Below are 60,948 nucleotides of genomic sequence, written 5' to 3' on the forward strand. Positions count from 1 at the left end.
GGATCCGCAAAGCAATGTCCCCTTGGAACCCATGCCTTCTTACTTTCTCAATAAGTCTTGCATGGGGTACCTTGTTAAAGATCATCTGAAAATTCAAGCAAACAACATCTACTGCCTCTGCTTTATCTATCCCGCCTATTATTTCCTCAAAGTATTCCAAAAGATTGTCAGACACGATTTCCTCCAAAGGAATCCTGCTGACGTCGGCCTTGTTCATCATGCGTCCCCAATTACAGTACCCCAATAAATCACCCTCAATACATTCTAACCTCTTCCTGACCACCGAGGTCAGGCTAACTGTCCTATAATTTCCTTTCTTCTGGCTCTCTCTGTTCTTAAAGAGTGAGGTGAAATTTGCAACTTTCTAGTCCGCCAGAACCGCTCCAAAATCTGATGATTCGTGATAGATCATTACTCATTACGTTAAGAGAAAACTATGGGGGAACGTCTTCATTCAGAGGCGGGGAAATTGTGCAATGAGCTGCCAGAGCAAGTGGCAGGGACGATTTCAACCTTTACGAAAGGTTTGCTTCGGTCACACAATCAATGCCTCTCATCATCCTATACACCTCTATCAAGTCACCTCTCATTCTCCATTGCTCCAAGGAGAGAAGGCCGGCTCACTTAACAAATTTCCATAAGGCATGCTCCGCAATCCAGGCAACATCCTTGTAGATCTCCTCTGCACTCTTTCCATGGTTTCCACGTCCTTCCTGCAGTGCTGTGATCAGAACTGAGCACAGTACTCCAAGCGGGTTCTGACCAGGGTCCTATATAGCTGCAACGTTACTTCTCGGCTCCGAAACTCAATTCCACGGCTGTTGAAGGCCAATGCACCCTATGCCTGCTTAACCACAGAGAAAAGCTTTGAGCAGCTGTGTAGCAGCTTTAAGTGTCCTATGGACTCGGACATCGCGATCCCTCTGATCCTCCACACTGCCAAGAGTCTTATCATTAATACTGTATTCTGCCATTATATTTGCCCTACGAAAATGAACCTCCTCACATTTATCTGGGTTGAACTCCATCTGTCACCTCTCAGCACGGATTTACATCCTATCGATGTCCAGCGGTAACGTCTGACATCCCTCCACACTATCCACAACAGCCCCAACATTTGAGTCATCAGCAGATTTACTAACTCAAGCTTCCACTTCCTCACCCAGGTCATTTATAATAATCACGAAGAGAAAGGGCCCCAGAACAGATCACTGAGACATACCACCGGTCACCGACCTTCATGCAGAATATGACCGGTCTACAACCACTCTCTGCCTTCTTTTTAAGCAAGCGAATTTTTGGATCTACAAAGCAGTATGCCCTTGGATCCCATGCCTTCATAGATTCTCAATAACCCTTGAATGGGGTACCTTATAAATGCCTTGCTGAAATCCGTACACACTACATCTACTGCTCTACTTTCATCAGTGTGTTTAGCACATCGTCAAACAATTTAATTGGGCTCATAAGGCACGACCTGCCTTTGACAAAGCCATGTTGACTATTCCGAATCGTATTATGCCTCTCCAAATCTTCCTAAATCCTGCCTCTCAGGATGTTTTCCATCAACTTACCAACCACTGAAGAAAGGCTCACTGGTCTATATTTTTCCTGGGCTATCTCTACGACCGTTCTTGAATAAGAACCACGTCCGCAACCCTCCCATCCTCCGGAACCTCTCCCGCCCCACTGATGATGCAATGAACATGGCCAGAGGGTCCGCAATCTCCTTCCTCGCCTCCCACAGGATCCTTGGTACATCTCCCCGGTTTCGGTGTCTTATCCAAATGAAGCTTTCCAAAAGCTCCAGCCCACATCCTCTTTCCTAATAGCTATCTGCACAAGCTTTTCAGTCAGCTGTAAATCATCCTGACAATCGCCAAGATCCTTTCCTGTCGTGAATACTGAAGGAAAGCATTCATCAAGTATCTCTGCTATCTCCTACGGTTCCAGATACATTTTTTCTGCACTTTCACACTTGATTGTTCCTATTCTCTCACGTTTTATGCTTTTGCTCTTCACATACTTGTAGAATGCCTTAATCCTGCCCACCAAGACCTTCTCATGGCTCCTTCTGGATGTCCCAATCTCATTCTTCAGCTCTTTACTGCTATCCTTATAATCTTCTGGTTCCCTATCATTACCAAGTTTTTGAACCTTTCCTAAGCTTTTATTTTCTTCTTGACGAGATTTTCAGCAAATTTTCTACACCACGGTTCCTGTACCTTACCATTGTTTACTGTCTCGTTGGAACGTAACTATGCAGAACCCCATGCAGATACCCCCTCAGCAATTGCCACATTTCCTCCGTACATTTCCATGAGAACATCTGCTCCAAATTTATGCTTCCAAGTTTCAGCCTGATACAGTCATATTTCCCCCTACTGCATTTAAATGCTTTTCTAACTTATCTTTTTCCTATCCCTATCCAATACTATGGTAAAGGAGATAGAATTGTGATCACTTTCTCTAAAATACTCTGCCACTGAGCAATCTGAACCCTGACCAGGTTTATTTCTCAATAACAGATCAGGTACACTCTCTCCTCTTGTAGGCTTATCTACATATAGTTTCAAGAAACCTACCTGAACACACCTAGCAAACTCCACCCCATTTAAACTTCTTACTCTATGGAGTTGCCAATCAATACTTGGCAAATTAAAATCTACCACGACGACGACCCTGTTATTATTACACTTTTCCAGAATCTGTCTCCCTAACTGCTCCTCGATGTCCCTGTTACTGTTAAGTGGTCTATAAAACACACCCAGTAGAGTAATCGACCGCTTCCTGTTCCTAACTTCCACCCACAGAGACTCTGTAGACAATTGCTTCAAGGATATACAGTGTATCGTTAGAGGGGTTTTGTGGCCCTGTGTATAAGAGATAATATTAAATCATGTGAAAGGTATGACACAGAATTGGAAGGTGTAGAGTCTTTATTGCTTGAGTTAAATAATGGCAAGCATAAAACGACCGTAATGGCAATTTTATAAAGACTCGAAGCAGCAGCCGGGATGTGGATTACAAACAGCAGCAGGAGATAGAAAAGGTGTGTCAGAGAGCAATGTTATGATAATCGTTGAGGATATTAACCTGAAAACTAGCAGAACATACAAGGTAACGTCAGAGTAGCAGAAACCCAATGTAAAATTATAAAATAGAAAATGCTGGGAACTCAGTAAATCAGGCTACATCTGTGAAAGGAGAAATGGTGGAAGACCCAGTTTCATACTGGGGCTGTCCAAGATGCGGTAGATGTGCCGAATGTTTCTACCATTCTCTTTTATCTGCTTATAATTTCCTGCAACATTTTAATGCACAGATATTATCTGATTGGAGGGTTGCAGATGTTGTTCCCTTATTCAAGAAAGGGAGTCAAGATAGCCAAGGAAATTATACACCAATGCGACTTACATCAATGGTTGGTAAATTTATGGAGAAGATCCTGAAAGGCAGGATTTATGAACATTTGGAGAGGCATAATATGATTACCAATAGTCCGTATGGGTTTGTGAAAGGCAGGTCGTGCCTTACGAGCTTGATTGAATTTTTTAAGGATATGACTAAACACATTGATGAAAGTAGAGAAGTAGATGCAGTGTATATGGATTTCAGCAAGGCATTTGATAAGGTACCCCATGCAAAGCTTATTGAGAAAGCAAGGAGGCATGGGTTCCAAGAAGAACTTTCTTTGTGGATTCAGAATCGGCTTGTCCACAGAAGGCATAGGTAGTTGTAGACAGTTCGTATTCTCCAAGGAGGTCTCTGACCAGTGCTGTCCCTTATGAATCTGCTCTGGCATCCCTTCCATTCGCAATGTTTATAAAAGACCTGGATGAGGAAGTGGAGGGATGGATTAGTAAATTTGCTTATGACACCTAGGTTGGGGGTATTGTGGATAGTGTGGAAAACTGTCAGAGGTTACACCTGGACATCGATTGCATGTAAAACTGGGCTCTAATACGATGGTAGAATATAGTATTAATGATCAGACTCTAGGAAGTGTGGAAGATCAGAGTGATATTGGGGTCCGAGTCCACAGGAGACTTAAAGCTGCTGCATGGATTGACTGTGTGGTGCATTGACCTTCATTAACCGTGGGACTGAGTTCAAGAGCCGAGAGGTAATGTTACCTCTATATAGAACCCTGGTCAGACCCCACTTGGAGTACTGTGCTCAGTTGTGGTTACCTCACCACCCGAAGGATGTTGAAACTAAAGAAAGTGTGCAGAAGATATTTAGAAAAAAGTTTTCTGGATTGGGGAGCATGCCTTCTGAGATTAGGTTGAGCGAACTTGGCCTTTTCTCCTTGGAGCGATGGAGAATGAGAGGTGACCTGACGGAGGTGTATAAGACGATGATAAACTTTGATTGCGTGGATAGTCAGAAGCTTTTTCTCTGGGCTGAAATGGCTAATATGAGAGGGCAGAATTTTTATGCCCTTTGAAGTAGGTACAGAGGCAATGTCAAGAGCAATTTATTTTTTTTTTGCTTTTACGCAGACAGAGGTGTGTACGTGGAATGAGCTGCCGGCGACTGTGCTAGAGGAGGAGAGCGTAGGGTCTTTTATGAGGCTAATGGATACGTACATGGAGCTTAGAAATATAGAGGTCTATGGGTAACACTAGGAAATTCCTAAAGTAAGTACATGTTTCAGACAGCGCTGTTGGCCGAAGGACCTGTGTATGATGCTGGAGGTTTTGTATATTTGTATGTTTCTACAGTCAATTTGACGGCATACACTGTCATTCAGTTGCATTTGCTACTGTAGAGGCTACTGTCTCTACCCTGACAGGAAATGAACACCGAATGATAAAATTATGCAACACTTTCTGCAGTTCTCGTGGTTTGTTACCATGGAAACGGAGGCAATGTCTCAACAAAGGTAACTGAAAAAGGAAATAACAAACTCAACGTCATACCCTATGAGTTACATTGTGACAAATGTTAACACTGCAGCTACTTTGAAATGATGAATCTAAAATTGTAAAGGCTGCTTTTAGCCATACATTGAATTAATCGTCCAGTAGTTCTGGTGAACAAAAAATGATTCTTACTCTAGCGATCGATAATATATTAAACTCTGCCATAAATATACCAAATGACAGCCTCAACCACCATCTGTTGCAACACTCCACAGGTCGAACACTCTTTAACTGACGAAGTTTTCTCATCTCAGGTTTGAAGGGAAACTTCTTCATTCTGAAGCTATTCTCTCAGATAACAGACATTCTGATGGAAACATCCTCTCCATGTCCACTGTGCCCAGACTGGTCAGCATTCTGTGGGTTTAAATAACATTCCAACCGCCTCTTTAGTTCTGAACCACACAAAGTACAGGCCCAGAGTCATCAAATGATTGTCATACATAAACTCTCTCATTCCTGGGATTACGCTTGTGAACTATCTGAGCAACAGTTGTACTGAACACATCCATGAATAACAGGGAATATGGCAACAGCATAATTCACAGGGGAAAACTGTGTTTTCTTTACTGTACCACTAAATATCACAAAACAAGCGCCAGTGCTCAGGTTTATTTCCAGTGGAACAAATTTAGCGATTTGGGTTCGCAACCGTTCGACAGAATGATTTCAACTATTTCCCGTTTTCAGTGCATATTTCCAGCATCTTTAGATTCTGCCTGATTTCCACCGACAGAGAGACAGGTGACATTAAGGGGATTTTACAAACAGAGTTTGAACACCAAACTCACTGTTCTATTTCTGTTGCAAACACTGAACAGCCCATTTACTCACAGCTTCTCACTGTGAGGGATGGGATGATAACTCATCGTCTCCTTAGTATCGCAATCATTGCTTCCAAAGGAACTGCACAAACAAACATCTGATCCCAGAGCAGAAATACTGGCTCAACACCTCATAAACTTGGGCAGCGTGAACCCCGGGTCCATTGTACTTGGATCTAAAACTCTGATTCTCCAGGATCAAACCTCAAATGGTCACACTGCTGAATATGCCACTCACCGACCCCCGAATCCTCACATATCGTTCCCACATCTCACCGCGAGTGGTGCGATCAGAAATTTCCGCACAACCAGTGCCCAGCACCCCAAGCCTTTGGATTCATTGTGAACGGAGGAACATCCAGCCCCCATCAGTGGAAATACTGACCTGGGCCAAATTCCAGATACTGACAGCTCGATATGCCCAGGATTACAGCTCAAGCAACCTCTCGCCCAGGACTCCTTGTTGCCGGTAATATGCTGCACTGTCTCGGACATCCAGAGTTCAAAAACTAACGCTCCGACATCAACCTGTGACGGCCTGAACAAAGTTGCGCAAATGTAAGTCCCACATTCACTAGTTTTCTGTTCAATCTAATACAGGGATAATGCAGTCAATGCAAACAACATCCTCCCCATCCCGCTATCAATCTGTTATCTCTGCTTCCAAGCCCCCTTCCGATATAACTTAACACAGCGGACATTTGGTAACATTGAAGCCAAAATTGTAGTGGTTCCTGCTGTATACAACAAACCTTCCGGTAGTTCCAGGTAACGAACACCGATTTCAGAAGTAACTCAATGAGACAAAATACGTCACAATGAAGACAACAGTAGAAGAGAGATTGTTGATATATAAACATTGACGGGATACAGGTAATACAGAGGTTTTACAAAATGGTTGATATATATCATTGAGCTGGTGGGATACAGACTGGACAGTGATTATCCCAGATGGGCAGGGAATTGAATTGACTTTAATACTTACATCCTTCATATACATGGGGAGTAAAACATCTTATTTTACGTTTCCGTCTAAATATTCAACGTGCAATTTATAGTAATTTATAATAAATAGTATGTACAAAATATAACATTGAAATGCTATTTTGTCACCATGAATTAATCAGTCTGATGGCCTGGTGGAAGAGGCTGTCCCGGAGCCTGCTGGTCCTGGCTTTTATGCTGCGATACCGTTGGAACAATTTACGGTTGGGGTGACTCGGGTCCCCAACGGTCTGAGGTGGAAGAGGCTCTGCAGTGCTCTTTTCACCACACACCTGGTACTTACATACCACGTGTGATCCTCGGTGATGTGCATGATGGGAACTTAAAGCTGGTCACCCTCTCAACCCCAGATCCATTGTCTTCATTTCTCCTTTAGTCCACAACCAGTTCCTTTGTTTTTGTCACATTAACGGAGAGGTTGTTTTCTTGACACCGCTGTGTCAGGGTGATGACTTCTTCTCTATGGGCTGCTACGTTATTCCATGAGATTAAGCCAGACAGTGTGGTGTCCTCAGCAAATTTAATTAGCTGTTTGGAGTTGTGGGTGATCATTTGGCAAGCAGAAGCAGTAATAGATCGGAGTTTCAGGGAGGCAGTCACCCCTAAAAGTCTGGAGACAGGTAGCTGGGTGACTGTCAGGAATGGGAAGGGAAATAGACGGAAAGAGCAGAGCACCCATGTGGCTGTTCCCATCAACAATAAGTTTACCATTTTGGATACTGTTGGTGGGGCAGACCTACCATGGACAAGTTGTATTGGTCGCGTCTCTGGTAGCGAGACTGGACCCTCAGCTCAGAAAGGAAGGAAGGAAAAGAGAAGAGCAGTAGTGATTGGGGATTCCATAGTTAGGGGGACAGATAAGAGGTTCTGTGGGAAAGATCAAGAATCCAGGATGGTCTGTTGCCTCCCTGGAGCCAGGGTCTGTGATATATCGGATCGAGTTCTCAGTGTTCCCAAGAGGGAGGATGAGAAGCCAGATGTCGTGGTCCAAGTAGGGACCAATGACATAGAGAAGAGTAGGGATGACGTCGTGAAGAAGGAATATACGGAGTTAAGAAAAAAATTAAAAAGCAGGAACTCAAGGGTGGTAATCTCGGGATTGCTGCCTATGTCACGAGACAGAGAGGGTAGGAACAGAAAGTTATGACAGCTAAATGTATGGCTGAAGGGTTGGTGCAGGGTGCAGGGGTTCAGATTTACTGGATCATTGGGTACCCTTCTGGGGAAGGTCTGACCTGTACAGAAAGGACGGGCTGCACCTGAACTGGAACGGGGCCAATATTCTGGCGGGCAGCTTTGCTAGAGCTGTTGGGGAGGGTTTAAACTAATTTGGCAGCGGGGTGGGAATCATAACGTGAGTGCAGAGATTAGGGTAGAAGGACCAGGGCATGATGTTATGTGTTCTCAGTTGGTTCGGAGTGCCAAGCAGGGGGCAATATAAATATAAGCAGACAGAATTTAGAATGCTGCGGGAAATACAGGGTTGAAGCTATGGGTGATTTCAACTTCCCTCAAATTGACTGGCACCTCCTGACTGCAAGGGGAACAGATGAGGCTGAATTTGTCAGGTGTGTTCAAGAAGGATTCCTGACAAATCATGAGGACCGGCCGACGAGAGGAGAGGCCATACTGGATCTAGTTCTGGGTAATGAACCTGGTCAGATGACAGACCTCTTGCTGGTGGAGCATTTTTGTGAGAGTGACCACAACTCCATTAGCTTCAGCATAGCTATGGAAAAAGATTTTTAAAAAACAGACAAAATGGGAACGTACTTAACTGGGGAAGGGTTAACTGAAGGGATGAGGCAGGAACTAGCGAGAGTAAATTGGAAACAGATGCTCAAGGGTGAAAGCACAGAAGTAATGTGGAGGAAGTTTAGGGAACACTTGTGCTGGGTTCAGGATAGGTTTGTCCCACTGAGACAAGGGAAAAAATGGTAGGAAAAGAGTGCCAGGGTTGACGAAACACCTGAGGCAACTCGTCAAGAGGAAAGAGGAAGCATATGTAAGATATAAGAAGCAGGAAGTAGGAGGGCCTCATGAGAAATATTGGGTAGCCAGGAAGGAGCTAAAGAACCGACAGGAGAGCTCGAAGGGGGCATGAGAAGGCGTTGGCATGTAGAATTAATTAGAACCCCAAGGCGTTCTATGCGTATGTGACGAACAGTAGGATGATAAGAATGAAGGTGGGGCCGCTAAAGGATAAAGAAGGCAACATGTGCCTGGAGGCGGAAAAGGTTGCGGAGGTCCTAAATGAATATTTTGCTTCAGTATTCACAAGTCAAAAGGACTTTCATTAGGGTGAGGTCGAAATAGAACAGGCCTGTGTGCTGGTCAATGTGAAGATTAAGGAAGAAGAAGTGTTGAACCTTCTTAAAAACATCAAGATTGATTAATCCACAGGGCCGGACGTGATATACCCCAGGTTGCTGTGGGAAGTGAGAGAAAAGAATACTGGAGCAGTAGCTATGATCTTTGAATCCTCTTTGGCTGCAGGGGATGTGCCGGAGTATTGGAGAATGCCTTGTTTAAAAAGGGTAATGGGGAGAATCCAGGGAACTATAGACCGGTGAGTCTTACGTCGGTGGTCTGCAAACTATTGGAAAGGATTCTTAAGAATAGTATGTACGAGCATTTGGAGAGGTACAGTCTACTCAAGTATAGTCAACATGGCTCTGTAAAGGGAAGGTCGTGCCTCACGAGCGTAATTGAGTTTTTGAAGAGGTAACAAAAGAAATTGATCAGGGTAGGGCGGTAGATGTGATCTACATAGATTTTAGCAAGGCATTTGACAGGGTCCTCCACGAGAGACTCATTCAGGAAGTCATGAGGTACGGGATCAGTGGAACCTTGTCTGTTTGGACAAAAAACTGGCTTAAAGGAAGAAAGCAGTGGGTAGAAGTGGAAGGAAAGTATTCTGCTTGGCGGTCGGTGACTAGTGGAGTGCCGCAAAGATCTGGCCTGGGACACCTGTTCTTTGTGATTTTTATAAGTGACCTGGATGTAGAGGTGGAAGCATGGGTGAGTAAGTTTGTGGATGAAACGAAGATTGGAGGAGTTGTTCATGGAGCTGTAGGTTGTCGAAGGTTACAAGAGGATATAGACAGGATGCGGAGTTGGGCAGAAAAGTGGCAGATGGAGCTCAATCTGGATGAGTGTGAGGTGATGTATTTTGGAAGGACAAACGAGAGGGCTGAGTACAGAGTTAAATTTCCTTACTTAAGAGTGCGGCTGAACAGAGGGACCTTAAGATTCAAATCCATTCATCCTTCAAGGTTGCTGCACAGGTTGATAGGATAGTTAAGAAGGCCTATGGGATGCTAGACCATTAGTAGGGGGATTGAGTTCAAGAGTAGAGAGGTCATCTTGCAACTCTACAAATCTCTGGTGGGACCACACTTAGAGTATTGTGTTCAGTTCTGGTCACCTCATTATGGGAAGGATGTGAAAGCTATGGAGAGGGTTCAGAGGAGATTTACCAGGATGTTGTCTTGATTGGAATACAAGTCTTATGAAGCAAGGTTAGCAGAGATGGGACTTTTCTCTTTAGAGTGTCGAAGGATGAGAGGGGACTTGATAGAGGTCTACAACATTATCAGAGGCATAGATAGGGTGGATAGCCAGTACCTGTTTCCCAGGGCAACAATGGCAAACACCAGAGGGCGTATGTACAATATTAACGGAGGGAAGTTTAGGGGAGACATCAGGGGTAAGTTTTTTACAGAGAGGGTTGTGGGTGCCTGGAATGACTTGCCAGGGATAGTGGTGGAGGCTAAAACATTAGGGGTATTTAAGAGCCTCTTGGACAGGCACATGGTTGAAAGAAAAATAGTGGGTTACAGGGTAGCGTGGGTTTAGTACTTTTTTTTAATGAATATATGCGTCGGCACAACTTCGAGAGCCGAAGGGCCTGTACTGTGCTGTAGTGTTCTAGTGTCTAGGGTGGCGACACTATCATGGGTGCACAGACAGTAAAGGAGGGGCTAAGGAGACAACCCTGAGGGGCACGTATGCTGAGGGTCAGAGCGACAGAGGTGAGGCAGCCCACTCTTACCACCTGCCGGCAATCTGACAGAAAGTCCAGGATTCAGCTACGCAAGGCAGGGTGAAGGCCGAGGTCTCTGAGCTTCTTGTCGATACTTCACGCCTTCGTATGGCTACTGCTCTGCCCATGACTGCAAGGAACTGCAGAGAACTTTGGAGAACAGAGAACATCAGAGAAACAAGCCTCCCCTTCATGGACTCTTCCTACACTTCTCCAGCCTCGGAAAAGCAGGCCATGTACTCAACGATCCTCACAACCTGGACATTCTTGCTGCAAACTCGCTCCCCCATCGGGGAAGAGATACAAAAGCTTTAAAGCGCCTACCACCAGGCTCAAGGACAGCTTCCTGTCTGTGGTTATAAGCCAACTGAACGGTAAAATGGACTCGACCTCACAATGTAACTCGACGTGACCCTGCACCATATGTCTATCTGCACTGCACTTTCTCTGCAACCATAATGCTTTGTTACAGTTATTGTTTTGTCGTATATCAGCTCAATGTATTGTCGTAATGTTTTGATCTCTGTGGATGGTACGTCACGCAAGATTTTCACTGTATCTCAGTACGTGATAAGAATAAACAAATTCCCATTTTAACTCTGTGTAAATATTAGACAGACTGAGCTTCTGTTTCGGAACCTCATAAGGAAACTTAACTGAACTGTTGTCATTTCTAAGGAACACAAATAAATAGAAAAGGCTTCAATCTCGCACTACGATTTGCGGTAATTGGGATCAGGTGACCAGTACTCGGTCTCCCATATCTATATCAGAATCAGGTTTAATAGCTTGGGGGGGGGGGGGTCTGCGTGACGTCATTTGTGGGACAGCGCTCGTATTTATCACGGGTTTCATCACTGAATCCAGTGTTGTGAGATGTAAAGTCCCCTGTTATGTGTCCCGCTGTGCAGTGTTGTTCGTGGAGTGGGCAGCGTGGTGTTTGTCTCGATTCGGGTCACAACACCAGAATTGCCAGCGGGGTCCACACACAGTGTACTAGTCAACAGAAAACCTCTCGTCCCTGACAATGTGGACCATAGACACCCCTACCTCTCAAAGACAGGGAATCACTCGAACAGCTGATCGCTGAGAGGAATTATATTTATTGGACACTAAAGTTCACCCAGATTCGTTTGGACGGATTTGATGTGGAGTTCGGGGTGTCACAGTGAAAGGGCCGGACAGCCGAACTCTCTCAGTTGTCCAAACATCCTTCCAGGTGAGGCGACACTTCACCTGTGAATCATCCGGGGTCGCCTATTGTGTCCGCTGCTCCCGATGCGGCCGCCTCTACACTGGTGACAACAGCTCCTCCGCAGTTGTGCGGGGTAGGGTTGTTTTTTGGGGGGCGGATCGATGTTATCGTTCCCTTTTGTGCGGGAGGGGTGGGTTTTGGGGGTTGATGATCAGGATGTCTTTCTTTTTCTATGCAGGGGGTGGGAGTTTGATTTTTCTCTCTGAACGACTTTAATGCTCTTTCTATGTTTTGTGGTTCTCTGGAGAAGAAAAAAAACGCAAGAGTTGTTTATGGATACCTGCTTTGATAATAAACTGACCTTTGAACTATCCGCTCCCAGCGGGACTTCCCGGTGTCCAAACATTTTCATTCCGATTCCCATTCCCGTTCCGACGTGTCAACCCATCGCCTCCTCTTGTGCCAAGATGAGGCCACCCTCAGGGTCCAGGATCAGAGCCTTATATTCCGTCTGGGTAGCCCCCCCCCCCCAACCTGATGGCATGAATATCGATTTCTCCTTCCGATGAACGTATTTTCCCTTCGCCCCTCCCTCCCACTCCCTCTCTTCCTTTCTGACTTTTCACGTCCTCTCACGTGCTTATCACGTCTCTCTGGGCCCACTGCTCCTATTCTCCACTCTCCTCCCCTATTAGATTCTATTTTCATCTGCTCTTGAGCTTTCCCACCTACCTGACTTCACCCATCACCTCATTTCCTCATTTCCTCGCCCGCCCCGATTATATTCAGATGTTTTCCCCATTCCATCTCAGTCCTGAAAGAGGGTACAACTGAAAACGTCGACTGTCCACTCTTTTCGATAGATGCTGCCTGACCTGCTGAGTTCCGCCAGCATTTTGTTTGTGTTGCTCTGGGTTTCCAGCATCTGCAGATTTTGTCGTGTTTGTGATTTACCTCTCTGTTGGAGGGATTGGGGGAAAGGTGGATATGGCCGGTGCACAGAGATCAAACGTACAGCGCCTTGACGTTGATTTTTTTTCTCTTCATTCCTGAATCGGAACTTCCCATCTTTGATCTGGAGAGGTGTTCATGAGATTCCCAGCTGCACCACAGTCGGTGGGTCTGACACCTCCACGACCAGGAAGCTGACTGCAGAGAGAAACAATCCGTCAGGATTCCCCTCCCTGCTGACGGGTATTCTCTTTTACGGGACGCTTGGAACTTGCCGCCCAGAAGTGTCCTGGATCACCACAATAGAGTCGGGAACCTGTCTACCAGCGCCGCTCTCGTTCCTCTGGAGACAGGCGCAAGCGCCCTAACTGCATCTGCACCTCCGTGGACATGATGCTGTGTGACGAGAGAGGAGCCAGTCGTTTACCCGGTCGTCAACTGGAATAGCCAGATTAATCATTTCATCCAGACTATCCTGCTCGTCCCGGACAGCGATCTCACGTGGAACCCCTACATTCCGTCCACACTGGAAGGCAGTGATGAGAGATATCTGATACCAACCCCTCTCTATTGCAAACGTGCGGAATTCAGCTGCTCCCGTAAAACGTCGAACAAGCTGAGTGGAAGTCCATCTAGAAGATAGACCATGTACGCCAGATTTCGCCCATCGTTACCAAAACGACCAGGCTTGGCATGGAATGTCAGCTCGCATTTGGTAATAAACATCCTGCGACAATCGGGATCAGTATAATATCCTCCTGGTTGTGAAATACTCGGTTCCTGAAAGGACGTGGGTGTCTATGGAGGTCCGAAGGCCAGAGTCAGTTCAGGTCCGGGCGTGTGAGCGGAAGTATTATTAGCAGAGATTGTCGGAGCAGCCGAAAAGAAGGGCTTATTAGATGCTAGGAGTGGGACTGAGGCGGCCAGAAGTTTCTGAATCGCATTGGTGATAACGTTAATGGCTGTCAGCTGATGCTGGCTGTCCACAGTAAATTCGTCGATGGCGGCTGTGAGAGCCTGATCGTTGACATCTGAGTCCGACTGACAGCCGTGAGCTGCTCAACCATTGCGGCTGGGGTCGATACCTGTTCTTCCAGATGAGACTGGGCTTGTCGGCAGGAGATTATCTGCCCCATCGCCTCAGTAACTTCACTCAGAACAGATTCCATTGCCTGTAGTTTGTATCTTACCTGACCAATGAATCTCAGGCTATGCTCAGCTTCTCTCTCTCTCTCTCTCTCTCTCTCTCTCTCTCTCTCTCTCTCTCTCTCTCTCTCTCTCTCTCTCTCTCTCTCTCTCTCTCTCTCTCTCTCTCTCTCTCTCTCTCTCTCTCTCTCTCTCTCTCTCATGGGTCCATCTTTGTGTGGTCGAGACTTGTCACAAGATTCGGATGTGGCCCGAGTGCAGAGCGAGAGACACTGAAGCGGGTCGATAGTTCACAGACATTAATGCGAACAGAGTTAGAGAGAAAAGAAAAGAATAAGCGCTAGGCTAAACAGTGCCATTAAATAAAACTCTCAAATGGAAATTGAAGCCTACACTGCGGCTGAAAGGAGTAACTAAATTTAAAATGTATTCCGAGAGTCAGTTTTCTCGAACAGCCCGATTTCTCAGGCAAGGCCGAAACCAAGCAAGCAGCGAGGCATTGTTGTACTGGGTTCAAGTCTACAACAGAAAGAACAGAGTTAAATATTATAACAAGGAAATAATAACAACGTACATCTTCATGAGCGTGATTGCCGTCTCTGCTGCACTGCCGAATCCATGGTTGTGATTACACTGCCCCCTTTCTAGATGCAGCGCCGGTGCAACAGAATTGTATCCAGTGGAAGACCCAGATGAGCGAGTTGTCCAAGATATCCTTAGCCACAATACACTGCATTATTTTGCAGGGACATGGGAACCAGAATGCCAGAACAGTTAATGTTGAGTTGTGGAAGGAGATGCTGGAAAGACTACAGACGTAGCAAGGAATCTTAGGTTGAGCATGGTGCGACTATTTCAATATGCATATTGACTATTTCAAGCTGCATATATTTCAATAGAAGAAATATGGTAGGAAAGTTGGATAAACGAGCTGAAGATGAGGGAGCTGGTTGGCAGACAGAGGCAAAATGTAGTGAGGAGGGGCTGTCAATGGGGCAAAATTAAAGTCAACAAGATGCAATATAAATGGTGGACAATATCGAAGAGGGTGCATACAGAACTGAAGATGTTATATTTGATTAGGGCAATATACAGACTAAGACAGATGAACCTGCAGTACAATTGCAAATCAGAATGATGTTATAGGCATTTCTGAAAAATATGGGGGGGGGGGGCGGTTCAGGGCAGAAATGAATAGTGGCAGATAGAAAAAATAAACAGCCTGGAGCTTAGTATCCAAGGATACACGGTGTATCGAAACGCCAGGCAGGAAGGTAGAGTAGGCGGCGTTGATCTGATGGTAAAAAAAAATCAAATTATTCGGAAGTGGAGACATGGGTCTGGAAGATGCTGATTCTTTGCGCATAAAGGTGAGGAACTTCAAGGGTAAAATGACACTGATGGGAGTTGTATACAAACTCTAAAACAGTAGTACGGGTTTGGCCTCCAAACTTCAACGGAAGATGGAAAATGCTTGCCAAAAGGGTAAGATTACAGTGGCCATTGCAATATGCAGGTAGATTGGAAAAATCAGTTTGGTGCTAGATTCCACGAGGGGGAATTTCCAGAGTGCCTATGAAATGGCTTTTTAGAACCGCTATGGATTCAGATATTCCAGATTGGGTGTTGAGCAATGGGCCATAATTGATTAGACAGCTTCAGGCAAAAGATCCCTTAGAGGCAAGTGATCACAGTACCAAGGAATTCGCACAGAACTTTAAAACGGAGAAGCTAGAATCGGTCGTTTCAGAATTTCAGTGGAGTAAAGAGAACTACAGAGTCATGTGAGTGGAGTTGGCCAGAATTAATTGGAAAAGAGGGGTATCAATGGCTGTAATTGCTGGAAGTAAGCTGGAAGGCACAGGCTATATACGTCGCAAAGAGGAAGAAGAATTCTGAAGGAAAGATGACACAACGGTGGCTAACAAGAGAAGTCAAAGCGAACATAAAAGCCAAAGAGGGGGCATGCAATGGAGCAAATATTAGTGGAAGGTTAGAGGATTGGGAAGCTTTTAAAAAAAATCAACAGACAGCAACTAAATCATTAAGAAAGTAATGATATAATACAAAACTAAGCCAGCCAATACGATTAAGGAGGATTCCAAACGTCTCTTCAGATACATAAAATGTGAAAAAGGGCGAGAGTGACTGTCAGTCTGCTGGAAAACGAAGCTGGAGAGGTAGTAACTGGAGGCGAGCTAAATAATATTTTTCCTCAGTCTTCACTGTGGAAGACACGAACTGTTTAGCGGCAGTTAAAGGTATCAGGGGTCATGGAGTTTGTAAAGGTACCATAACTAGAGAGAATGTTCTTCGGAAACTGTGGAGGAGATCGTGGAGGCATTAGTAATGATCTTTTAAGTATCACTAGGTTCCGGACTGGTTCTGGAAGACTGCAAAATTGCAAAAGACACTCCACTCTTCAGGAAGGGAGAGAGTCAGAAACTACGGGTCAGATAGTTTGGTATCAATGATTGAACAGATGTTGGAATCGATTAATAAGGATGAAGTCTCATGGCACTTGGAGGAACATGAAAAAAAAAAACAGACCATACTCCGCATGGTTTCTGCAAAGGAAAATCTTGCCTGACAATCACTGAAGAAATCATTCAAGAAATAACAAGTAGGAGAGACAAAGGAGAATCTGGTGATGAGCGTACTTGGTTTTTCAGAAGGCATTTGGCAAGTGGTGCCAAATAAGACTGTTTAACAAGCTATGAGTCCATGGTACTATAGGAAAGATTACAGCATGGATAACGCAACGGCTGATTGATAAGAGTTGAAGAGTGCCGAAAAGAGAGCATTTTCTTTTTGGCTGCCGGTGACAAGTGGTACCCCACAGAGTCTGTGTTGAGACCAATTCTTTTAAAGATATATGTCAATGAGTTTGATGACGGAATTGATGGCTTTGTTGCAAAGTTTGCAGGCAGTATAAAACCTGAAGGAGGAGCAGGTTGTTTTGAGGAAGTAGAGTGGCTACAGGAGGTCATACAGATTAGGAGAATGGGCAAACTAAATGGCAGAGGGAATACAGTGCCAGGAAGCGTATGGTCCTGCACATTGGTAGAGGAAATGAAAGAGTCGACTGCTCTTGAAATGGAGAGAAAATACAAAAAAAAAGTGGTGAACCTGGATGAAAGTCCTTGTGCAGGATTCTCTAAAGGTTAATTTGCCGCTTTAATCTATGCCGGGGGAGGCAAATACAACGCCAGCATTCATTTCAAGACAACTGGGATATAAAAGCAATGATGAAAAGCTGAGACTCTATAAGGCACTGAAGTGGACTCACGTGGAGTATTGCGAGTAGGTTTGGGCCGCTAATCTTGAGAGGATGTGCTGAAACGGGAGAAGGTTCAAAGTAGGTTCACGAAAACATTATTGAATGGCTTGTTACATGAAGAGCGCCTGCTGGCACTGGGACTGTATTCACTGGAATTCAGAAGAATGAGGGTTGACCTCATTTATACCTATCAAATGATGAAAGGTCTTGATAAAGCAGACACAGAGGGGATGTTCGCTGTTGGGCAGAGTCTCGGACCAGAGGTCATAGCTTCAGAATACAGCGGCACCATTTTTGTACAGAAATGAGGAGGAATTTCTCTATCCAGAGAGGAATAATTCTGTGCAATTGTTGCCACAAGCAGCTTTGGAGGCCAAATCTTTCTGTATATCTAAAGCAGCGGTTGATATATTCTTGAGAGGTCAGAACATGAAGAGATACGGGGAGAAGGCAGGTTGAGAGGAAAGATGGATCAAATATGATGAATTGCAGCACAGAATCAATAGACAAAATGACCTATTCTGATCCGATATTTTATGGTCTTCCGGTATAAACTTTCTAACTTACAACACAAGTTAAAGTGTAAGCGACTGGTGGCATGGGGTACAATATTCTCATTGCCTGGGGAAGAAACTGTTTCCCATTCTCACGGTTTTTCTCACTGCTACGGTACATCCTCTCTAATGTTAAGGGGTCATAGAGATTGTTGGACAGACAGGAAGGGTCATTGACGATGCAAAGGGCCTGCATTCCCTCCAGACCTAATAAGGATCTCAGACGAGTGGAAGGGAGATCTAGCTGATCACATCAATCCTTCGTTAGGTCTTTCAGTCAGACACCTTGCAATTCCTGTACCAGATGGTGATGCGACTTGTCTTGATGGTACTCAAGTAAAAATATTTAGAATGGTGGTGCGGGGTGGTGCGGAGTGGGGAAGAGAGCCTCCCTGCTTGTCTCTACTCAGCAAATGGAGAAGTTATGATATCTTGATAAAAGAGGTGGGATTGAGAGACCAGGAGAAATTGTCTGTTACCTTCACGCTCAGAAACGTAGTCTCCTGTCTTGGCTGATGAGCTGCTCATGTGATGTAAGGAGCAGTCGGTTTGAACCTTGCTGAAGTTCACAGTATTTATAGTCTGGTCCACATTCCGGCTCAAGGTGCTGTGATCGCACTATTCTAACATCCGCTCTCTCTCCTCTCTGTACGTCATCGCGTTATCATTGCTGATGAGTCAAACCACTGTTGTGTCATCGGGGAGCCTGGTGATTTGGTTTGAACTGGATCGACCAGTAGAGTCGTGCATCAGCACGCGGGCTGAGCACACCGCCCTGGGAAGGCCAGCGCTCACCCTGATGGAGTTAGGGATGTTTTTGGCACAAGTGATGACTGTGATCTTTGTATATAGAAGTCCAAAATGCAGTTACAGGGACAAGCGTTAGGAACCAACGAGGATATCAGCCTCAGAGATTATTGTGAGATAATGCTGACAGAAAGTCGATAAATAACATGCTGTCATATGAGATACCATTTTCCAGGCGGTGCAAGACGAAGTGAAGGGCAGAGGCCGTGGTGTCATCGGTTGACTTACCTGAGCGAAAAACAAACTAGAAAGCACCCTATGTCCTCTTGGGTGCCGGGATCACGCCACTTTTCCTGCCAATGGCATTGGTTCCAATGTGGATCATAATCACTGGCTATTCACCCTTCCACTTCGGAATGCTGTAAACTTAAACAGAGAAGTCTCTGTCATCCTGCAGCTTGGGAGGGAACATACCTGGACTCAATGTACAGCTGCAGTACTTAGATTAGAGCCAGTTAATCGTCATTGGCAATTGGTGTAGACAATGGTAAGCAGCATTATTCCCCAGTCTCATTGTTGTATCACCGGTCGGAGCAGTACATGAGTGACATCACTTCCAATGTTAATTCACGATTATCTCGTCAATGTTTGAACAAAGTGTTCTTGTTCTTTTGGGGGCACAGCAGCCGCCATCTCAGAAACGCGACACCCCACTGTCACGACCAGCAAGCTATTTGACTCATGTCAGACAGGTAAAAGGATGTTATGTTTTAAAGTGTGGCAATCATCGCGAACAATAGGATTGCATCATCACATTAACGGTTCAGTGAGGACTTCACGGAGATCGGATAGTCAGTATCAGGACTGATAGGACAATAATATTGGAAACGAGACATCACCTGCGATGGCAGGATGGTCGCCCTGGCGTTTGAAGTTATGTAAAGTCAGGCCCAAGTCCTGTTCTGTTAGAGTGAAGCTGTGTGCAGTAATGTTTTATCACAGTCTTCAAAGCGAGCATCTTACAATCCAAATGTTGCTCCTCTCAGACAAGGAGACACTAGATATCGACAAAGTGACAAAGAGGGGCACGGTTTGAAGCAAAGCCTGGTATTTTCAACCATTGACTAATAAGAGCCAACACTCAAACTAAGCAGAACCATTTGTTTATTGGTGTCCCAACTCACTGAAACAAAAATTTGCCTTTTGATTATTAATCAAATGACTATAACATGATATTATGCAATATTTGGTTAATTTCCCTGATGTGATTGATTTGTAAAGTGGACATTTGTCTACACCATTACAGTCTGGCGGGAAGCATGAAAGAGAGTGTCACATACAGATTTTCTGTGAAATATGTTCTATTTCCTTCACACAGTGAATCCAATTCCCCATAAAAATGGCACATACCCTGATCAAGCTTGCAAAGTGTGTAAACTTTTCCACATTACAACAGATCCACTGGCTTAAAACACTAGGTAAATAACTTATGCTGCGGTATGTCTGTTATCTTTGGTGTTACTGGTCAGATCACGGATCAATTTGTACAACTAGTATTTCTCTGATGCTGACCCTGTTATAACTTATAGCATCAGCTGGCACTGTCGTGTGGCGCATTAAACACATAACGCCGCTGGTGCAGTCAGTATCGAGAAGCTGCTTAAGTTCTTTCTGCATCCTCCAGCCACCCAAAGCACCGGCCATCTGCGGGATGGATGGAATTTGTGAAGAGCAGAATAGCAGTAAAACGTCTCAAATGTTTCAGAGTTAGAGGAACGCTGTCAATTTATCATGTGATTGGTCCATGATAGACCAACCATCTGTTAACATACACACACACACGTCTTGCCCTCCTTCTCTCCCCACCCTGCACACTCTTACCTCTCTGCACTTATCATAATGGTTTGGGGTGTAGTGAATTAATCCATCTATTTCCATTTTCTCCTCTTGCCCTCACTTTCTTGGGCACACTGATTTTTTGGGGGGCGGCAAAGGGAAAATTGAATTAATTCACACAACGACTGTGCCTCGCACATTAAACATTGACACACTGGAGAAAACGGACAGCTGGCAATTAATACAACTGACCTTCGTGCCTTTTTGATACAGGAGGAAATAAAAGTGAAGGAATCCTTGTGGTCATAGTGAGAATGTGCAAGGTATATAGAGAAGGTGCCCAAAGTTCATAATACATTTGTGACCTGGCACCAAGCGAGCGTCCTGACTAACTGTGCCTCGCTGCAGCTGGGGTTTTGACTACTTTCACTGTCTTTGCCATACCGATAATTTTCTGTCGAAGCTAAAATCTACAAAGTTCGGAAGTTCAAAATTCAAAGTAAAATTTATTATCAGAATACAAACATATCACCAGATACAACCCTGACTTTTTTTCCTGTGGGCATATTTTGCAAATTTATAGAACAGTAACGATAAACTGCAATCATTAGGAACAGTTAATGTAAACAAACTGTACAACTGCCGTTATAAATAAAGAGCAATAAATAACAAGCTTGAAGTAACAATACAACAGAGTCCTTAAATGGGTGTAGCAATCACCATTTCCTCAAGTTCCCGATGATTGATGGGTAGTAACTGTTCTTAGACCTGGTGGTGCGAGTCCTGAGGCTCTGGTACCTTATACCTGATGGCAGCAGCAAGAAAAGAGCATGGCCTGGGTGGTGAGGATCTTTGATGATGGATGCTGCTTTTCCACGGCAATGATTCATGTAGATGTGCTCGATGGTTGAAAGGGTTTCACCTGTGATATACTGGGCCAAATGCACTACCTTTTGCAGGATTTCCTGTTGAAAGGCATTGGAGTTTCCATACCAGGCTGGAATGCAGGCAGTCAGCACACTTTTCACCATGCATCTATTGAGGCTTGTCAAGGTTTTCGATGACATGCCGAACCTCTGCAGGATCCTGAGGAAGTGGGGGCGATGTGGTGCTTTCTTTGCAATAAATCCAAAACACAATAAAACAAAGTAATGCCCAGATGAATTTAAATCTAGCTTGAATGATTTGGATTCATGCTATCGCTTGGCAGTACAGCTGGAGCCCACCTTTGGCCATTTCTAAAAATGCTGGTGGAATGCAGCAGGCCAGGCAGCATCTATAGGAAGAAGTAAAGTCGATGCTTTGTACTGAGACCCTTCATCAGGACTAACTGAAAAAAAGTAATTTCTTATTATCTTGACTGTACTTCTTCCTATAGATGCTGCCTGGCCTGCTGCATTCCTCCAGCATAGTTTGTGTGTGTTGCTTGAATTTCCAGCATTTGCAGATTTCTTCGTGTTTGGCCGCTTTTGTCTGGATATTTCCATAGAGCTCAGATGTCAGACACTGAGAGATCGGGCAAGCCACCAGGCAGCTATGACACCTGAAACAGCACTGGGGCCACTGATGATGTGTGGAGGCACACACTCATCTAGAACTGTAGATGTTTAGGGTTTAAATCTAGTGCCACAGTGAAATCGACGAATGCTATTCTGTCCAGGAGGAGATAAAATTCTACATTTGAATGACTCACACTGTAACATTAAGACCACGTCTACTTCCCCGTAATGACAACAGATGATTCTGCCCATCTGCAGTGAATCGATTCCCCGTCAGCCTGAAACAGATGTAAAAATACAGAGGATGTAATACAGTGTCAATAACAACATCAAATATCGCCAGGAAACCCAGTGAATTTCAATGACATTAAACATTAATATAGATACTCACGTGATGTGCCTCAAACTCTTGCGTCGTAGTATCAGCCGGCGGAAAGATTCAGTGGATTTGTCTGTGAAGGAGTTTCCTCCAAGGTCCAACATTTTCAGTGAACTCATTTTGTTGAGAACGAAGCACAGGGACTTCGTGCAGGAATCGGTCAAACCGTTATTGTACAGACTGGGGATCAGAGAGATTAAGAAGAGTCAGATTAACCGTGTGTGTGTTTTTATATATATTCGCACTGAAACTAATATGTATGATAGAGTTAGTGAGTCTTGAGTCAAGGCACCATAAAAAGTGAAACAGACCATTCTTTCCACAACTCCGTGTCTTCTCACTTTGTCAAGACTGCTTCCAAAACTCCCTCCAGCAGTGTCTTGCTGGTAAGCACCATTCTCAGCTTTGTTACGAAGAATGAACAGCTCTGATGGGCAGAAGGGTGCAAGGTTGCCCATGTCCCCCTCCCCTGGGAGAATTACAAACCGTTACTGTTGCCAGGCTGTTAATGAGAGAGAAAGAGATGGAACAAAAACATATTGGGACTGGAACATTTGTTTCAGACAAGGGCGAGATAACACCGGGGGAGAGTGACCATATTATGACTCCTGTAAGACTCACGGCTCTCGGAGTCAGCAGGAGACACTCATGGAGTGAGCACTGTTTCAGATTCGCTCCATAACCTTTACTTTTTTTAACCTATGATCACCCTTATTTAACTTACTTTTACCTACACCAATAGATTCTTGCTACTTTTTTTTAACTTATCTTTAAGAGTTTATTGTGAATTTTTGAAGAAATGAATACAGAAATGGCTCTTAGATCTAAAGGGTGAGAACCTGGAAAAGATCCTAACGGGAACGGGAAGAAGAAAAAGACTGATCCTAAGTGCACTGAATTGACTTATGAAATATTATTGGAGATTTTAAATGAAAAATTTGAAGAACAACGACAAATTTTCAAACAAGATATAAAGGCTTTTCAAGATTATATGGATAAGACGGATTCAGTAGTTAACCAACAGCAAGTTCTAATCGCAACTTTGCAAGAGGACGCTCGGAAGCGAGACTTGATAATTGAAAAACGGGAGCAGAAATTACTTTCGATGATTAAACAGATGGAAACACTAAAAAAGCCAAGAGTGTCAACTTTGAGAATCGGTCCAGAAGACAGAACTTACGCATACTTGGTCTCCCGGAAGGTATCGAACAAGGGGACCCCTCGGAAGTACTTTGCTCAACTTTTAAAGGATGCGTTCCCTTCTGTATTCCCAGACAGTCCTCCGTTACTTGTTCGCGTTCACAGAATTATGCGCCGATCACCTAGTGCTTCAGCTAAACCACCGGTTGTAATTGTCCGATTTCATTATGTGCATGTTAAAGAGCAACTTATTCGTGTGGCTCGGCGTGTAGGGTTGGTCAAATTTCAAGAATTCAATTTTCGATTAGTGGAAGATTTTAGTCCAGAAGTAATGAAGGAAGGCTTCTTTTTAAACCTCTGATGTCCGAATGTTATCAGAAAAATCTAAAAGCTGCGCTCTTATACTCTGCGAAGCTCAGAATATCGCCTCCGAATGCACCATGGTGTGTTTTCCTTTCCACATCTGAAGCGAGAAGCTTTCTGAATGAGAACTTCCCTACTGCTACGGATTCTCATCTCTAATAAATGAGCGATTTTGATCGTTGCAAGATGGTTTTTGTTTCCAAAACTAGATTTTGTTTCTGGCTATTGGTGTAGGTTTACTCTATATTTTATACTTTAATTGAAGTTTTTTTTTCGACATACTAATCTTTTTATTTTACTTACTTCAACCACTGTACGTTATCTTTGGTCATTATTATTAATCCCTCGAAGGCGAATTTTGTTTTTTTACTAAGATGGCGGTTTCTTCTCTAAAATATTTTTGGCTTTTTATTTGATTTCGCCTTTTTTCTCTCTCGTCTTCTTCCTATAATGCATTAAATATCACAGTTTAATTTTTTTTTGGGTTTGTTTGGGTTTTAACCCGATTTATAAGTTACTAGTGACAAGATTCTTTTTGGGTTTTTTTTACGACCAATTATATTAAGAAGTTTGGTTTTAGTATAGTGATTTAGTAGCTGAGTAGGCTACGGTCAATTATGGAAAACTCTGAACATCCTCTACATAGCACCATCCAGAGACAGAGAAGCAGTTTCAGCGACAGGTTACTATCGATGCAATGCTCCTCAGACAGGATGAAGAGGTCAATACTCTCCAATGCCATTAGGCTTTACAATTCGACCGCCAGGACTTAAGAACTTTTTAAAAGCTATTATTAATGCTTTTTGAGATAGTGATTTAGATGCATACCATATTTTTTACTGAGTTAAGTATTGTATGTTATTAGTTTTGCTACAACAAGTGTATGGGACATTGGAAAAAAAGTTGAATTTCCCCATGGGGATGAATAAAGTATCTATCTATCTATCTATCTATTATTATTTAGAGTTTGGGTGGATCTTTTTTATCCTTTATATACGGACTTATCTTCTGCTGTTATGGGGGTAGATTTAGTTTCATTTCTCCTTTTTCCCAGCCTTTTCCTGGCTGGGGTGCTCTTTTCTCCTCTTGGGTGGGGGGTAGATTTTTTTATTCTAAATCTTATGTTCTTTATGTCAGTTTTTTTTAGTTTCTTCATTTGGGCTGAGATTAAACTACTAAAATGTCCGCGATGTCGTCACTTCCGGGTCCGCCCCCCCTTTTTTGTGTTCCTCTTCCGGTGCATGAGTTCATAATTTGGTTAACTCTTTATATACCAATGGGTTGATTTCAGAAATATGGTTCAGACCATTAATTTTGTCTCTTGGAATACTAATGGAATACCATCTGATTAAACGGAAAAAGATTTTCAAAGTATTCCAAAGACTTAATGCTCATATTATTTTTGTACAAGAAACTCATGTGAGGAAAGAGAATAATTATCACTTTTTTAGGTTTTGGTGGGATCAACAGTAGCATTCGAACTCGAATGCTAAAGTAAAGGGTGTTTCAATTTGTATTGACTCCTCTATTGCATTTGTCCAACACGATATCTTTTTGGATCTGAATGGTAGATTTTTGATAATTACTGGCTTACTTTTTAACAAGAAGGTTGCTATGGTTAATGTTTACGCTCCAAATGTGGATTGTCCCGATTTTTTAAAGTCCTTATTTACTTCTCTACCTAATCTAAATGGATATAAGTTAATAATGGGTGGTGACTTTAATTGTTGCTTAAATCCTTTGTTGGACAAATCTATATCTACTCAGACTTTACCTAATAAGTCGGCCACTTATATTAACTCTTTTTTGACTGATAATGGAATTTTTGATATTTGCAGATTTTGGCATTCTAAGGACAAAGAGTTTTCATTTTTCTCACATGTTTATCATTCCTACTTGAGAATTGATTATTTTTTTTATTGACTCTTGTTTTATTCCATCGGTAATTGGTTGTAATTATGATATTATAGCCATCTCTGACCATGCTCCATTAAAACTTTCTATTAAATTTACGGATACAGTTTCTAGTGCCAGAGAATGGCGTTTTGATTCTACCTTACAGCAAGATCCGGATTTTATTAAATTTATGAAGGAACAGATCGATTTCTTCTTTTCAACTAATTCCACGGATGATATTTCTTGCGGAACACTTTGGGATACTTTTAAAGCATATATGCGTGGACAGATTATCTCCTACTCTGTTGGTCTGAGAAAACGCATTAAGAAGGAAACTCTTTTATTGGTTGATAAAATTAAAGAGATTGACAAGAAATATTCGACTACTCCTAGTAAGGAGCTTTACAAACAAAGGGTTGAACTTCAAACGGAACATAGTTTATTACTTACATCTTCGATTGAAAATCAATTAATGAAAACCAGATCTGATTTTTATATACATAGTGATAAATCAAGTAAACTGTTAGCTAGTCAATTGAAGAATGCTTTGGTTAAACATCAAATTACTAAGATCCGTCAGCAGAATGGGGATCTGACAGTTTTCAATGATGAGATAAACAAATCATTTCAAGATTTTTATACCTCCCTGTATCATTCCGAATTCCCTTTTGATCATAATACCATGTGTGATTTTCTTGGGAAATTGAATTTTCCAAAATTATCATCAGATAATCTTTCAATATTAGAAACTCCTATTACGGATGCAGAAATTAAAGGGGTGGGGTTATTTCCTCTATGAATTCTGGGAAAGCACCAGGTCCAGATGGGTATACAGTAGATTTTTTAAAATGTTTTTCCGCTACTCTTTCTCCTAGTTTATGCAGGGTTTTTGAAGAAGCAATTAGATTGGGTAATCTGCCACAATCTTTTTATAGAGCTTCCATTTCTTTAAAATTGAAGAAAGATAAAGACCCTACTGACTGTGCATCCTATAGGCCAATATCTTTATTGAATGTAGATTCCAAGATCTTTTCCAAGTTACTGGCATCCAGGCTGGAGAAGGTCATACCCAAAATTATTTCGGAAGATCAAACTGGTTTTATTAAAAATCGCTATTCTTTTTTCAATGTTAGGAGATTATTGAATATTGTTTATACTCTTTCACATAGCACTTCAGAATGTGTCATTTCATTAGATGTGGAGAAAGCATTTGATAGACTTGAATGGCCATACTTATTTACTGTGCTTGAGAATTTTAATTTTAGTCCGACTTTCATTTCCTGGATTAAACTGATATATCATACTCCAGTAGCCTTGGTGCTTACTAATAATCAAAGATCTCCCTTTTTTCATTTATTTCGGGGTACTAGACAAGGCTGTCCTCTTCGTCCTTTATTATTTGATATTGCTTTAGAACCCTTGGCAATTGCTATCAGCGAATCACAGAACATTTTTGGCATTAATCGTGGGACAGATATACATAAGCTATCATTATATGCCGATGATTTATTATTATTTATTTCTGATCCTGAGAAATCCATTCCTGCAGTTATATCATTGTTGGCTCAATTTAGTAATATTTTCTGGGTATAAATTAAATCTTAATAAGAGTGAATTGTTTCCTTTAAATAGACAGGTTCCAATTTATGGAAATTTACCTTTTAAATTAGTTAATGACTCTTTTATTTACTTAGGGATTAAAATCACAAAAAACTGTAAGGACTTATTTAAGTTAATTTTTTACCCCTAATCGATCAGATTAAATGTTTGTTTACTAAATGGTCACCAGTATCTTTATCTCTGATAGGTCGGATTAATGCTATTAAGATGGTTATTTTACCCAAGTTTTTATATATATTTCAAGCGGTACCAATTTTTATTCCGAAATCTTTTTTTGCTAATGTTGATTCAAAAATTTCCTCATATATAATGGCAGAATAAAACTCCTAGATTAGGTAAAACATATTTACAGAAGGCAAGGAAGGAAGGTGGATTGGCATTGCCTAATTTTAGATTTTATTATTGGGCAGTTAATATCCGATATTTGATATGTTGGTTAAAGGATTGGGATATATCTTTTAGCCCTCATTGGGTGAACCTGGAAATTAAATCTGTACAAGGATTTTCACTGGGTTCTATTTTAGGGAGCTCTCTTCCCTTTGCTCTTTCTAAATTGCCGAAACGAATTGACAACCCGATAGTTAAACATACTTTACATATATGGTTTCTATTTCGGAAATTTTTTGGGTTGACTCAGTTTGATTTAAATATTCGTATTGTATCCGATTGCTTTTTTAAATCCTTCTATTATAGACCAAGCTTATTCAGCTTGGAAGACTAAAGGATTACTACGATTTTCCGATTTATTTTTGGATAATTGTTTTATGTCTTTTGAACAATTATCTAATAAATATAACTTGCCTAGATTTCATTTTTTTAGATATTTACAGATTCGGAATTTCTTAAATACTGAACTTCCTACTTTTCCAAATTTTGTGTCTTCAGGTATTTCGGAGAATTTGTTTGAACTAAATCCTTTTCAGAAAGGGCTAATATCAAAACTTTACAATATAATTATGAAGATACGTTCAGAGCCCTTCTATAAGATTAAAAATGATTGGGAAAGAGAACTTAACCTTACTATCCCTATTGAGAATTGGGATAAAATTCTTCAATTAGTTAATACATCATCTATATGTGCTAAACATTCATTAATACAGTTCAAGGTTGTGCATAGGGCTCATATGTCCAAGGATAAATTGGCTCATTTTTATTCCTATATAAATCCTATTTGTGACAGATGTCATTCTGAGATAGCGTCTTTAACTCATATGTTCTGGTCATGTCCGCTTTTGAAAAAATATTGGAAAGACATTTTTGATATTATTTCTACGGTATTGAACATTGATTGACAACCTCATCCTATTACTGCAATTTTTGGTTTACCAATGATGCACTCACTCCATTTATCCTCTTCTGCTTGTCAAATGATCGCATTTCTTACATTAATGCCTAGAAGATCTATTTTGTTGAATTGGAAAGAAATTAATCCTCCTACCATATTTCATTGGTTTTCTCAAGCTATCTTATGTCTAAATTTAGAAAAAATTAGAAGTGTTGTATTTGATATTTCTATTAAATTTGAAAAGATATGGAGACCATTTATTCAATATTTTCATATGATGTAATATGACCCTGTTCCAATCCTATTTGTTTTTTCCAGTTTCGATTTTATATATGTTGAGAGGATCGGAGTTGACAACACTGATGATTTTGTATTTTTGTGAGATATTATAAACAGCCCTTTTTTCCATTTTTTCTTTTTCTCTTTTTTCTTTTTTTGTTTTTTTTCCTTATTAGTTATTAGATTATTAGATTAGTTTTTTTTGCATATGTTTTCTTTTTCTTTTTTCTTGTTCTTTTTATATATATTATGATATACCTAGGTATGCCTTGTTTATTTGTTACTTGTATCGTCCATGATTTGGGAATACTCATTTATACTGTAACCATTGCTTATGTATTCTTTCATGTTCAGTTGAAATGTGTATGTTTGTAATCCCATTATCTATGTATCAATTTTATTTTGTTGATATTAATAATAATAATAAGATTGAAAAAGAAAGAAAGAAGACGCACGGCTCCGGAGAGGGCTGTTTACTTGGTACCATTCTGTTCATTAAAATTCCTCAGAGGACAGCCGGAGTGGGCTGGTTTGATGGACTAAGCCATTCAAAACTGATTGACACCTGAGACCCCATGAGTAGGGATAAAAGTGAGGTCTGGGGAGACCCCCCTCAGACACACCAGGAGACGCACCAAGAGACACACTAGTGAACACTGCTTAAGTGTTGGAACCCACGAGAAAAGTGTGGGGCATCGGAGACCGAACTAAGGATCGGTCAATTTTAACTCACAGGGTTTATAGCGAGGCCAGTGGTGGCTTGTGTGTGTGTCCACCCTTGCCTGGGTGACAAGTCCACCATAGAAGAGCGGTCTAGCTAAAGGACAGAGGGGTCACACCTGAATGGCCACAACAACACATCGACGGATCAAGAACGTAAAGGAAGGTTTGAGTGGCTGTCACTGTTTGATTGCTCTCTCTCTCTCTCTTTAACAATTTCAACACATCGACCAACAACTACCTCAGCCTGTATGAACTGAACTGAACTTTATACTTCCCCATGATACTTCATTATCCCCTAGACATCGATAGAGCTTGTTTATTATTGATTATTATTATACCCACACTTTTAGGTTTAGTTATTGCTAACGTGTATTATCTGTATATTTGCATTGCTGATATTGATTCGTATACTTTACTAATAAACACTATTTTGAAAATAGTACCAGACTCCAACTGATACTTCTAACTTTGCTGGTAAGACACTCAGTTACGGGGTACGTAACAGCTTGACAATCTGTAACTATTTCCATGGAACTCTGCCATTTTATGTAGGAAGAACTGTCTTGCAGTATTTATCTAGACCTTACTTTTCAATATCCAATTAGCCACTCTGTACCTCTTCTGTTCCAGGGAAAACTCATTGAGATTCCCGAGGCTTTCACTCCAGGCATCACCCCAGCAAGGGCACTTTCCTGTAGATCCTGGAATATGGAGAACATCACGAACCGCTGGAGGACTGAGATGGCCATACAGAGTCTGTGGTGGCATAGTTGCCATTTCTGATTGGCACACTGAATACGGACCAGCATCCCATCAACTTTCCCTGCACCATCTCCAGCGCTCAGACTTTCTCCCTTTCACACGATGACCAGAACTGCAGGAGCTCCAGCTGGGATCTGAGCAATATTTGATGAAGTTGGAGATGAACCTCATTATTTGGGTCATTATAATGAATGTCTCGAATAATGGCCAGTCGTCTATGGGCCATTTTAACTACGTTGAGAATGATGTTGACAGTCAGTTAAAAGTTAGGAACAAATCTTGTCACATTACTACTTACTCTAGTTCCTGTAGTTTACATTGGAGCTTCACCATCTCCTCAGACAGACGTGTCACCCCTAAGTCTCCGATATTGTTATCACCCAGTGACAGAAGCTTCAGGGAGCAGTTTTTTTTTAGAGCAATAGCGAGGTCCTCACAGATTGAATCTGTGAGAGCAACATCCCATAATCTGAGGGCCAGAGACGAAGATGGAAATGAATACACTTTAGTATGTAAGAAGGTTTTAATTTCACTTCCAATACTCTCCATATCTTATTGTAGACTGCATATTATTGATAGTAACACTGATCCACTCTCTTGAATGTAATTAAATTTCAGACACATTGTAAATGTAAAATATGACCTCTCCTTCGACTGACACTTACCGTAGTTTCTGTATTTTACACTCTGGGCTGATCAGAGGTCCAAATATCAGCTTCACCCCTGAATCACCCAAATTATTATAGTCCAGGGCAAGATCTGTCAGTGACGGGCTAGTAGCTAGAACGGAGGCGAGATACTCTGCACCAGATGCTGTGAGACCGATTCTACATAGCCTGCAGTTCAAAAAGAGCAAGTGCAACCCAATGCATATTTGTCAACATCATTCACTCTGAAGTCAAATTTTAAACAGATACATTCTACATTAGGCTTCAAGTTGTGAATACAGGGGGACGTCACGTGATGACGTAGGATCGAGACGCTGGAACCCAGCCCTCCCGTAAAAAATCAATAAATCAATACTTAAATGAAGAAAAATTAGCCAATGCTTTCATAAGGTTACTTATAAATTACTCTGGATTGTTTCAAGCTATGCCTCATAGACAGAGGACGAAGAAAAATACTACCACGAAGACAGCTGAAGTTCGAAAAGAATCAAGGCCTACTTCTACCGAAGAACCGCGGACTCAGGTACAACACGCTACTGGCGAAATGGAACAGGAAACTGCAGCAACATCGGCCATTTCGAAAGGAAAAGATCAACGAGAACTGCGCAAGCTTACAGGAGTGAGCATGCGCGAACGAGAACAGCAAAAACTACAAATCCCAACAGTGACTTCAACTGAAAGTGACAGCGACTCTGAGAGAGAATCAGACTCTCTGGAAAAACCAGGTGAAGACAGAGATGAGAAGTCCTTTGAAAATATATACAAGATTTTGAGGCAAATAATGCATAAATTAAATGCATTAAAAGTAATTAAAAGTAACCAAAAAGTAATGAAAGAAAAAATGATGAGTATGGAGGCTATGTTTGATAATATGACAAAGAAACAAGAAAAAATGGAAAAGAAAATTACAGATTTGGAAATGAAAATGGAAGACATGGATGGAAGAATGAAGGAAATGGAAGTAGATAATATTGCCTGGACATCAGAAAGAAAACAACTCGTGGAAAAAATGGATAAACTTGAAAATTTTAATAGACGCAACAATATTAAAATTGTTGGACTTAAAGAAGGTATCGAAGGAGAAGACCCAATAAAATTTTTTCAAAAATGGATTCCTGAAAAATTGGAAATGGGGGAAGAATTTTCAATTGAGATTGAAAGGGCGCACAGAGCTTTAAGACCAAGATCTCAAGATGAACAAAATCCGCGATCAATTTTGATAAGATGTTTAAGATACCAGGATAAAGAAAAGATTTTGAGGGCGGCTGCCCAAGGTGCCAAAAGAAGAAAGGGTCCATTGATGATAGCAGAGAAACCAGTTCTTTTTTATCCTGATATAAGTTATAACCTTTTGAAGAGAAAGAAAGAATTTAATTCAGCAAAAAAGATTTTATGGGAAAAAGGTTATAAATTTTTAATGCGCCACCCAGCAACACTGATAGTTTTTCTGGAAGAGGGAAAAAAATTTTTTTCCGATTATCGAGACGCGGAGGTGTTCGCACAAAAACTTCCATCTATTCGCTAATTAAACGTAGAGACTTATAAATGTAATGGTTAAAGACGAAGATAGAGACAGCGAATGGAATTGATGGACATTTAAGGACGATACAAGGGAGAAAGGTTAAAATTTTAGAAATGTTAATTGAGAAGAATATGTTTTTTTTTCTTTCCTTTTCTTATATATACACTTTTTACGTTGCGGTGGGGACGGGGAGCTTTGAATCGGTTACTACGGGATTCACGTGTGTAATCATGGCGATTGCCATGACCCGTACAACAGAGGGGGGTAATGTTGTGTTTTTTTTCTTTCACAACATTAGTAGGGGGGTATTTTGTTTTTTTCCTTATACTCTATTTTTCTTTTACTTTTTTGCCTGGATGATTGGTGGGGACACACATAGCAACATGGAGACTTCTAAAAGGATTTCCCAAGATACCATGAAAGTTGAAAGATTAGGTATTATTATAGATTGGAGTAACATAATTAAAAATAATGACTAACTTATTGAATTTTTTAAGTTTTAATGTTAATGGGCTTAATGGACCAGTAAAAAGAAAAAGAATTTTAACATATATTAAAAAAATGAAAATAGACATAGCTTTCTTACAAGAAACTCATTTAACGGACATAGAACATCAGAAATTAAAAAGAGACTGGGTTGGAAATGTTATTGCAGCTTCATTTAATTCAAAGGCGAGAGGAGTTGCAATATTGGTTAATAAAAACTTACCAATTAAAATACAAAATGTATTAATTGATTCGGCAGGAAGATATTTAATTATACATTGTCAAATTTTTTCAGAACTATGGACACTTATGAATATTTATGCACCAAATGAAAACGATGTAAAATTTATACAGGAGGTCTTTCTGAATTTGGCTAATGCACATGATAAAATATTAATAGGTGGAGATTTTAATTTTTGTCTAGATCCAGTTTTAGATAGATCAATAAAGGCTACTACAAAATCAAAAGTAGTAAAACTAACTCTATCATTGATGAAAGATCTAAATTTGATTGATATATGGAGAAGAATCAATCCAAAAGAAAGAGATTATTCATTTTATTCAAATAGACATAAAACATATTCAAGGATAGATTTTTTCTTATTATCAACGAATATTCAAGATAGAGTGAAAAATGTGGAATATAAAGCAAGAATATTGTCTGATCACTCTCCTTTAATAATGACAATGATTATGATAGATAAAGAGGAATCAATTTATAGATGGAGATTTAACTCAATTTTACTAAAACGACAGGATTTTTGTGATTTTATGAAAAAACAGATTCAGTTCTTTTTAGATACAAATTTACATTCAGTTGATGATAAATTCATACTGTGGGAAACAATGAAGGCATATTTGAGAGGTCAGATAATAAGTTATACTTCTAAAATTAAGAAGGAATATATGATAGAAATAGATCAATTGGAAAAAGAGATTATAAAATTAGAAAAAGAATCTCAAAGAAATATGACAGAAGAAAAACGAAGACAACTTATCAATAAGAAGTTAAAATACAATACACTCCAGACATACCGAACAGAAAAAGCAATTATGAGAACTAAACAGAGATATTATGAACTAGGTGAAAGATCACATAAGGTCCTTGCATGGCAATTAAAAACAGATCAGGTTTCCAAAACAATAAATGCAATCCGAACAAAAGAGAATAAGGTTACTTATAAGCCTCTAGAAATTAATGAGGCTTTTAAGAACTTTTATTCTGAGTTGTATAAATCAGAATCAAAAAACGATGATGCTAAGATAGAAAGATTTTTAGCACAAATAACTCTTCCAAAATTAGATATGGAAGAACAGAAGGGATTAGGTATGCCTTTTACAGTGAAGGAAGTTGAAGAAGCTCTAGGATCACTTCAAAGTAATAAATCCCCAGGAGAAGATGGTTTTCCGCCTGAATTTTATAAAAAGTTTAAAGATTTATTAATTTCTCCTTTTATGGAGTTAATACATCAAGCGGAAAGAACACATAGACTTCCAGAATCTTTTTCAACAGCTGTTTTAATAGTGTTGCCAAAAAAAGATAGAGATCTTTTAAAACCAGCATCATATAGACCTATTTCTTTATTAAATACTGATTATAAAATAATAGCAAAAATCTTATCTAATAGATTATCTAAATGTTTACCAAAATTAGTGCATATGGATCAAACAGGATTTATCAAAAATAGACAATCGGCAGATAATGTAACCCGATTAATTAGTATAATCCATTTAGCGCAAAAGAGGGAGGAAATGAGTGTGGCAGTTGCTTTAGATGCAGAAAAAGCATTTGATAGATTGGAATGGGATTTTTTATTCAAGGTATTGGAAAAATATGGATTAGGAACACCATTTATAAGATGGATTAAAACCTTGAATACTAATCCCAAAGCTAAAGTAGTGACAAATGGTCAAATTTCGACACCATTTCAGTTAACAAGATCAACTAGGCAAGGTTGTCCATTATCACCTGCTTTGTTTGTGTTGGCAATAGAGCCATTAGCTGAATTAATTAGAATGGACCCAGATATTAAGGGTTTTAGAGTTAATCAGGAAGAATATAAGATTAATTTATTTGCTGATGATGTTCTACTTTATTTAACAGATCCATTACACTCATTGGGTAAATTATCTTATAGACTAGAAGAATATGGGAAAATATCAGGTTATAAAGTAAATTGGGATAAAAGCGAAATTTTACCTCTTACTAATGGAGACTATAGTCAATGTCGATTAATAACTCAATTTAGATGGCCGGCAAATGGTATAAAATATTTAGGTATAAGAATTGATAATGACACAAAAAACTTATATAAATTAAACTATTTACCACTTTTAAAAAAAATTCAGGAGGATCTTGATAAATGGATGGCATTACCAATAACATTAGTAGGTAGAGTAAATACTATAAAAATGAATATATTCCCTAGACTACAATATTTATTTCAATCATTACCAATACAATTACCCCAGAAGTTTTTTCAAGAGATAAACAAATATGTGAGGAAGTTTCTTTGGAAAGGTAAGATGTCAAGAATATCGTTGGAAAAATTGACATGGAAATTTGATCTAGGAGGGTTACAACTTCCAAATTTCAAGAACTATTATAAAGCAAATCAACTTAGATTTATTGCATCTTTTTTTGAGAAAGATAAACCTGCATGGATTAGAATAGAACTGGACAAAATAGGAGAAAACGTACCAGAAGATTTTATATATAAATGGGAATCTAAATGGATACGGGAAAAGAAAGAATCTCCTATATTAAAACATTTGATTGATTTATGGAATAAGATAAATGTTGATGATGAGACAAAAAAATCTTTATTAGCAAAGAGATCTTTAATTCAAAATAGACTTATTCCTTTTACAATGGACAATCAACTTTTATATAATTGGTTTCAACAAGGGATTAAATATATAGGAGATTGTTTTGAAGGAGGTATATTAATGTCATTTGATCAACTAAAGAATAAATATAAAATATCAAATAACACTTTATTTTGTTACTTTCAATTAAGGGCTTATATAAGAGAAAAACTAGGTCAAACAATGTTATTGCCGAAATCTAAAGAAATAGAAATTTTAATTCAAAAAGGAAATATTAAAAAATTTATATCTTGTATGTATAATTTGATTCAAAACCAGGCAACTAAACAAGGAGTCCATAAGTCAAGACAAAAATGGGAAAGTGATTTGAATATTAAAATTGAAGAAACAAATTGGTCAAGACTGTGTCTTGACAGTATGACAAATACAATAAATGTTCGGTTAAGATTAGTGCAATATAACTTTTTACATCAATTATATATTACACCACAAAAAATAAATAAATTAAATCCAAGTTTATCTGATCAGTGTTTCCGATGTAAACAAGAAACTGGTACATTTTTACATTCTACATGGTCTTGTTCTAAAATTCAACCTTTTTGGACAAATTTAAGACTTTTATTGGAACAAATTACGGGAATAAAACTTCCTCATAATCCAATATTACTTTTACTAGGTGATATTGAAGGGACAAAACCGAAACTCAAACTTAATAAATATCAGAAAGAATTTATAAAAATTGCGCTGGCTGTAGCCAAAAAGGCTATTGCAATTACTTGGAAATCAGATACATATTTAAGTATAGATTGTTGGAAAAAAGAAATCTATGGCTGTATTCCATTAGAAAAAATTACTTATAACTTAAGAGATAAATATGAAACATTTTTGAAAATCTGGGGCCCTTATTTACAAAAGACAGGATTAAATATATAGGTGCTCTGAAGAGAAAATTAATGGTTACTTGGGGAAAGAAATAAATACATATACTAAAGTTATTAAGAACTCCATGGAGCATGTGGAGACCTTCCAACAACCAGGCACTCTTTCTTTCTTTCTTTTCTTTCTTTCTTAATTTTTTTCATATAGGGAAGTTAGGGGGGAGGGATTAAGGGGAGGGGGGAAGGGTCACATACTTTTTTTTTCTACACTTGTAATCATTTAAAAATTCTATTAAATAAAATTTAAAAAAAAAAAAAAAAGTTGTGAATACAAATTCTCAGTCTCGTACTTACCGCAGTTCCTGTATTTTACAGTGTGGGTTCTGCAGAGCCTCAGACAGCAGTTTGACTCCTGAATCCTCCAGCTTATTGTTATCCAGTTCCAGTTTGATCAAAGAGTGATTAGTTCTGAGAATGCAGGCAAGATTCTTGGCGCAGGAGGCTGTGAAACTGTTGTTCTTCAGCCTTGTAACCAGGAGAATCAGAGTGAGAGCAGAAACGGATGAGTATAATAGAGCGGAAGATTGAGGGGTGGGGTGAGAGAGAGAGAGTTGGGTGGGAGATGGAGAGAGTTGGGGAGAGACAGAGAGAACATCAGTACACCATTCAATCTGTGTTCCTGATAATAAAGCTAATGTCATACAACAGCAATTAGAAACAGTATCTACCATTCTCCACTACTTACCCCAGTTTCTGTATTTTACATTCCGAGTTATTCAGAACTCTTAACAGCTGTTTTACACCTGTATTTCCCAGTCTATTATCTTTCATATCGAGGTCGATCAGTGAGCTGTTTTTAACGAGAGCAGAGGTGAGGATTGCTGTCTGAGAGTCTGTGATACCGTTATTGCCCAATCTGGTGTCCATAATGAAAAGATAAAAGGGAGACTGAGACCTCAGTGGAAATGACTCAATATAGATCACCAGATTTTACCAGTAGTTATGTTAATTGTGTTCTGTTCAATATATAATCAGAGAATCAGACTTTCATAGCATGGTACTTACCGCAGTTTTTGTATTTTACAGCCCTGGTCAGTCAGAGCTACAGAGATCAGTTTCACTGCTGAATCACCCTCACCCAATTCATTGTTTGCCAATCTGAAGGGAGAGAGAGAGCTGTGAGTCTCAAACTGAATCAGACCTGACCTGATATGCCATTCTGCCATTTTGCCATTCTGATATTTCAAGTAAACTTTTCAAAGTAGTGAAGAAGTTCTCAGCCAAACTGTTCTTGCTCTAAGAATAAATCCCAATATGTTTTATCCCAGTTGTTTTCAAGGTGTCTTTAGTTGCTCTTTCTAAACTTATCTCTGTCCAGTTTTGCTTTGTGAATTATTTTGTTGTTATAATGTAGTTCATATTTGTGATCCTGCATAGTTTACAATGCACATGAAATCCCAGATTTCACAGAGGAAGGGCCACATTCCATAAAATTAAAGATAAACTCGATCTGCCATGTGTAATATTCCAGTATGATCTCGATCTACATGAAAAGCAGCTGGGAAACCCTTCCAGGCATTTTTCTGGACAGGCAGAATTTCTGGAGATGCAATTTTTTAAAGTACCAATGCCTTTATTAATGCCTTTCATTTCAAACCCAAATATTCTTGAGGAACTTCTGTAGCCCCTGTCTCAAGCAGAGCAATAATCAGCAAACAGATCATTGGCAGTTAATGTGTGGTGTGAGGGTAGCCAGAAAACTGGTCCGATTATGTCTCTATTCTCAGGATAATTGCTGCAGCCGGTATGTTGTAACTATTTGCTGGCTGCTATAAACTTCAATGTATCACCGACTGGACAATGAAGATTGTGGGTGTTGTGCCTGCACTTTGACTGCCTGCCCCAGAGAGGCAGAAGATTAGAAATGGGTGAAGGGGTGCAGGCGATTGAAAAGTGCAAAGGACTGTGTCATTATTAAGCTAAGCTAACATCTGGCCACCTAGAAGAAGCTCAGATCGCCCACTGACAACAGAGCTGTGCTCTGACCTTTGGCAGTAAATGGAGATGTGGCTGCTCCCTGTGCTCCTGCCGTTGTCCAGGAGAAGGGATCAGATACTGTTAGTCTTTGCTAATGACAAACTTTAGACATTTAGTCACCGGCAAACCGATCAAACAATGGCACAGGTCTTGCTATTTGTCTAAAGATTTTTAACATTAAATCTTTAAATTTCACTGTTAGAAAATCTAAATATTTAGAATTACCCCAGCTCTTGGCATCTGTGAAGACTGGGTGCCAGTCGTTGGAGTCCTTCACACTGAATGTAGCAGTGATCCAGGTCGAGGTGCTTTACTGTATCACAGAACCCAATGACATGAGACAGGACCGTGCAGTCAATCGGTGTCAGTCGCAGTCCACTGAGTGAAAGTTTTTCCACAGATCCCAGTGAGTCCTGAGCCAGCCCATGATTCTGAGACTCAAACAGATAGTGCAATGTGTTCAGGAGGCTCCTTTTATCGACTTCTTTCTCTGTGTTTCCACTCCGACGTTTGATCTCCTCCTTCACACAGTCAATCACCCGGCAGGCTGTATCGGCAGGAAATGGACCCAGAAACTCCTTCCAGCGCCAGGCTGACCCGGAGGAGAGACCAGCAACAAAACGGAGAAATACTTCAAATCGCTCATCGGTCGTGTTGTGGGCTTCAGTGAGGAATGTCAGGATATCCCCGGGATGTGGATTCAGGAATTGTGCGACTGCAGCTACAAATTCTTGGATGGTGAGGTGTGGGAATGTGTACACCACGCTCCGAGCAGAATTATCTCTCTCCAAAAGCTCCATCAGGAACCCGGACAGGAACTGGGAAGGCTGCAGATTGTACTTTATCAAATCTTCATCTGTAAACACAATCTTCCTCTCAGACACTCCCACGAAGGCCATCTGACCAACCCTGAGTAACACATCATGAACGTTCTCGATCTCACGGCCGTGGTTTTTCAGGATATTGTAAATATAGTAGGAGTACAGTTGGGTGATGGTCTTGGGAATTCGCTGTGGGTCCCTGTCTCTTTGTGTGAAGAAGGGGCCCAGTGCCAGAGCGAGGATCCAGCAGTAGGAGGGGTTGTAGCTCATGGTGTACAGGATCTCGTTCTCCTCCACGTGTTTGAAAACAGCTTCTGCCACCGTCTGATCATCAAAATGTCTGATGAAATATTCCTTCCGTTCCTCACCAACAAATCCCAGGATTTCAGCCCAGACACTAATCTCTGCCTTTTCTAATAAATGTAACGCAGTGGGGCGGGTGGTCACCAGCACTGAACACCCTGGGAGCAGCTTGTGCTGGATTAAATTGTACACGATGTCCGACACATGGCACCGGAATTCTGGGTCTGCACCGCGTTGTTGAGGGTCTGCGTCTCTTAGACTCTCAGTAAAATCAATTGCATCCTTTAGTTCATCCAAACCATCAAATATAAACAGCAATCCCTCTGGGTTCTTCCAGACTTCTCCCAGAACATTCTCAAAGTAAGGATACTGCTTCAGAATCAGTTCCCTCAGGCTTATTTCACAATTAATGGTGTTTAAATCCCTGAATTTGAAACTGAACACAAAATGGAAGTGTTGGTATATATTCCCCTTGGCCCAGTCATAAACAATCTTCTGCATCATTGTTGTTTTTCCGATCCCCGGGACACCGGCCACTGCTGCTGAATTCCCAGGCTTTACTCTGTTCACTGATGTCGGAGTCACAGAGTCAAATCCGAAGAATCTCTTTATTTGCTGCCAGTAAGTCACACTATGGGAAAAGCTGCTTTGAAGCAACTGATCGGCATGGATTTTTTCCAACTCTCCCCGAAGTTGTTTCTCTCTCCACTCCTCATGGTCTCGGCCTCTTGCCAGCAGCTCGTGTTCCACAAACCTCCGTTCTCGAACAGAAGAAATGACCGTCAGCTCAGCGTATCGATCAACCAGCTTGGAAACCTTCACCTTCTCACTCAACAAAATCGTGCTCACTCTGAGCTCTTCAGTTTCTTCCTGCAGTGTTTTCTTATGTTTCTCATGAACATCTTCCATGTGAACAGAAAGAAAACTGACACAGTTAAATTCTCAACTGAATAGGGATACATGCAAAATTCAAATCACTAGAATGCCAACAGTTAACTCAAGAGTGTTATGTTTGTTACTGCTGAAAGTGAAATTCCACCAACACACAGCTGTTTGGCCTGTAACCAATATGCAAAAATATTTTTTAAAAAATCGAATCTTCACAGCACAGTCTGCTGTGAAGGTGAACATGCCTCTAATACTCCACTGCAACTGCCTGCATTGACCAACTCAAGACCCTTTAATTTCCAGGTACTTTATTTTTAGGATAAAGTTTGAAAATCCACATGATTAAGGGTCTCAGTCTGAAATGTCGACTGTTTATTTCCCTCTGTAGATGCTGCCTGGACATGTGAGCAATGTCAGAATTTGTAATATCTTCATATTGACAAGCGATGTTTTGTCAAGTTAAAATATTTACTGTAAGAACTTATCAAAACAGTCAACACATGTGTAGAACAAAGCAGTATTAACCTTTCAGGTCACTGTCCTAATGAAGCCCTTAGAAAATCTGAATATCTTCAATTGCAGAGGAAAATGAGGTTGGATAGAATGGGCAGCCACAATGCGAAATTAAACTCTGTCCCTTCTGCCTGTACCATCCATATTCCTCCCCTCCTTTAATTTTTACGTGTCTAACAGTCCCTTAATTGTCCCTGTCCACCACTTCTCCATCACCAACCCTGGCTATACATTCCAGGTTCCCATCACTCTGTGTCCTGACACATCTCCTTCAGAGCATCTCCATCTCACCTTAAACACATGCCTCCCAGCATTAATCATTTCAAACCTGTGGAACAAGATACTGGCTGTCAACTCCAGCTATCAGTGTCTTAAAAACCTCTGTCAGTTCTGCCCTCTGACAACACCAATCCCGAGAAAACAAGCCACGTTTATCTGAACTCTTCCTAGAGTTCACTCCCTGTAATCTAGGCAGCAACCTGTTGAACCAGATGGCCAGCTAGCAAGCAGTGGTAGAAGGCTTCTACTCTGCATCGCAAGACCCGTTCCCCGGTGTGATACAGCCAGCCTGTCCTGGGAAACGATACATATGGCCTTTGTGATGGAGACACTGGCTAATAAGATTGCCACCATGCTCAAGCACACAGATTGAGCCCTGATCCGAGTATCGATCGTAATTATGTCCATATGAATCGTTGCCTTGCAGGCGGATGACCTTAGAATACCTGCTCACAGAGAAGTGCAGCCCACGTGCTGTCACTGGTGAAGAATGCTGCACGTACATTCTTGCCAAATCCAGAAATCTGCTTCGGCAAAACATAGTCCTCCCTACACATTCCTCCAATCACAATAAATGTATGTTCTCTGGTGAGAACATTGCCATTACCACCCGGGGAGAAAGGGTGATGGCTGTAGGTTCTACCTCTGCCTCTTATCACCTTAGACACCTGTATGAAGTTGCCTCTCATCCTCCTTCACACAAAAGAGGGAAGTCCTAGATTGCTCCAGGATATGTAATCTAATATGGGGAGTATCCTGGCAAATCTCCTTTGAATTTTCTTTAAAGTTTCTGCATCTACCCAATAAGGAGTCAACCAGAACTGAACACAACCTTCTATGTGTGGCCCTACCAGAGTTTTAAAGTGCCCCAATATTACAGCATCTCATGGCTCCTGAGCTCAATCATGATGGTGTCACGTGTGTAACGTGTGTGGGGGTTTCGTAGTACATCAGAACCATTGTAGGAGTTAATGAGGCTCAGCGGCTCATCAGGATCTGAACACTGGTCTACGGTTGTCACAGAATGTGCAAGGTGTTCAGGGCCTGTCGGCATTAAACAGATACGTCAGTCAATAAAATTCATTGTCACATTTTCAATATTTGGCAGAGATTCGATGATTAAAAATTTAAACTGCAAACAGCTGAGCGACTGGTGTTGCATTCCGCAATCATTCCTCTGAATCAAACGATTTTTTTTTCTCTGTCTCCCAGACTGTGCAACCCTCAGAACAAGCATCTGAGGCTCACATTGATTCTGGCAAGTGAGCGGTGTCAGAAAGTGAAATCTCATACCTTTTAACTGAGGTGGGAGTTCGGTTAACCCTTGACTGATGTTCATGTATTCCGGTATATCAGCCCCTGTTTAAATCAATAAATTAAAATTGAATCATATTGTTCCATCTACAATGTTTTTTTTATTGTCAATTTTGTGTTCAATGTGTTGTTTTACGTTACCGAGCTCCTGGATTTCCTTCAATATTCTGTCCAACTTCGGTAACTCGTTTCGCATTTTCGCAAATGCTTCCCACATCACCCTCCGGGCTCGGGAGCCTTTCCCCATCACCAGGCTGAAGAATACCTTCGAACCCTCCGGCCGGTTTCGCTTCCTCACAAGTTCAGTAACTTTCTATAAATAACAAAAACAAATATATTGAGGAGCGTACTGACGTAGCACATGAGGAATGTCACTGCCCAGTTATGGGATGTCACAGCAGCCAAGGTGCAGTCACTGGACGGGCTCGTCTCTCGTTCTGCGATCCCTGGATCGAGTCATCAGCAGTAAAACAGGAAATGAAAATTAATAAAATCTGAATTCACTAGTTGTACTAGAGTGGGGAATGATCAATGCAGATTTAATGTGATCAGTTCCTGTGTCGTTCAATATCCAACTTTATACAGATTTATCAATAAAGAAGCTTCAAGTTTGATAATTGTGGGGAATGCAAGATGGAAGCAATGCATTATTAATCTGCGAGGCTGTCACTGCAAAACCGAGGGAGGATGCCTCAGAAGGTTCTTCAAACAAGGCGAAATTGGACAGATTAGACGTACCTCAGTGCCGGATCTGAATTAAACTGGGCTGCTATTTGACACGAGGAAAGACATTAATCAGTAATTATCTTCATTATCTTCCAAGACACTCAAAAACTTTCACAAAGTACCATGAAACATTCTGATTGGCTGCAGCACTCTCTCGAATAGGGCAAAGGGTGTGGGGCTGGGGGAGGTGAGTGGGCTATTGCACAAGTTCGAAGTAAGTTGCAGAAACTTGTAAAATTAGTCACCTCCATCATGGGCACTAGCCTCTGTAGTATCCAAGACATCTTTAAGCAGCAGTGCCTCAGGCAGTCAGCATCCATCATTACTAAACTCCATACTCAGAGAATATTGCCTGTGCTCATTTCTACCATCAGGAAGGAGGTACAGAAGTCAGAAGGCACAGATTCAGCGATTCAGGAACAGCTTCTTTTTCCTGACATCTTTGCACTACTAAGTTGAAATGGGTAGTGCAAGAAAAAGAAAAAAATGCAGTGAGGTAGTTTGTGGGTTCAATATCTGTTTAGAAACATTGCTTTGTACTGCTGTCGTAAATTTAACAAATTTCACGACATATACTACTGATATTAAACCTGAAATCTGATTCTGATATCTGGTGAATGAATCCTTCTTTCGCCAGTCATTATGTTACTGAAAAACAGAAGTCCCATTTTTTCACGTTTATTCAAGGACAGCAGAGATAAAACAGGTGATTATATGCCTCTTGACTAACCTCGCTGGCTTGGTGATTATTAGAAACTGATGAGAGAGGCAGGATTAATCTTCATTTGGAAAGACAGTTTGTGATCTCGTTCATGAGCAACATGGCAAAATGCTGGATGAACTCAGCAGATCCTGCAGGATCTCTGGAGGGAAATAAACAAACGACGTTCAGGGCTGGGATCCTTCCTCAGGACTGGAAAGGAAGGGATGAGAAGCCAGCATGAGAAACTGGGACCATGGCCTCCTCTACTGCCAGCATGAGGCCACGCTCAGGTTTTGGGAGCAACACCTCATGTTTTGTCGGTGTAGCCTCTACCCTGATGGCAGAAAATTCACCTCTCTAACCTCCAGTAATTTCTTCTCCTCCCATTTTCTCTTTTTTAACTAGTCCCGATTATTGATCCTCAATCACTTGTTCTCTTCTCCTCGACTGTCCATCACTTCCATCTGCTGCTCCTCCCCCTTCACTTTCTCACATGGCCCCTCTCCTCTCCTATCAGCTTCCATCTTCTGCCATTTGCCTTCACCACCTATCACCTCCCCACAAACCTGGTTTCAGCTATCATCCGCCACAGTGTACTACCACACTCCAGCACAATCTTCTTTTGATGGCTTCTTCACTCTTCCTTTCCCATCCTGATGATGTCTTGGCCCAAAGCCACGACTGTACATTCTCTTCCTGACTTCCTTTAGTAATCTGTTTGTGTTGCTCTGGACATCCAGCATCTGTGGGATCTGTTGTGCTTACACTTGTCCATAAGACCATAATACATAGGAGCTGAATTAGACCATTTTATCATGGCTGATCCCGGATCCGATTCAACCCCATACACCTGCCTTCCCACCAGATCCTCCGATGCCCCAACCAATCAGGAATCTATCAACTTCCACTTTCAATATACCTATGGATGGCCTCCAGCGCAGTCTCTGGCAGAGCAATCCACAGATGCAGGCAGCACTCTTTGGCTAAAAACATTCCTTCTTACTTCTGTACTAAAAGGTCACACCTCAAATCTCGTTCTGGATTCCCCACCACAGGAATCATTCTCTCCACATCCACTTTATCTAGTACTTCCGAAGTTCTGTAGGTTTCAATGAGATCCCGATGCATTCTTCTAAATTCCAGTGAGTACAAGCCCAGTGCTGCCAAATTCTCCTCATATTTTAACCCCTTTATCCCTGGAATCATCCTCGTGAACCTGCTCTGGACTCTCTCCAACGGCAATACATCCCTTCCGAGATAAGGGGCTCAAAACTGTTGACAATACTCCGTGCGGCCTGATTGGTGTCTTATAAATATTAAGCATTTTCTCTTTGTTTACTATATTCTAATCCCCTTCAGATAAATGCCAACATTGCATTTGCCTTCTTTACCACAGACTCAACCTGTAAATTAACCTTCTGGGAGTCTTGCACGAGGGCCCCTAAGTCCCTTTGTACTTCTCATGTTTGAATCTTCTCCCCTTTTAGATAATAATAACTGTTGTTCCTTTTACCAAAAGAGATGATCATACATTTTCCAACACTGTATTCCATCTGCCCTTTGTTGCCCATTCTTCCAATTTGTCTAAGTCTTGTTGTAAACGCATTGCTTCCTCAGCACTACCTGCCCCTCCACGTATCTTCAGATCATCCATAAACTTTGCCACAAGCCATTAATTCCACTAAATCATTGACAAACATTGTGAAAAGCAGCAGTCCCAATACTGACCCCCGACGAACACCACTAGTCACTGCCAGCCAACTCGAAAATGTCCCTTTTATTCCCACTTGCTGCCTCCTGGCTGTTAGCCATTCCTCTATCCATGCCAGTATATTTCTTGTAACACCTTATCAAATGCCTTCTGAAACTCTAAGTCAATGACATCGACTGCCTCTCCTTTGTCCACGGTGCTTCATACTTCCTTGAAGAATCCTGAAAGAATTTTCAGGCAAAATTGCCCTTTACAAAAACCATATGACTTTGACATTTATCATTTGTCTCCAAGTACCTCGAAACCTCATCCTTAATAATGGACTCCAACACTTTCCCAACCACTGAGGTACGTCTAACTGTCCTATAATCTCCTCTCTTTTCTCTTCCTCCCTTCTTTATCTTTGTATGACTATACTAATTGAGTATTTTTAAAGATGTAACTAAATCTTTTGCTGACGGTATTATGGTTGATGTGGTTTTTGTTGTGGGGAGGTTGGATCATTCCACTGAAATTTTCAGATGGAATCAGGTGGAATGGGTTCATACACAGAACACGGTAAACTGGTGCTATTAACTGCAAATTCTGTCTTCCAGGGTGCTAATGGTGAGCTGAGGTCAAGGCATGTCAAGAGAATGTGCACACACCCTCGTTTATTGGATATTGTCACTGCTAACTATGCATTTGCCCACAGCCCGGGCTGAGGGCTGTTTATATCTTGCCACATGTGCAGACGAGTCATAAACAGAACTTTGTGTAATAGACAGCCATCACCACCCCCTCCCAGACACCCCACCTGGAGCCCTTGATGGCAGAATGATCACTGATAAAGCATCTGGAGAAGCTCGTGACTCTCACACTACAGAACGAACTGATACGGCGATGGCCAGGGCTGGGATGATCGTTAATTTTAGCTAACTTGGAAAAGACGGCCGTGATTCAACCTGTCTTGAGTCACCATCTGCAAGGTCTATCTTTTATTGAGGTTGAGTTGACTGACTGAACTTAAACAGCAGCTTTGTAGAACGATTGGATCTAATTTTAACTCTCAGCTGTTCACCAGGCATGATACATTCCTACTGCTCACTTGCCACTGTGATAAGCATGTTATGTTTGGAAAGAATGGGTTTCCCTAACTCCAAAGTTGAAAGGAAAGTTTATTATCAGAGCACATATATCTCATCACATACTACCCCGAGATTCCCTTTTCTGCAGGCACATTTAACAAATCTATAAAACCCTGACGATAACATGATAATGAAAGATCAGCCAGAAGCCAGTTCCCGGCACCCCAGCTCAAAGTTTCCAGTGCTGATGCCAGATCTGTCAAAACAATGTTCAGAGATCAGTGTTAGTATTACGTCAAACAGCTGCAGACCTGGGAGAAGAGACAATGTGGTTTCTTTCCCATTGGATACCTTCAGTTCTGTGATGTTAGAACCAGCAGACATCACCACATTTTTCCCGCTCACCTCTTGCTCTTGATCACTGATGTGTCCTTCCAGTCTCAGCATTTCAGTGAGTTCTTCCACACGTTCTTCAATCGCCTGTTTCAGTCTTTCCCGGTAGAATTTTGACAGCTGAAATAGTTGTTCCTCATTCCACTGTGAGGTGTGCTCAGAGACTGTAGTCATCGGACCTGTGAATACGAAGGGTGAATTAAAACAAGAGCCATGACTGTTCCCTCGACATGAGCACCACGTAGCCGGCCCAGTTGGCATTCGTTTACATTGGCCACTCCGGAGACTGCTCACCAAATATCTCAGCTCACAGTCTAGTTCTGAATCCAAAGATTCAGCAAAGACCAGATAAATTATTCTACTTCTCCCTCCATTGATGCCACTGCACCCCAGACTCAGAGCTGACACAATATTGCTCAATCTCACATGCCAACTCTCCGATATCACCGGCCCGGCGCCCCCATCTCTGCTGTGCTGGGTGAGAAGCTGACAGTAATGCAGGTGGATGCTTCCCTGGTGTCATGGATTATTGATTACCTGACTGGCAGACCACAGTACGTGTGCTTGCAACACTGTGTCAGACAGAGCGATCAGCAGCACTGGGGCTCCACAGGGGACTGTCCTGTCTCCCTTTCTCTTCATCATCTACACCTCGGACTTCAACTACTGCACAGTGTCTTGCCATCTTCAGAAGTTTTCTGATGACTCTGCCATAGTTGGGTGCATCAGCAAGGGAGATGAGGCTGAGTACATGGCTATGGTAGGAAACTTTGTCACATGGTATGAACAGAATCATCTGCAGCTTAATGTGAAAAAGACTAAGGAGCTGGTGGTGGATCTGAGGAGGGCTAAGGCACCGGTGACCCCTGTTTCCATCCAAGGGGTCAGTTTGGACATGGTGGAGGATTACAAATACCTGTGGATACGAATTGACAATAAACTGGACTGGTCAAAGAACACTGAGGCTGTCTACAAGAAGGATCAGAGCCATCTCCACTTTCTGAGGAGACTGAGGTCCTTTAACATCTGCTGGACGATGCTGAGGATGTTCTACGAGTCTGTGGTGGCCAGTGCTATCATGTTTGCTGTTGTGTGCTGGGGCAGTAGGATGAGGGTAGCAGACACCAACAGAATCAACAAACTTATTCGTAAGGCCAGTGATGTTGTGGGGGTGGAACTGGACTCTCTGATGGTGGTGTCTGAAAAGAGGATGCTGCCCAAGTTGCATGCCATCTTGCACAATGTCTCCCATCCACTCCATAATGTACTGGCTAGGCACAGGAGTACATTCAGCCAGAGACTCATTCCACCGAGATGCAACACTGAGCGTCAAAGGAAATCATTCCTGCCTGTGGCCATCAAACTTTACAACTCCTCCCTCGGAGTGTCAGACACCCTGAGCCAATAGGCTGGTCCTGGACTTATTACCACTTGGCATAATTTACTTATTATTTAATTATTTATGGTTTTAAATTGCAATATTTTTACACTGTTCTTGGTTGGTACGACTGTAACAAAACCTAATTTCCCTCAGGATCAATAAAGTATGTCTCTCTGTCTGTCTGTCATTTTCTGATCCTTCCAAGCCCGTCCCTATGAATACTGGGCTCCATCCTTTGGATACGGGATCACATCTGACTATCTGATCAGAAGTTATCAAAGTTACAATTAGACAGACAATAACTGCCTTACTTGTGCCACTGACATCTGATAAATGATTAGATTTAGTACTTACAATGGTCAATCACCAATACCACCATTAATAACTATTCATCAGAAACTCACGTCTATCAGAATAACTAAATATCTGTTTAAAAAAATCTAATTCTGTCCATAGACTGAGCAGAGGAGCAGGACATTCCACCTCAGTTGTTTTTCACACTAAACACTAACACTTACTTTCCCACCAGCTTCCAATTTTAGAATTGGTTTCAACTGCTGGTCTTTTCATTTCTCCCCGGAGCAGACATAGAACCGTAAGATACAGGAGCAAAATTGCATCATGTGTAATGATGTCCATCAAGTCCTCTGCATTTTCTTCATGGCTCATCCATTTTTTCTCCAAGTTCCAAACTCCTGGGTTCTCCCTGTATCTTTTCCTGACACAATATTCCATCGTGATTTCTTTGCCCATTCTGCAAATCTGACTACCGGTAAGTCCTTTTGTAGCTTCTCTACAATCTGAAAACTGCGTACCCCTCCACCTATCTTCATACTGTCTACAAACTCTGCAACAGAGCTATCCATTCCATCATCAAAACCAATGACATATAACACAAAAAAACCAGTCCCAACACATACCCCTGTGGAACACCACTAGTCATCGGCAGCAGACCAGAAAACCCACCCTGTAATCCAACATTTTGCCACCTGACAATCAGCCACTGCTTTATACATGCCAGAATCTTTAACTGCAATACCATGAGCTCGAGGCTTGTAAGCAGCCTCTTATGTGGCACCTTGTCAAAGGCCTTCTGAAAATCCAACACAACATCAACTACTTTCTCCATCCTGCTTTTTATTACTTCAAAGAATTCCACCAGTCACGATTTTCCCTTAAGGAAACCAGGCTGACGACAGCCTATTTTATCATATGCCTCCTAATACCCTGAGACCTCAAGCTTAACAACCGACTCCAACAACGTCCCAAGCTCTAACGTCAGACCAACTGGCCGTTTCTTCCGGCTAATCTCATTGCTCTCATGCTCCAACTAATGTGTCTAACCTGCCATTCACGGCCATTTCATTCTGTGTGGTCTCCTGTTTTAATAAAACAATAAGATATTGGAGCATTTGGCCCATCAGCTCTGCTCTGGCATTTCATTATGGCTGATCCATTTTCCCTCAGCTCCAATCTCCTGCCTTCTCCCCATATCTTTTCATACATTAGACAGACCAGCTAATGACAACTACTCAAAAGTTCCCGTTCCCCCTGTAGCTGTAATTGTGCTCTACCCCTTCCCTCAGTTCAGGTTATTTATCTTCTCTGTAAAAATGCATTTTTGCAAGCCAGATGCTGCTCAGTTGTCAGGAGGCACAATAATATTTGTAAAACATTTGTAACACACCCTTGTCCGTCCTTGTTGATATCTCAAGATCCTCTGTCATCTTTGTGACATCATCCATAATGGCGATCAGCGTTCCAATTCCGGGTGCTCTGTAATGCATAGAACAGTAATAGGATGATAAGGAAATTAGTTTGAGAAGAAAAACATTGTCCTGAAAACTCCTACGCACATTTCATCTACTCTTTGCCCATTCGAGCACTTTCAAATCCCCTGGAGCCCAGCCCTAGTGGGCTACACACTGTCCAATCTCCTGGGACCCATCCTTTCTGGATTACAATCTAGCTGATCACAGATTGTCTGACCTCACCCCACACCCCTCCCATCCCAGAGCCCATGCAAGTCTCCAGAGGAAAGTTCTCCTGACATCATGCAGAAAGAATCACAGACCCAGCTCCTGATCCCAATGGCCCCTATAGTATGTAAACGATTCAAATACATCACTTTTCATACTTGCTGTTTTTAAAATGTAACCTATTTCAGTGATTGCCTCCCCGCTCGCCCCACCTCGTCATGCATTGGAGTATAAATGTAAAAACACTGAGGCAGTGGTAAGTTAATTCGCATCATTCACCCATACAACTTGTTTTCCCATTTCTTCCCATCAGGTCTACACTGTCCTCTGGAGATGTGCAGGCACTTCCCTGTCTCCACCCGGATGATAGTGTTATTCTGCCTATGTAACCCCACAATTGTTAACAACTCATCTATCCAGCCGATCTCAACTGGCTGCCTGAGTTTTCACTCTCCTTCCCTAAAGTTTATCCTGCAGCCTGCTCTGTTCAGTTTCTGTTCCCTATTGTTTTGTGGCCTTGTGGCTTGTTATGTTATGCTGCAGTATTAAAGTTATAATTCACTGCTAATCGCCTCTGCTGCCCTTCTTTTGGGTCAGGCCTCCTCTATGTTTCCTCACCCTTGCTACAAACTGGGATATTTTACCTCCCAAAAAAAAGTCATCATTTTAAATGAGATCTATGCCTGAGCCTTTGCGTACCTGCCACAGAAGATAGTTCCACAGTATTTCTATCATCTGAGTGAGGAAATTTCTCCTCATTTTGTTGCTAAACTGCTCACAGGCTATTCAGTGTCTGACTTGCAACTAGACTGCCCAGCAAAGCATTCAGCAGACATGCTCCAGTGCGGGACTTCAAAATGTGTAAACATTTTAATGAGGCCCCTTCCGGCTTCTAAACATTCAGCCCATTTAGTCTCTCACAATACACCGACGCAACTTCCGGTAATTAAACTCCAATTCTTTCATTACATCATCTCCCGATCTGCAGGGTATCGTCTTTTTGAGAAAATAATATCAGAATTCACTCCACACTTGACATGAGATCTGATCAAAAGCCCTCTATGATTGCACCCTCATTGCCTGCAGTATTTGCAGGTGTCGTGTGCACTGGAACACTCAGTTCCATTCTGACAAGATCGTTACCTGGTCCTTTGCCATTTCAATAAGCATTCACAAGTTCTGTTCCTCAATCTTCTTCCTGTCAATCAGGATTTTGCTCACTCAGATGACGTCCCAATACCTAATGACACTGTAGCAATTGTGGCGAAAAATTAAACGACCAACATGTTTTTGGAAGACATAAGGAGAATGTGTAAACCTAAATGAAGAATGTGAAAAGATCACACCAAAGGTATCGGAGGTCAGTGTCAATCAGGATTTTGCTCACTCAGATTACATCCCATTATATTTAATGACAACACAGAAAAGCACAGTCCTTGCAGCAGCTCTGTCGTGATTACCAATGCCTAACAGCAGTGTAGCAGCCGGTGGCGAAGCATTAACCTACCCATGGATTTCCGGAAGAGGTTAGAATCAGTTACCAGTTGGAAACCCACGTGACCACTTTGAGAACGTGAGGAAATACACTGAGTGCATCACCTTCACAGGTCCGTGTCACAGCTTTCTCATGCTGTTGTTTTACCATATTGTTAATTGTCTCGTTCCCAAACATTTAAATTGGAACGTCGTTAGATTTGCTACTCTCAGACGTAAGGTAGAACCATGTTTGGGAGCAGAGCAGAGCACCGTGTCTGCAATCCTAATCCCCTGATGACCACATCACAGTTCTCCCCGGCACCACCAGATTCTTCGGTATTTCAAGCCTTCCACCTTGAACTTATTCAATGACTCCAACTCTACAGCAGTTTGTAGTAGATAATTCCCAACACCCTTATTCTACAGCCACTCAGTAATCTGCTCTACCTTCCCATTTCCCTACCCAACCATGTACGACATGGTCGGTAAATCAGATGTTAGTCACTTTGAACTGGCATTTTATAACACCGTTCCGTGTTCTCTACCCAACCATGTATGACACGGTCGGTAAATCAGATATTAGTCACTTTGAACTGGCATTTTATAACACCGTTCCGTGTTCTCTACCCAACCATGTATGACACGATCGGTAAATCAGATATTAGTCACTTTGAACTGGCATTTTATAACATCGTTCCGTGTTCCCTACCCAACCATGTATGACACGGTCGGTAAATCAGATATTAGTCACTTTGAATTGGCATTTTATAACATCGTTCCATGTTCTCTACCCAACCATGTATGACACGGTTGGTAAATCAGATATTAGTCACTTTGAACTGGCATTTTATAACACCGTTCCGTGTTCTCTAGGTTACACCAGCAGGTTTTCACTGCTCTATCCGTTTCTGTCATGGGTAACCATTTGGACTGCAATCACAGCTTCTGAATGTCCTGCAGCCGCTCACTATCCTGGACCCATGGAGACAACATTGCCTCCTGGAGCAGTGTCTATCGGCAAAGAAACACTTGTCCTCCGACTTGTTAATGAATTCAACAATCGGACCCAAATGTTACTGTTCGGTTGATCACCCTACAATTCATGAGGAATTTCAGTCCGCCTTCCTAACTCAACTTCCAGTTTGTCCACTTTGACTCATATAACCGAGCCAGACTTTCTGATCAGCTCATTGAGCCTGTTTGATGCCATTGCCTCAGCACATCACCGCATAGAAAACTGTACTGTCAACAACAGACTGGTAGAACATGTGAAGGAGGGACCTGCATACTCCAAAGGACCTCAGTCTCCAGAGGAAGGAGAGGTGTCTCTAGCCCTCCTCGTACTCAGCCTCTGTGTTGGTGCTCCACTCAAGCCTGTCATCCAGGTGCATCCCAGGTAGTGGTAGATCCTCACCACATCCACGTCCTCACCACCAACAGTAACAGGGAGCAGTGCTGGCTTAGTCTTCCTGAAGTCCATCACCATCTCCTTTGTTTTACTGATGATACAGCTTGCACCATTTGACAAAGTCCTCCACCAGGGCCCTGTACTCATCCTACCAACTTCACTTTATCCACCTATTGCTGAGATGTCAGAGAATGTCTGCAGATGACATGGCTCAGTGTTGTATGTAAGGTCCGAGCTAGGTACAGGGTAAACAGGATAGTCCAATATAGTCCCCTGTGGGGGTCAGTGCTGCTCATAGCCACGTCTGACACAGCTCTCAAGGTGCAGAAACTGCCGTCTTGCCAGTCAGGTAGACCCATCATACTCCAATGGAGCATCAAATGGTCAAATGGCCACATCATTGTGCTTACGTATATTATGCTCACTGTATGAGGATCATGATGGAACAGTAACTATGTGTCTTGACAGAGCTATTCTTGACCACAGTGCAGGTAATAATACATAGCATTGTAGCGTACCCTCCCTATACTGGTGATAATGAAGGACAAGTAATTAAATAATTTGCTGGCGGCTGTCCTTTCAAGAAGGGAACCTCCTCTCAAATATCCATGAGGAAACCCCTGCATTGGAGATGATTTATATGGTCCTCCTAGAAATGACTTAGTGGTACATTTAATACAAGAGCATTTAGAAACAGGAAATGAGGCTGATCTTGCACACAATGCCACATCGCACAAACGTATAAATGAAACAAATTCCCAGCTGCTGCCACCCTTCCATCTCCGGTCTCAGTCATCTCAGAAACTGAGATCAGTGCAGAGGGGTGAACCAACCTCCTGTCACTGGAAACACAGGTGTGTGGAGATGGTCTGGGCGGCACTGTCCTTAAAAATCTGTATCTCTGGCTCAATGTTCAGAACTGCAAAGGAAGGGGGACAATTTCATTAATCTTCCCAACAGCAGTGGGTGTGGGAGGAATATAGTACTAAGCCACTTTGTTAATTATAATCGTTGAGGAACCCTGCTAATTCTGTTAAGAATCAATATGTCACATATCCATTGTCCATTTGATAATTTAGTAATTTCTGAGCATTATTGTTCAATTACTGTTCAGTGTCTTGATAGTGCGAGCAGACAGTGATTGAGATGAACACGGTGGATGACTTCTCTCAGTATATTACTTCGTGAGTACCCTCCTGATTCTGAACCCAGAAAGTCAACATTATGGTTGCAGAGCTAAATTAGCAAGCACTGAGTAAATTCCAGTTCCATTTGGTAAACATTAACCAAGCTCACATCTACCTCCTAGGCTCAGTGATTGCTCGGAATCAAGCTGTTCACTGCAACTTGGACTTTTGAAGTAAGTTTGGCAATTTACTTACTTTTCTAAACGCGAAGTATACTGCAGATGCTGTGGTCAAATCAACACATACAATCAAGCTGGATGAACTCAGCAGCTCGGGCAGCATCTGTTGAAATGAGCTGTCAACGTTTCCTCCCCCACCCCTGGATCTTTCCTCTGATTAGTTTTCCACCCTCCCCCCACCTTCTTTATGGGGCCCCTGCTCCCTCCTTCTTCAGTCCTGATGAAGGGTCCCGGCCCGAAACATTGACCGCTCATTTCAACGGATGCTGCCCGACCTGCTGAGTTCACCCAGCATGTTTGTATGTGTTCACTTTTCTCATGTCCATGTCCAGTAACACTGACTATGCTTCGCTTGGCCCTTCTATCTGTGCTTCAGAGGAAGTGAGCGAGCTCAGGCCCGATACGATATTCAGCTTCAGTCAGATTATACTTCTCACACCACAACTCGTTTATTACCCACAGCAAACTCCAGTTGATAGGGGCAGGGGTTTCTGTAACATCACTGGCCCCCAGACACCAATATAACACGCATTGCTTGCTAAGTATTCAATTGTTTTTCTCTTGTTATGTCCCACAGATAGTGATTGTACATGTTTACTCTGTATCTGTGCTGAACTTGGCAACAAGAACGTGATGAAGCAAGTCTGCTCCTGATTATTGCATTTAAGGAATGTTGTTCAGCAGGCCCATGAACTTGCTCTCCTGAGACGAGCTTCAAGGTAACAACTGCAGTTCTATAACAGGCTAAATCTGTCCTCGAGCTGACGAGAGTAAAGTTCACATTTCAGTTTGTGTATCTCAGTGCTAGTTCTTTCCTTGATGATGCATTTGATTTCATTATCATTTCACAAATCTCTCAACTAGTTGAAGACGTTTATTTTTTATAAGCTCTGAAAATTGGAACAAGTAATTGCTGCTCAAGATAAATGAATGTAAAGGACATGAGTGGCATCATCCCACAACACACTCCCCTTTTGATGAGGCAAGTTGATTTTTTTTCTGTTTCCTTATTCCTAGTGAAATAGCTTGGTCTACATTATTCAGTGGAAGCATCCTGTCTTTAAAAAGGAACCACATATTCGAATCTGGATGCAACATATCGATGCAGCTGCAGAGAAGGCAAGTCAGTGGCTATATTTCATTCAGAGCTCGAGATTCACACGAAATCTTCGACAAATGCACCGTGAAGAGCATGCTGCACCACTGTCTGCTATGGGGGCAGGGGTGGGTACACTGCACAGGATGAAAATAAGTTGCAGAAACTTGTAAGGTTAGTCAGCTCTATCATGGGCACAAGCCTCCATAGTATTAAGGAAACCTGTCACCCAGGACCTGTCTCTCTCACATTCTTGTCATCAGGAAGAAAGTACAGATTCTAAAGGCACACATTCAGTGATTCAGGAACGGTTTCTTCCCCTCTGCCTATCCCCTCCCCCAGCCCTCAATCTTTCTTCTGATTGGTTTTTCACCTGGCTCCTTCCACCCTCCCCCCACCTTCTTTATAGGGCACCTGCCCCCTCCTTCAGTCCTGATGAAGGGTCTCGGCCCAAAACGTTGACTGCTCATTTCAATGTATGCTGCCCGGCCTGCTGAGTTCATCCAGCTTGTTTGTACGTGTTCTTCACTTCTACTATCCAATTCCCGAATGGCACTGAGTCTCACTACATTTTAATTTGGGTTTTTTTAAGCTACAGATATATCAACTGAACTATTTAATAGACATACATAGACTGACTGGAATCCAGTGTTTTTCTTGTTTATTGGAAGGTACTATAATGGACATCATATATAAGTGTTTGGGGAAACAGGGTCTAATTGGGGATACTCAACATGGCTTTGCCAGTGGCAGATCACATCCAATGAATTTTACAGATGTTTTTGAAGCTGTTACCAAGCAGTTTGATGAAGAGAAAGCTGAAAGTTGTCTGCATGATCTACGACAAAATACTCCATGGAGGTTGGCCCAAAAGGGATACGTTACTTAGTATTCAGGATGAAGCAGTCCGCTGGATTCAATGTGGGCTTAGTGGGAGGAGCCAGCAAATAGTGTCACTCACTAGTCCTGTGTTCTGCAGGCATCGGTGCCGGGTCTGTTGTTGTTTAGCATCTATTTGAATGATGAAATAGTAACGGGGCAAACAGAATCACAAACCTGCGGATGACATCAAGATTATGGGTGGAGTGGACAGTGCAGAAAACAACCAAGGTTTGTAAACTGATCTAGACCAGCTGGGAAAATGGGCTTAAAAATAACAAGTGGAGTTTAACATATACAATTGCAAGGTGCTGCACTTTGACAAGACAAGCCAGGCTAAAACTTACACAGTGAGTGTTAGGGGACTGAGGTCTGCGATAGAACAAAGGGACCCAGGAATGCCTATGCACACTGACATGTGCCAAAAGAAATGATAAAGTAATGGAAATTTCTGCACCTCTATTCCAGATATGAGATGCCCTCATTTCAGAGAGGAATTGCTCATGGGTAGACAGTTAAATAAGGAATTCTAAGAAAATATTTGGGAAGATTGTTATTTTGGGGAGCAATCTTAAAAGCTGCTTTTACTCAAAAGACTGCCTTCTTTTTACAGAACATAAAATATGTTACTCAGGACTTCAGACGTAGTGATTTTTAACCATATAACCATATAATTACAGCATGAAAACAGACCGTTTCGGCCCTTCTAGCCCGTGCCAAATGCTTACTCTCACCTAGTCCCACTGGCCCACACTCAACCCATAAACCTCCATTCCTTTCCTGTCCCCATACCTATTCAATTTTACTTTAAATGACAATACTGAACTTCTACTGGAAGCTCGTTCCACACAGCTACCACTCTCTGAGTAAAGAAATTCCCCCTCGTGTCACCCTTAAACTTTTGCCCCTACTCTCAACTCATGACCTCTTGTTTGAATCTCCCCTACTCTGAATGGAAAAAGCCTATCCACTTCAACTCTATCTATCCCCCTCATAAATTTTAAATACCTCTATCAAGACCCCCCTCAAACTTCTACGCTCTAAAGAATAAAGACCTAACTTGTTCAATCTTGCCCTGTAACTTTGGTGCTGAAACCCAGGTAACATTCTAGTAAATCTTCTCTGTACTCTGTCTATTTTGATGACATCTTTCCTATAATTCAGTGACCAGAACTGTACACAATACTCCAAATTCAGCCTTACCAATGCCTTGTAGAATTTTAACATTACATCCCAACTCCTATACTCAATGCTCTGATTTATAAAGGCCAGCATACAGGGCCTTGGTGAGACCACAGCTGGTATTGTGTGCAATTTTGGTCCCCTAATCTGAGGAAAGTCATTCTTGCCATAGAGGGAGTACAAAGAAGGTTCACCAGATTGATTCCTGGGATGGCAGGACTTTCATATGAAGAAAGACTGGATTGATTAGGCTTATACTCGCTGGAATTTAGAAAATTGAGGGGGGATCTTATTGAAACGTATAAAATTCTAAAGGGATTGGACAGGCTAGATGCAGGAAGATTCTTTCCGATGTTGGGGGAGTCCAGAATGAGGAGTCACAGTTTAAGGATAAAGGGTAAGCCTTTTAGGACCGAGGAGATGAGGAAAAACTTCTTCACACAGAGAGTGGTGAATCTGTGGAATTCTCTGCCACAGGAAACAGTTGAGGCCAGTTCATTAGCAATATTTAAGAGGGTGTTAGATATGGCCCTTGTGGCTAAAGGGATCAGAGGGTATGGAGAGAAAGCAGGTACAGGGTTCTGAGTTGGATGATCAGCCAGGATTATACTGAATAGCAGTGCAGGCTCGAAGGGCCGAATGGCCTACTCCTGCACTTATTTTCTATGTTTCTATGTTACCCTGAGGTAACTGAAATGATACCAGAGTCCAGGGTAACACAGAGGGGTTGGGATTAGTGTTAGAAGATGTGAGCTAATTTGTCACTTTGGTACAGGATACCAGCTCCTGCAGGTAGTTTTTAAATCAAACCAAAATAATGGTGCTCGCCTACAATGAGACAGTTATTTACTCACCTTCTTGGAAGGCAACAAAGGAGGAGAGATTTTAAACGTGTCCAAGATAGAAGGAAACTGGGTCTATTAGAATGAGTGGGACCAGGTTATCACTCAGGTGTACTCACTGTCAATACCTTAAATATAGCAGAATTAGAGAGCTAGATACAGTCAGTTCAGTAGAAAATACAGGATATTACTGGAGAAGGTGATCGCGATCAGTACCAGATTAATCAGACTTTTGTGATGTATCCCAGGTAACTCTGGATGCAGTGAAGCCCCTTCAAGATAGAACAAACCTGATTATTGACCATACAGACTCAACTACAAAGGAAACACATAAGACTGAGATTTCTGCCACGCAGTCTGCATGATTAATAGCAGATTTATTACAACTTGATCCATATCAAGTATCAAACTGGGTAACAGGCGGGCAGATAAAAGAATGACTTGAAGACAAGGTACCCTTATGTCACATTACAAGTTTTACACTAACCCACAATGCATGGCATGCGGCCAAGTGGCTAAGGCGTTGGACTAGTGATCTGAAGGTCATGAGTTTGAGCCCCAGCCGAGGCAGCGTGCTGTTACCTTGAGCAAGGCACTCAACCACACATTGCTGCAGTCCACCCAGCTGAAAATGGGTACTGGCAAAATGCTCGGGTTAACCTCGCAGTAGACTGGCGTCCTGTCAGGGGGGAGGTCTCATACTCTCAGTCACTTCATGCCACAGAACCCGGCATAATCACCGGCCTGATGAGCCTCTATGGCTGGGGACAGACTTCAACTATTTCACTAACTAACCAATAGTACACTGGGTACAGATGGTGATGGTAAAGAGAGATTTCATGTTGCTGCGGAGTTCTACATTCAACAACACGGGAATAATGTAACCTGCCCTTTGAAAAGGATTCACATTGTTGTCAAGTGTCGTGTAAACACTCGTGGGTTCAATACTAATGAGATTTGTTTATTTTCTGTTTTGTCTGTGAATAATTAAGTCTTTCTTGCCATATGCATTGGTGGGACGTACATATTGCATATCAACAGCAGGCTCGAGTCTTCCAAAGGCACCGTACTCTGAAGTAAATTTTATGTGTATCTGTATATAATGTGATCTTAGCACACCTGCTGGGTGTCCATGTGTAGTGAAACAGAATGAGTGGAGGATAGTGATCCTGAGATTAACATCCTTGGATGAAGAGGAGGGAGATGTTGGCCAGACAGAACTACAAGAGTAAACCCTACATCAGACTGCTTTTTTGACAATTACAGCTTCACATTCAAAACAAACATACACTCAGTTCTAATCGACAAGCTGCAAAAACCTGATCCCTTGTTCCTCTCTCTGAAACTGGATTATTGACTTCCTCACTGGGAGACCACCGTTCGTGCGGATTGGAAACAGCTTCTCCTCCTACCGGACTGTCAACACGGGTGCACCTCAAGGATTTGTGCTTAGCCCACTGCTCGACTCTCTCTCCACCCATGACTGTGTGGCTAGGCACAGCTCACTAGAAGTTTGCCAATGACACAGCTATTGTTGGCAGAATTGCAGATAGTGACAAGGTGGGGTACAGCTGTGAGATAGATCAGCTGGTTAAACGGTACCAAAACAACAAGACTGTGGATTTCAGGAAGGGGGAGTAGTGGTCGGGTGAGCGAGCAGCTTCAAGTTTCAGTTTGTCAACATCTTTGGAGAGCTACCCCGGGCCTAACACATGGATACAATTACAAATAGCATGACAGCCGC

The 60,948-nt window shown here is 41.8% G+C and overlaps 1 protein-coding gene across 1 annotated transcript; it reads right to left on the bottom strand.

The window, feature by feature from the left end:
* Positions 1-20,997: 20,997 nt before the first annotated feature.
* Positions 20,998-50,748, bottom strand: LOC140724100 (NACHT, LRR and PYD domains-containing protein 3-like). Its single transcript, XM_073038586.1, has 12 exons — positions 50,664-50,748; positions 47,608-47,774; positions 43,137-43,308; positions 42,975-43,040; positions 39,103-40,903; positions 37,906-37,998; positions 37,586-37,756; positions 37,195-37,365; positions 31,123-31,293; positions 30,756-30,926; positions 22,402-22,569; positions 20,998-22,288 (listed from the first exon to the last, which is right to left on the bottom strand). Exons 1-12 carry the CDS (start codon positions 50,719-50,721, stop codon positions 22,201-22,203), a joined length of 3,297 nt encoding a protein of 1,098 aa, XP_072894687.1. The 5' UTR covers positions 50,722-50,748; the 3' UTR covers positions 20,998-22,200.
* Between the last annotated feature and the right edge of the window lie 10,200 nt (positions 50,749-60,948).

Source organism: Hemitrygon akajei, unplaced genomic scaffold (genome assembly GCF_048418815.1).
Source record: "Hemitrygon akajei unplaced genomic scaffold, sHemAka1.3 Scf000161, whole genome shotgun sequence".
Lineage (NCBI taxonomy): Eukaryota > Metazoa > Chordata > Chondrichthyes > Myliobatiformes > Dasyatidae > Hemitrygon > Hemitrygon akajei.

Coding starts and splice junctions, on each gene's coding strand:
- LOC140724100 (XM_073038586.1), bottom strand. CDS start 50,721: ATGGATGATGTCACAAAGATGACAGAGGATCTTGAGATATCAACAAGG. Junction 43,041..43,136: donor GAAGGAAATCCAGGAGCTCG/GTAACGTAAAAC, acceptor TGATTTAAACAG/GGGCTGATATACCGGAATAC. Junction 40,904..42,974: donor ACTCCCACCTCAGTTAAAAG/GTATGAGATTTC, acceptor TTCACATGGAAG/ATGTTCATGAGAAACATAAG.